At 36.7% G+C, this 66327-nt stretch overlaps 5 protein-coding genes and 2 pseudogenes across 5 annotated transcripts; 5 read left to right on the top strand and 2 right to left on the bottom strand.

Annotated features, from left to right (window-relative positions):
- Positions 1 to 372: 372 nt before the first annotated feature.
- On the top strand, positions 373 to 483 carry LOC115954341 (annotated as a pseudogene).
- A 5367-nt stretch (positions 484 to 5850) lies between these two features.
- On the top strand, positions 5851 to 8278 carry LOC115952557 (phospholipase A-2-activating protein-like). Its single transcript, XM_031069730.1, has 4 exons — positions 5851 to 5994; positions 7223 to 7326; positions 7481 to 7549; positions 8110 to 8278. Exons 1-4 carry the CDS (start codon positions 5924 to 5926, stop codon positions 8118 to 8120), a joined length of 255 nt encoding a protein of 84 aa, XP_030925590.1. The 5' UTR covers positions 5851 to 5923; the 3' UTR covers positions 8121 to 8278.
- Positions 8279 to 11108: 2830 nt separating this feature from the next.
- LOC115952148 lies at positions 11109 to 12371 on the top strand. The gene has a single exon (XM_031069224.1). It carries the CDS (start codon positions 11109 to 11111, stop codon positions 12369 to 12371), a length of 1263 nt encoding a protein of 420 aa, XP_030925084.1.
- A 194-nt stretch (positions 12372 to 12565) lies between these two features.
- LOC115952147 lies at positions 12566 to 13735 on the top strand. Its single transcript, XM_031069223.1, has one exon. The coding sequence runs from the start codon at positions 12566 to 12568 to the stop codon at positions 13733 to 13735; it is 1170 nt and encodes a 389-aa protein (XP_030925083.1).
- Positions 13736 to 16215: 2480 nt separating this feature from the next.
- LOC115952145 (B3 domain-containing protein At4g01580-like) lies at positions 16216 to 18304 on the top strand. Its single transcript, XM_031069222.1, has 4 exons — positions 16216 to 16317; positions 17211 to 17562; positions 17660 to 17787; positions 18023 to 18304. Exons 1-4 carry the CDS (start codon positions 16216 to 16218, stop codon positions 18302 to 18304), a joined length of 864 nt encoding a protein of 287 aa, XP_030925082.1.
- Positions 18305 to 33344: 15040 nt separating this feature from the next.
- LOC115952144 lies at positions 33345 to 45854 on the bottom strand (annotated as a pseudogene).
- A 10700-nt stretch (positions 45855 to 56554) lies between these two features.
- Positions 56555 to 57919, bottom strand: LOC115952143. The gene is made up of 3 exons (XM_031069221.1): positions 57314 to 57919; positions 57046 to 57234; positions 56555 to 56903 (listed from the first exon to the last, which is right to left on the bottom strand). Exons 1-3 carry the CDS (start codon positions 57853 to 57855, stop codon positions 56555 to 56557), a joined length of 1080 nt encoding a protein of 359 aa, XP_030925081.1. The 5' UTR covers positions 57856 to 57919.
- Between the last annotated feature and the right edge of the window lie 8408 nt (positions 57920 to 66327).

Here is a 66327-nt window from a genome sequence, read left to right as displayed (position 1 = left end):
AATTCAATGAGAAATGAATTTACCTAAGAGTATACCAAAGATAATCAGATTTGTCTTTGGTTGTATTTGTGTGCTCAAGTAATTCATTTGATTTTAATGATGCATCTTCGAAACTGACGATGACATCTTTAAATTCTTTCCAGCTACTAACTGAATCAAAAGTTTGTGTTCATTTTCTGATTATGTCATTATACACCGTTTCAACCTATTTAACACGAGAAAATAGAACTTTTAGCCTGCTATGAAAATGAACTAAAAAATTTCAAAACAATATTTCTTAAGACTTTATATAAGGCGAATGATTGTAAACGCAGAAGATATCAATTAAATTCTAAACAACAAATTTCCTACTATAAACTTGACAAATATGGGTCTTTTCAGAACAAGGGAATCAAGGCATATTAGAATACAAATGATATTTTCAAAACGCATGGCCCCTGCGCAAGGATGACACGCATAAATCGAGAAATGGTCCAAATTTTTTTCTTTCCCTAATCCTTGCGTGAATTCTGCTTCACTGTCTTCTTCGTTGTTTTTGCACTTTCTGCTTCTTTACATGCGTTTTGGAGTCTTGCTCAACAGGTTAGCCCAGACTTGTGCTCATAATTCTTTTAGAGAGAGTTTGAATCTTTGATAGTTGTTATACTTCAATATTAAAGCTTTAAAATAGAAATTTTTTTTAGAACTGTTGAAGCTTATTAATATTTCACACCTTCTGGATTCACTATAGTTTTGGTGGTTGACTTAGATATTACCACAATTATATTCCAGATTTTCGTTGAATTACATTTGCTGAGTTAGAGCTTCTCTTCACTATTGTAATATAGTTGGCTGTTAAATCTCATAAAATGATAAAATTCTTTAAATTTAGAACGTTGGGAAAGCTGCAAATGTTAAACTACGAAAATTTTATCTAATTATTGTGTAATCATGACATGAGAGCAAAAATATAACCCCAATTTGCATTTTTGGCCTAAGTACAGAAACAGAGGGAATGATGACATTATTGATCATTGGCCGTAAAACACATGATCACTTCTCTGGCTTTCATTGAAATTTGAAATTAAGCAAACTAAAGGATGGAGTTACTCTGCCTTGAATGTCATAGAGTGACCATAGGCTACGCCATTGCCATAGCTTGTCCTTGTCCAATGCTGGATGGTTGTCATTGCTTGGGTCCACACTGTGAAATTTCCAAAATACAAAGCCATTAGTGCCCCCCCACTAGGAACTCGAGAGTCCAGGGTATAGGTTAAACCCTTTGTGAGATTTGGGGTTGTTTAGGATGCCAGAGTGAGCACCCAAGATAGTCTCAATTGTTGCTTTGCCTTCAAAAACTTACTAATGTTTGGAGTTTATGCATTTCACTACCCCTGTGAAAAAACATAGCAATATTTAGTATTAAGTGACCATCTAAGGTTAATATAAACTTTTATGTTATCTAAACATCCGTTTGGGATGTTCTAGTTGATGGTGTTTTCATAGGTAGTCAATGTCAATCTAAGCTCTTTACAATTCATTGGTGCCACTGGTGCTGCAGGTGGTTTTAGTGTGTGAGCTCCATTTGGGCATAGATATAAGTTTCATAGGTACGATCGAACTCTCTTGGCTAGAAGTTTCATATGTACAATTGCTTGTTCTTACTATCACGCTCTACTTTAGTCGGTTGTTTTTGCATATAGTCTCAATATATGCTACAAATTTGATTAAACAAATAAAATTTAAGCTTGTACGGTTTGTAATTAAGCTTGTACAGTTTGTAATTAATTAATAAAATGTTATGAGCTTAAAACCATAGTTATTGCTCTGCCTAATAAGTAGACAATTTAGTATTTCTTCTTCTAACATAGGGGTATCCAGGATTACAAACATTGTTATTGTGATGCAAAAAACATTGTTACATTGTAAGTTATAAATTACCTTTGCTGAATTGAAGGTTATATTTTTACAGTCTAGTAGAATACTGTTTGACTTCGATTTACGTATTCAAGTGGTATATTTTGAATATGCACAGCCTCGATTGTCTTCTTGGAAAACAATGGCCTAAGTTTAAAGAAACAAATAATTGTTAATCAGTGATATATGAGAAAACATAAAGACGCTTGACACATTACCTCTTGTTGTTGACCTAAATGAAAAGTTAGTTCGTGCTCCTTGCACCAAAGTTGGAGAGCACAATTTAATTGCAACATGCAACTCCTTAAGTTGTCTCCACTTTAGCTGCCTTAATAGTCCTAAAATTATTAAAAGCTATGGATTATTAACGAGTACTTTATTCATATAATTTTAGAAGCGTGCAAAATATGCTGCTCACCATATTCTTCAAGAGGAATGTAATTTTAGACATTGACATGATTAGTTTGAGATAACTAAAAGGCTTACGTAATTTCCAACACTAAAATTTATAAGAAATATATATTTACATAGAAATATAATAACAGTATTTGATGAGGATTATACCATGTAATAATTTACATAGCTTCCATTTCTTGCAATATAAAGTGCTACTTGAAATGCAATGTCTTTAGTAGACCTTATAATAGTCATTTTGTTCTCATTCATTGAAACATTGTTAATGACTAATGCAATTAATGTAGCACAATATTTCTATTATGATAAAAAGATTTTGCGAAATCATCAACTTGGATTCATCTTACAGCCATAAGGATGCTCTAGTACCCTCCTCTAAGTTTGGTTCAGATTGAAAACCCTAGTATTTGATGGTGTCAGTTAGCTTTGAACCCTGTCCAGCATATGAACATGGGGCTGAAAATGGTGGACATGAACAACCTAGATCTTTTAATATTTTTTGCAGGTCAATTTTGTTGTTCTTTTACTTTCTGCCCAATAATCCCTGAAGATTTTGTGTACGACTAGAAGCAAGAAATCCCATGCTTTGCATATTACATATCACAAACATAATGTTAAATTAGTATGATGTCTCACTATCACAAACATAATCCACTTATGCAGATTGTATGGGAGCCGTACACGCATACGCTAGGCTCCCTACCTGCGTATTGCACTGCTGGGAAGCATATTTGGAGGGCCGAGGTGCCGTTGATATTATTTTGGATAGTGGAGTGGCATCATCCTGAGCGAGTCCTCCGTCAGTTTGGGATGAAGCAACCAGTTCCAAGTGTCGTGGATACGTCAACTACCCTTCACAAGATATCCCTTCAGGGTAAATGGGAGAAGAACTGGGAGGTAGAACATGATCCCTTTATTCGGCAATGGGCCAACCGAGTGAATGTAGTTCGTGGGTCCGATCTCCTAGACGATGATGATACGTATCTCGTTGAGTACATGATGTGGTACAATCGCCACACAAGGCGGTACATAACACCAGAGTCTGCGTATTTGGAACTCATGGTGAGGCAACAATTCCTATTTTATGGATGAAACCATTGTTGGATTAAATATCCTCAGCAGCTTTATCATGTATGCAAAAGTCCACAATAATTATCGTTGTTACATCTCTATAAGTTTCTCTGTCATTTTGTTTTAAAGTCAAAAAATACTGCATGACATGTCATTATGTTTTAAAGTCAAAATACTGCATGATTTAAGTTGTTCATAACAAACTGAATTTGTCTTGATCCAATTTGTTTGCATGAGGAATGGTTAATGAGCAATGACTAATGATGACCACACCTTTGTTCATATAATTACATTCAACTTTTAAAAAGGGTGGGTTGGGTTGGGTTTTATTGTATTTTATTTTATTTTTTGTTTTTTTTTTTTGTTTTTGGTTGGCTTGTACTTTAAAATGGACGGTGCAACTCTGTGTAGTAGTGATAAATTCACATTTCATGATAGTTTAGATAGCCTTTCCTCCAGGACTGATTAATGTATTACATATTCCTTGATAGATATTACCTCTAGGATTGGGAAGTCCCTTACTAAACTGTTGGTAGAATGCAATTCCCAATAGCTTAAAGGTCATTTAAAATCTTGCAAGTATGCAGCAAGGAGATGTGCATTTATACTAGATTCAAGTATGATATATGTTCTAAGTTTTTGGTACATCCCTTAATTGAAACTTGAAGCTCGCGTTTGATATTTTCAATTCATTTGATTTGGGCATGTACGTTAGGAAATAATAACTTCAAAATATGTGTCCTGATTGCAATGTGATATTAATGGAGTTGTAAATCTGGTGAAGCCTAGATACAGAAGTGAAATTTTGATATTTTCACTTATGCTAAGATTGAACTTATGTACAACCAACTATACGTGTTTTTTAGAAGTATTATCTCAATGTTTAGATTGCATAGCGATAAACATAACAGGAAACTGAAAATTCCTGAGTGTTGGGTTGGAACTATAAATTTTTGCATGGGGGGGCCAACCCCTATTTTTATACACTGTCTTTTTAAAGATGCTTCATAATTATAAGTAATATAAGGATTTCATTAGCTATGTTTGCTACTTTTTCTTTTGATTTTGGAATAGATTTATCCAAGTTTTGCATCATACTTGCGTTCTTGCTTTTATGACGCCCTTGTTTTGTAGGTTCGGACGATGATTAGGTCTATACAGAGGTGCGATGAAGGTTCTAACATGCACACTAACCTTACATTTACACTAGAGCTTGTAGAGGAGCTAGGCCAACTTAAATTGGCGAATGCGCTTGCAGAAGCAGTTGACATTGATACACAGGCCCCAGTTCGTGGCGGGCAACGTGGTGGGTCTCGTGGGGGTGGACATCGTGGAGGTGGTCAAGCTGGTCGCAGTCGTACGACCGAGTCGGCTCCCATCTACGAGGAAGGGAATGAGTCGGGTGCAGAAGAGGCATGGCTTGGCACTGATTGGGTACTGTCTGATGACGACGACAGGACACCACGATGCACGCCTGGCGATGGTGCTGGGCCATCCCATAGCGTCGATCATCAGGGCACTGTTCCAGCCCACACTACATCCCATGGTGCTAGCACGGACTTTGAGGGCCCTCCTCGTATGTCGCCCCCAGTTTTCAGTGGATCTGCCCATGATGGTGGATGCATATTTGTCCCCACACCAGGCATGCCCACCCCACCTCTAGTGCATGTGGACCCTACCATGTCAGCTCCATCTCAAACCCCCCATGGAGAGGCTGTACAGATTGAGCAGATACCGGCTGAGGACATTGAGCCGGTGGAGGCTTTGCGGAGATCGCGATGCCCGCGTGCGCATGCTCCCGATTACAGGACCGGTGATGGTATGTACTTCGTCTACACTTCCCATCTTCTTGAGCTACTTGTACTGTGCATTTGATTGATTATGTTAATTTAATTATGCTGTTGTGTCTGATGAAACAGGTAAGATTAGACATGTCAGGGCATATGGGCGGAAATGAAAAGATCATTAAATGCCTTAGTGTATGCTTATACTTCCTGCCTATAGGTGACTGCATAGTTACGTTTCACTTTTCTTCTAAAGTAGTATTTTTTTTTTAGACCTAACTGCAATGGTGGACATGAAAAGGCCATTGAGCCGGATTGTCCTTATGTGCTTATTCTTCATGTGTATAGGTGACTGGAATAAGCATGCAAAATGTTCTACTAATTGGGGAGAATCTTGGTGGCTGTGCATCTATTTCTGGATCATTGCTTGGGGAGAATACTGGCTGTTAATGTGTTTGTTGTCAAGAAATTGATATTTTGGAGAAAACCCATAAGGCGTATTGTATTTATTGATGTATTAGGAAGTTTTTCTGCACTTGGAGTTTTGATTGCAATTTGACAAATGTCTGGATTGGTATTCATTTGAAGCCAAACTTTCTTGTGTTTTTGTATATTGTTAGCTACAGTAAAGTGGGTTGTAAGAGAGTAATTTGTTTTTTTATTATTTTTATTTTTGTGAGAAACAAATGTGTGGTATTGTTGATAAGCAAGAAGAAGTAATTTGATACTTTCTGTAAAAGAGTTTGACGACGAAGTTTATGCGGATCAATGGCAGAACCAACTCCTTTGTAGCAAATCATTTATCTGAGTCTCTACAATGCTTGGCTAGGTATGTGTCTCTCTCCTAATTTTTTGATTTGCCTTCCCTAAAATTCCTAGATTGGTACATCCTCCTTCCCATTTTCTTATTTTTAATCTCCTTTAAATCCCCTCCTCTCTAGAATGATTAGATCTGTGTACATTTGATTACAAGTTCGTTAGTAGGAACTTTGGAGAATAGAATTTATATTTTTTTTTTTCTGAGTTCTAGAGCAGCTCACAATATAAGTTACCTAAAGCTGAAAACGGCAAAAATCTTAGTTATGTGTGCATGTTTTGTTCCTTTCACTTCTTGGGGTTTGTAATTGTTATTTATCATTGTATATATTAGCTTTTCATTTTGGTAATAATTTGGGAACCCAATGAGAAACATTTAATTGATTATTGATTTTTTCATCAATTAGCCTTCTTATTTTATGATTTTCAGTATATCTATATATATATATATGTTGTGTGTGTCATTGGCCAATGAATCAAATCTTGTCCATCATTTGCTTTAATGAAATGATGGAGGCGTTCATTGCTTGAACTCAGAATGAAACAGCCTAATGATTATCTTGAGGGCATGGTATCCGTTAAAAAATTAAAAAGTAATTGAGTGTGTTTTCTATTCTGGTTGGAAAAGTAATAGGATTTAAAGCTGCTCACTCTTAGTGTTGTACGATGGTTACTCACACCATCAGAGCACACTCCTATAATTATTGCATTTGCACGGTAGGCTTGTTTTGTTGAATTTTGTTTGTAGTTTCGAGAGATACTTATATGATGATATGTGTTTGATTTTACATTTATGTAATTCAAGAAAGTGGTTTAGTTGGCCTCAAGATTGGTGGTTTGATTTGCACGGTGGAAAATCTGATATGCAAGGTTGAAAACAGAACCACCGTCAGGCATTCATTACCAATCTGACTGGTTTTGTATTTATCTTCACATGATTGAGAGTTGAGTTATTTGCTTCAAAGTTGGCTTTATAATATGTATATCGGTGTTAAATTGAGGTTACAATGACTTCTAGGTCAAATGGTATTTCTTGGTATTTTCGACGGAGACATTTAGGGTTCGAACCCCCCTTCCCCTGTAATAAATGTGTATTTAAAAAATTTGCATACTGTTTGAATGTTACTTTTATTGTTTGTGTATTGCCGTTTTTTGGGTTTGAATTATTATCTATGCTTACAAAGGTATATGCATTTTTCTCAATAATTTTCGGTTAATATCTAATGTCTCCTTCACTACAGCACATTAAGACGTTGGAGAAGTGGCCAATCTTCAGAATCCTGGGAGGCTCATAAGGCAGCAATCCAAGCACTCATAAAGCTGCCTTCAGGCGAGCTTGTTACAGGTATAATATGATTCAGTAGATGACTGTTCTGCTAGATATTGTTTTAGATTTTGTTGGTAGTTGGAACTGGTTACATCAGATTGGAATGCATAGATCCAACTATGTCTTTCACTATGAACTTATGGGGTTCATTTTTATGCTATCACGATTTTAGGTTCAAGTGATACAACTTTAAAACTTTGGAGGGGAAGCAAATGTACACATACTTTTGTTGGGCATACAGGTATTTTTTCCATTTATTTGCCTTCATTGTGCTTTATATATATATATATATATATATCCTTATCTGCAATGTGTTGAAATCATGTGGGAATGAAAATAATTGTAGATTTTGTAAACTAACGATGCTGTAAAATTTTCTTCTTACATGTTTGTTTGGTGATCATCAAACATATTTTCTTTGAGCTTCCTATAAGTTAGAAGTGGTAGAAGCATTTAATAAGACTTCTGATCTACATGGATTAATTGACCAAACTGTTGACATGGGTAATCCTCATATGTTTAGTGCTTTACATGGTTTGATTGCTAAAAAATTTAGACATGATGATCCCTCTTTGTCTCCTGTGGAGTATTTGGTGGGAAAGGAATGCCTGCACTTTTGACGGAAGTGAGATTGATTCTTGATTTGAAGTTGCTCTTCCGGACTTTATCTAAGCGGACTAATGCTTTGGCATTCATTACCAATCTGACTGGTTTTGTATTTATCTTCACATGATTGAGAGTTGTGTTATTTGCTTCAAACTTGGCTTTATAATATGGCTTTATATATCATTGATAAAACAGATCAAATATAGGCTGATACACTTGTTCTGAAGGGGATCAGTTGCACATTTGAGGAAGGGCACAAAATACGTATTGTTGGCAGAATTGGCAGTGGCAAGACCACTCTCATAGAGATGAACCTGTTTTGTCCAGTGGAGCTAGCTAGAGGGAAGATATAGTAATGTATCTATTGAAACCTGTAGTATTCCATGTAATGTTCACTTTTTACGTAACTTTGAAATTTTAAGTGTTCATTTTTTTTCTAATTCAGAATAATATTACAAGGTACATCATAATTTTAGGGTTTTATTTACTGTGTTTGGGATTCAAGAACCTTTATATAGCTGTGTTATTTGTTTTTTTAGTTGGTTGGTGTCAATTTTTATTCATGGTCATTTTGTTCTGGACTTTCTATATTGTGGCTATTAAAATTTTCAGAATTGACTTGAAGAATTTAGATAATTTTCTAATGTTGGACGATTTATTATGTATGAATAATTCCAATCCTATCTTTTTTAAACTTTGAATTTTCTTTGATTGGTATGGATTGCAGTGAATCCTCCAACGAGGAGGATTTCCAAATCGTTCATGTAGAGGTTATGCAATTCATTGTTGTTTTTGACGTCATGTACATTCGTTAATCGTGGCTCATTGTGTATAGGCTGATCTAGTATTTTGTAACTACACAATAATGGACTGTAGTGAATCAAATAGACGGGGTACGACCAAAGCTGACTGAATAGGATCAAATAGAGTAAATAGAATGTAGTACACCGATTTTCCTAGAAGCCACAGTGGACCGAATAAGACCAAAGTAGTCCAAAAACAAAAATAATAAGGTTATTTTTCCATATATACATATCTGCCAGTGAAACAATTGGAAAACGATGACACTTCTACTTAAAGCACACACGAAAGTAGTTACTTGCAAGTATACAAATCTTACTAAATACCACAACAAGAAGTCGTACTTTTGCATTCATGCATCCGTACGTTGTCTCGTGGGTGCATCAACTTCATCATCCCCCACAACATGAGCCACCACTTCATTCAACATGTTTGCACTCAACGTTGCGATCCTCCTTGCGTGGTCACGCTCCTCAATGGCAACTTCCAACTGATACCTTAACAAAGTGTTCCTAATGTCTCCGCTGCCATAGTTGGTTCCTTCGCTTTGAGAAGTGCTAGGTGGAGTTGAGGTTGATATGTTTGGAGTTTCCCACGATGTAGACGCACCACCATGCACGCCCATACCATTACCATGCAAATACTCCATGTATGCAGCTTCGGCTTCCCTTCGATCTTTATATGATTTGTGATTGGCGTTTGGGAATTTATGAACTTGTCTACTCGCATCTAGCCAACTGTCGTATATGCCTGGAACACGACCGTTAAACACAACATAGGTTCGTCCCATCCTGCTCTACAAACACGCAATGGTGGGAATTCTTTGCACTAGAATGTGGTTGCACCTTCTAACATGTGAAGTGCGCTTTTGTAGAGGAAATGGAGCTAAAACTCGATTCTATAGAAATCGAGTTATAGCAACATCTGCCACTACATAAAATGCGGAGTTACATGTAACTCGACTTCTTATTAACCGAGTTTCTGAAATGCCGTCATTTCAATATGTCTTGTCAACAGTAACTCGATTTATGTGGTATCGAGTTTTATATAAAATCGATTTCCTTAATATCGAGTCATGTTGTCCCCCTCCCCACATTTCGGAATCCATGCACGTGTCTGGCTCTATCTGTGTTGAAAACCTTCACTGTCTGGTCTCTGAAAAAGAAAGCCTATGAGGTGAACAAAGTTTGCTAACTCTTCTGCCATTTTCCTTGTCATTATTGCATCCTCACCAGGCGTGCTGTTGCTATGGTCCCCTTCTTCTTTGTTCTGGCACATCTTCCCTGACAGGTATATATTCACTTACATAACTACTTATAATTGGATTGACTTACATAACTACTTATAATTTGGATTTCTTTCTACAACTGTCTTATTCTGACATTATGTGTGTGTATATATATACATAAATGTATGTATGTATAGATATATGTATATATAGACAAACGTACTTACCCATATCATAAGATGTATATGTGGCATTCCCAAATATATGTATATATATATACACACACATACACACACACACACACACATATATATATATATATATATGTATGTATGTATGTATGTATGTATATGCAAATATATGTAAATATAAACAAAGCTACCTACCCATATATGATCACATGTATATATATATATATATACACACACATGTATAGGTATGTTTACATATAATGTATGTGCTTAGGGCACCAATTTTTTGAAACATTTTGTTAGGAATTGCAAAAACTGTTAATGCATTGAAAATCCTGAAAAAAATTGTCCAAAAAACGATTAATTATTGTGTGCTCTTATGACATACATTATCAAAATCTTATATGTGTGTGTGTGTGTGTGTGTGTGTGTGTGTGATAGTGACATTGTATACATGTTGTTCCTAAATATGTATAGATATAGTAATGTATATAATAATTATTTTTGAGAATTTTTTTGGGAAATATGTATATAATCATTCTAAATAAACATATATGTAAACAAACATTGTACGGTGAATTCATATGATGGCATATGCATTCATTCATACATATTAACAATGATGTGTAATGTATACTGAGGTTTAAATTGTATGGCTCTTTCAGTTCTGAAAGGCTTTATTGTGTGGGTTCTGAAAAAGAAAGCCTGCGAGGTGAACAAGTTTTGCTGACCATGTTTGCATTTTTCTACTCCATATTGCATCCTTACCAAGCGATATTACAAACACCCTGATTCTTTGTTGTGGCACGTCTCCCCTAAAAGGCTAATGTTTGTGTCCAAACGAATCAAGTGTGTACACCTATAATTAGGATAGCATCATAGTGCATCTGTAAAAGATTAATTACTGTTGCATTAACATAACCCCCTATCCTCTGCATGATAACCACAATTAATTGTCCTTATCCAGGTCTGGCATGGGTCGTCATTGCTTCTACGTTTACTATGATGGGGAACAGTATTTCCATGACTTGCATGGGCTGTCCTATAAAGGCGAGTTAGTGAAGCAGAAGTTCATTGAGTTGAAATGGGAAACACACTTGAGAAAAATGCACCGGAAGATAATGGAAGCTCTACGGTTGGACAAGGAGTCACATAAGATATCCATTGTGTACCGTGCCCCCCAGAAACTTGTGAGTACTCAGGTTGTCTACAACTCAAATCCGTTGGGTTGCGATGCTGACGTGGACATGATGTGGGCAGTGATTAAGCGGACCCCCCAGTTCATAGCGTCCGACTTGTATGTAACTGTTGAGGCTGTTGGGTTTCATGGTAGTGCAAGTTCACAGCATGCCAGTCGGGTGGAAGAGCCACACTCATTGTCGGTTGACTTGCATCCTCCCTTTGCCTATGCCACGCCTTTCCCCTACAATAATCAACCATGTAGTGCGGTTGATCATTTGGACAACACCGAAATGGTGGGCGCCACCAATACACATGATGTGGGAGGGTCTACTCACAAATATGAGCATGTCCAAGCTGATATGGACGGGGGAATTGATATTGATGCCAGCCGAGATGTGTACGAAGAGTTCATTGATACTGATGGACCAATGGACGACGCGGAGGTCTTAGATGTACCACTGATCGAAAATAATGAGGAGGATAGCCTTACAACAGTTCCTATCCCAGAATGGTTCACATCAAACACATGGGACAATATTAATGACCCATCACCTGCATTGGGTACAGGACATCTTACAAGTTGGCATAAAGGTGACCACCCAGCAAGGGGGATGCTATTCAAGAATAAAGCCTATGTTCAATATGTGTTGACCCTCTACTCTGTGGAGCATAATAAGCAATACAAGGTCATCAAGTCTGACACCAATAGGCTGGTAGTGCGGTGCAAGAATGAGGCATGTCTGTGGTCAATTCGGGCCAATTGCAGCAAGAAGCACGGGATGTGGGTTATCAGTACATGTAAGGATCCCCATAGTTGCTCATCCCTCCAGCTACCAACTGATGGGCGGATGATGGATTCAAAGTTCATCTCCATTGCACTTGAGAAGTATGTACGGGAAGACCTAACCCGAAAGGTAAGGGACTTGCGTAGTATGTTGCATGCAAGGCATGGGCATGATGTAACTATGTACAAGGTTTGGGAAGCCAAACAGAAGGCAGTTGCACGTATTTCGGGGATTTTGACGAGTCGTACGCAGAATTGCCACGATTTCTAGCTGCATTGTCTGATGCAGATCCGGATACTATGACCACATTAAAGTGTGACCCCTATGTCTCGGGGACTTGTATATTCAACTCTGCGTTTTGGGCTTTCGGTCCGTGTATTAGAGGGTTTAGGCATTGCAGGCCGGTGATAAGCATAGATGCAACGCACCTCTATGGCAAGTACAAAGGAAAGCTGTTGATAGCAATGGCAACAGATGGTAACAACGAGGTTTATCCACTCGCATTTGCCGTTGTCGAAAGCGAGAGCACGGAGACATGGGGATGGTTCTTGGCATGCCTGTTGACCTATGTTACAGACCGCACCAATTTGTGTATAATATCCGACAGGCATCGTGGGATACAATCATGCTTCGATGACACCACTAGGGGCTACTTGCAATCGCCCTTAACCCATCACCAGTATTGCCTCCGCCATTTAGTAAGCAATGTTAACACTAACTTCAATAGTGTGCCGTTGAAGAACTTGGTATGGAACGCAGCAACTGCGAATCAAGTTAGGAAGTTTGAGAACACCATGGATTGCATCAAGAATGTCAACCCGGCTGCGTACGACTATCTTAAGGAGGTAAATCAAGAAAAGTGGACACTTGTACATGACCATGGGCACCGATATGGGGCAATGACAACCAACCTGTCAGAGTGCTTCAATGGGGTACTTAAAGGCGCACGTAGCTTGCCCATAACTGTAATGGTGAAGTTTACATTTTACAAGGTGAACTCATACTTTGACGAACGTCGAAACAAAACCCTAGAGAAGTTGGAAGAGGGGCAAGTGTGGTGCAAATATGCCTATGACAAGTTCGAGGAAAATCAAGAGAAGGCGAAGCTCCATATTGTTAGAAGGATGAGTGCGCAACAACGGTTATATACAGTGAAGACACAGTCTTCACTGTTGAACACTGGCGGGGGAGATCACACCCATAGGGTTTCCCTCATAGACATGACATGCACGTGCGGCAAATGGGAAGCAAACAAGATCCCTTGTTCCCACTTGATAGCAGTTTGTGCCAAACACAACCATGATGCCACTGAGTATATGGATCATTTCTACCGCCTTGAAGAACGGTATCATAGCTATGAGCCTATATTCCAACCACTAAAAGATAGGTTAGAATGGCCAGAGCCAGCAGAAAGGAGAACCGTGATGCCAAACCAGCGGTTGATCCGTGAGAAAGGTCGGCCCAAGTCCACGAGAATCCGCAATGAGATGGATGACGAGGATAGGGAGTTGCCAACCTCATTGTGGATTGAGAATGGACCAAAGTTGAAGTGTGGGTTGTGTCGCCAAGAGGGTCATAACCGTCGAACATTTCCAACTCGAAATGTGGCTTCAACAAGCCATGGTGCTATGTAGCAGGTAACAATTACAAATCATAGTAACAGGGGGGTATCATAAGTTATTCTTCTTTACATGTTTAGATATTACATTATATGAGTTATAATTAAGATGTGGGCAGTAATTTGTAGATCGGAACCATGATAGTAATACCATTGTATCAAATGTAGCTCCACTTTGGGCAATCTTGTGATTACTTCTTCAAGTAGTAGCAGTTAGTCTTAACTCCTACATATTACCATTCCAAGTCTTTTGTCCCAGTTTTGGTGTTCTTTCAATCTTATTGTTTGTCGTGTACATATTCTAGTATTCATGAGGTCTCTATTTCCCTAACTGTATATGTTTTGCTGTAGATTTGTAATTGTTGCCAAGGTGTAACTGCAGATGCTCCTCATTTAAGCAGGCAAGCCTGAATGCTCTTCTATATTTGTCAATTCAATTTATTAATTACCATGGGTTGTATACTAATTTCTGTGTTGGCTACTCCTCAGAAAGGAGGCAACTTCTGAAAAGAACAAAAAGAAGGTGTCACTCAAATGCTATGACTCCATGTTTGCCTAAAACCATTGTTGGCGGATGCTGTCCAAGTTTCAACTTACAATTGTGAAGAATGTTTAAAATGCAGAAATGGAACTTTTTATTTTTGTACATCAACTGATTTAAATGCATAGTATGTCTTTACTTACAAATAAGCTTGTATATATGGATGATTTTTTTTATTCGCATAATGCAAATGGGGGAATGTTACTAATGGATGTGGTTGGTTATGATTTGTATGGATGACTTGTTGTTCACAGCATGGTTGTCAGCAGGTCCACTTTTACTATGAATAAGCACGATACTGAATGGGTGTGAACAGTGCAAGTCGCAAGCAAAACTACAAGTAGAAAGGTTATACTAAATGAAACTCGATTTTCCAGATAATGAGTTACGTAGTAGTCCATTTTCCATCCCCTACGACTGTATCCATTTTCAATTGTCAAGTATCTGGGTTACTCGATTTCTCTAGATCCAAGTTACGTTCAACATAACTCGATTTATAGGGTACCGAGTTACGTTGGAGAGCACTCTACACAGCTAGATTCCTCTTGGACTGCATCTGGACCAGTCCAATTAGCTGGGACTGGGTGAAGCCCAGTCAAGGTAACTCGATTTCCATATAACCGAGTTATGTTGAGAACAACTCGCTATCTGCAGCTTCGAGATACGTTGAAGACCATTGTGCACACTTAGAGTCCTCTTGGACTGCCTCTGGACCAGTCCAAATACCTGGGCTGGGTCGGGAAGCCAGTCCAGGTATTACTCGATTAACTTATTACCGAGTTATATTGAAAATAACTCGATATCTTTAGCATCGAGATACGTTGAAGACCATTGTCTACACTTAGATTCCTCTTGGACTGCCTCTGGACCAGTCCAATTATCTGGGCTGGGTCGGGAAGCCCAGTCAACGTAACTCGATTTAGTTATTACCGAGTTATGTTGAAAGGAACTCGATATCTTTAGAATCGAGATACGTTGAAGACCATTGTCTACACTTAGATTCCTCTTGGACTGCCTCTGGACCAGTCCAATTATCTGGGCTGGGTCGGGAAGCCAGTCAAGGTAACTCGATTTACTCATTACCGAGTTATGTTGAGAAGAACTCGATATCTCTAGCATCGAGATACGTTGAAGACCATTGTCTACACTTAGATTCCTCTTGGACTGCCTCTGGACCAGTCCAATTATCTGGGCTGGGTCGGGAAGCCCGGTCAACGTAACTCGATTTGGTCATTACCGAGTTATGTTGAGAAGAACTCGATATCTTTACCATCGAGATACGTTGAAGACCACTGTCTACACTTAGATTCCTCTTGGACTGCCTCTGGACCAGTCCAATTATCTGGGCTGGGTTGGGAAGCCTGGTCAACGTAACTCGATTTAGTCATTACCGAGTTATGTTGAGAAGAACTCGATATCTCTAGAATCGAGATACATTGAAGACCATTTTCTACACTTAGATTCCTCTTGGACAGCCTCTGGACCAGTCCAATTATCTGGGCTGGGTCGGGAAGCCCAGTCAACGTAACTCGATTTACGTATTATCGAGTTACGTTCAGAAGAACTTGATTTCTCTAGCTTCGAGATACATTGAAGACATTGTCTACAGTTAGATTCCTCTTAGACTGCCTCCGGACCAGTCCAAATATCTTAACTCGATTTCTGTATAAGCGAGTTATTCGCATGTAACTCGATTGCTCTAATATCGAGTAATTCTACTTTAACCTGATGTTCAGGATATCGAGTTACTTCGAGTTACTTCCAAACCACCACACACAACATGGATTCCTCTGAGATACACTGCGCACAGCATGGACTCCTTTTAGTCGCAGTACACATAACTCGATTTCATAATAATCGGGTTATGTGTATGACCAGGCCACTATTTAGTGCTCAAACGTACGAAGCAGCAACTGTTCAACTTCTTCTCAGCGAAAGTTTGGAGAACCAGAACAATGGCTTCTCAATGGCGGAGAGACAACGACGATGGTCCTGCTGATCGGTCCCCACACTTTTTCAAGATTATTCTGCCGAATGCTGTTCAGGAAGGAAAGCTTGTAAGTATGCTCAAATTTATAAACTAGATTCCTCTGAAAATCATATGCTAATACACTTCGTACACTTCATCTTCTTTATTTGTGATTCTTGAAAAAATGTACATTTGTTACATGTAGTCAGAAAAACTTTCATTTTGCAATACGTAGGTTACACTTTAAGAAGAACACAGTCACATAACAGAGTACTTTTGCATCGAACACTTTTATATGAACAAAAAATGAAACAGGGATAAGCGCATGGTAGAGATTGAGGAAAAATAAATACAGAGCAAGAGCAGATGGCATTTTTTTGAAAATGTGATAGGGCTTATAGGGTCACCACAGATGTATAACTCAATTTAAACTGTGAAACTGTGTCCTGGGATCAAACTAGGATACAGAAATCGTTCACTCTTTTTATCATTTGTTTTTTAGAGTTCACAAACTTATGAAGTGGCTAAGTGGCAAAAATTGTACGTCTAAATCCAAATCCTGCCCATAAACAAAAGTGGGTCATCTTCAATGTTTCCCCAACACCCCAAAACCAAATCACAGACACATTATCAAAATACAACATTTCCCCAAAATTTTTTACATTTCAACAACAACAGAGAAATGTAAAATGTTGACAGCTGTTGATGGTTATTTTGGTTATAAGATTAGGTTGTATAATTTGGTTTCAAAATTCATAAGATTTGTTACTGTTATAGCTATTAAATATAACGTCAATGTTGCATGGGCTGTTATTTTATTTTGTTTGATTTTCTTTTCTTTTTTGTGTGGGGGTGGGGGGCTGTAACTAAGAAGTATTCTGCCATCATTCAAACTTTTATTTTCTAGCATTGTGTATAAGGATTGATTGCATGTGTTTATTTCCCTAGCCTGCATTTATGTTATGGAGATTCTTTTTACAGCGGATTCCAGATAAGTTCGTGCAGAAATTTGGAGTGGACCTGTCAGATATGGCCTTTCTCACTATTCCAAATGGTAGAAAATGGAAAGTCAAGTTGACACAACATGCTGGGGGGGTTTGGTTTCAAAATGGTTGGTCCGAATTTGCAAGCTCTCATGGTGTAGCCGTGGGGCACTTGCTGGTTTTCAAATATGAAGGAAATTCACAATTTCATGTACTCATATTTGATGCCACTGCAACAGAAATAGACTATACTTTAGACGACGAACTCCAAGTTCATAGGATCGAAGATGATGAGAGTGATGACAGCTCTGTTGAAATCATCAAACACTTTTATAGGGGAGAGGGTTCAGGTTTGAATGTTACACTTTTGTAAGCAACTGGTTGATTTGTTTAGCTTCTGCTCTATTAATTTTATGTGCATGACTTCATATTTTCAACTTCTTTCAGGATCAGCCCATCCTAAGAAAGACGGTGGTGTAGCTAAAAATCTTGTTATAGCCAATGCTTTTAAATCAGAAAATCCCCTTTTCACTGTTATCATGCGTCCATCCTACGTTAATGGCAAGGATCGTGCGGTAAGCTTTTAGCTTCACTAAAATGGAATATTTTTGTAATTTAGAAATGCAACTCCCATTAACTATCATTTTTCATAGATCAATTAGAAAGATTGTCACACTAGATACTTGTGGCTGGACATTTTGTTGGTAATGATTTTTTCTTATTTGTGTTTTTAGGTGAAAAGATGTAGATCAATTAGATACTTGTTGCTGGAATATATTTGTTAAATATCTATTATTATTCCTTGTACAGAGTTTACCCCAAGACATTATCAACTACTTACCGAGAGACGGGTTTACCAAGGACTACCCCAAAGCAAGTATACTCCCTGTCAAGCTCCAGATTGTGGACCGATTATGGCCTGTGAAGCTATACATTTATGAACGAAGTGGGGGTTCATCATGTGCCGTATCAGCTGGTTGGTCTGCATTTGTGAGGGAAAATAGTTTGCGAGTAGGAGATGTTTGCATATTTGAGCTGATTATGAGGGACGGTGTTGTGTTAAACGTCCACATTTTCAAGTGCCAAGACTAAGTGGTTAGGGTGGATGCAAAGTGATGATAATATTATGTGATGTTTAGAGTGTGTTTACTTTGCAACTTTACTATTCATCCCTATTTTGTTCATCCCAGTTTGCAACTTTATTGATCGGGTACTTTTGTGATGTTTAGAGTTTCACTCTTGGAAAATTTTTAATTACTATGATGAACTTTCATATGTATTTTAAAATGAATGTGATGCTGTATTTTTTTCTGTGCTTTTGTTTGGATTTTGGCCTTTTTGCGTGTCATTCAATTATATTACATTGAATGGCGACTCTTGGATTTTATTTTAGGGGGGTCAACATTGTTATTGCTATAGGATTTTGTTCTTTTCAGATGACATTGTTGTATGTTTTGTATATATTGTAACACTTTAATACAATAACACCAAATCTAAAATTTTTAGTCATTATTTTTTATGTTTGCAAATTTAGATGTTTAAAAAATAAGTGAGAAGTTAATCCATCAATTGTGTCAATCAATATAACGTGGCAAATTGAAAAGCTTGATAGCTAAATTTTCAAAATTTCACTTGGTAGCAATTTTTCAAATGTTATAGATGAAATTGGAACTGTTTTAGGTACTGTTTTATTCAATGAACTTGATGAATCATTACTCAAAGAAAAATATCATTGTTTCCTGAAAAATCTTTGTATCTTACAAATGAATAACACAAAATACTGGTGAAATATGTACCAATACGCTATTTGCAGCCAAATTTTCCACGGCTCCTTTGCCAGATAAAAAACCACGACCAAGAGGACTGTATGGAACTATTCCAATGCCAAGCTCCCTGCATGTACAAAAACATTAAAATTCGAGAGAGATTTAGGATACACGGATGCATTCAAATCTACACAAAATGGATGATATTTTTTTTTTTGTTGCAGTATTCCTTCAAAAGAACAGTAGTGTTGCAAACGCAAGGATGAATATAAGGGGAAAATAAAATAGGAGAGAGATTTAGGATACACGGAAGCATTCAAGACACCAAAATTTATAGAAAAACATCATCTTTGAACTGAACAAACCTGCAAACAACATCTGTCAGACTCCTGTCATAACTGCTGCCATTAACTGCTTATGAAAGTGGGTCATCCACACGGCAGAAATGCAAGTAATTCTATCATTGTCATAAGGAATCATGAGTCTGGATTATTTCTAAATCCATTTTCTCAAGAAATTTTCATGAAAAAGAAATTTTCATGAAAACTGTGAAACTTACATTTTATTGAAAATCATACCACTAAAAAAAAAGTAAATAAAAAATATTAAATAAAAAGGCTCCGCATGATTTTTGGAACAACTTAGAAGACTACTTGTAGCAGTCCCAAAATGGCAGAATGATGACACTAGAATTTAGGGCAGCCTTACAAATTTCTTATTGAAGGCAAGTAATGCTTACATCACATCACAAAAATATTCATGAACGGCAATTCTTTATGTTAGCTTCAGCACAATACCTTCACCATATTGTACAAGGAAATTGAGGATCAGACACATGAATTGAGGTATCATAATTAACAAGCCCAGTCAACTTGTTATTGTCAATACCACACTAAATTAATGTTGAGAAATGATTACACCTACCAGGAAGATTAAGGGAGAAGAGGTCTATGGGTGAGACCAGTGAAAATAACTCAAGTTCTACAAAATTGAGTAACTCTGCAAATAACTCGCTTTATGATGTATCCATTTATGTGCAAGCCATTACACACAGAAATTGCATTCTTGAGATATTCTACTGCAAATAACTCGATTTTACCGGAGTCGGGTTTTGTGTGAGGTAGCCCTATACAGTTAGATTCCTCTTGGACTGCATCTGGACCAGTCCAAATATATGGGCTGGGTGGGTCCATGTGTACAAAGTAACTCGATTTCCCAAATCTCGAGGAATTTGAATTCTTGTGATTGTCCACTGCACAGAACTCGATTCAAGTAGAATCGAGTATTGTGGCAGGCTACCTTTAAACTTCGATTCATCTTGGACTGCATCTGGACCAGTCCAAATATCTGGGGGCCTAGAAAAATAACTCAAGTTAGGTATAATCGAGTTATTTGAAATTAACTCGTTGTCTGCAGTATCGAGTTATGAGAAAGCCGTTCCACCATTAACTGGATTCTTGTTATTTGTGCTACACATAACTCGATTTACGGACAGTCGGTTTATGTGCAAGCCCTTGTGCTGAAAATTTGATTGCATGTAACTCGAGTTATTGAAAATCGAGTTATATGGACATTACAATCTATTACCCATTTTTATCAACTCTTCCCCAGTTCTGCAGAACTTGCAGCTGTCCGAAATTACATCTTCGATTGCTCTCGCTTCATCCGCCTAGAACCCATAATTTCCCGCGCAAATTCGTTGAGGATTTTACATAGTAAGACTCTTTTAACGGTTGCTGTCTTTGAAATTACACATTGTTGGTGCATTATTCTCAAATTTTGCATTTTGATGCTTCACACTTCTATGTCTATGTCTATGAAGATTGTGATGAAATTGGGTGTTTGGCTAGTCAAATGCATTGTTGTTAGTAAGGTTGCCTATGTCATAGGTTGTCTTCCTTCCACAAAATGAACTTGCCAGTGGCTCCATATGCGTGTGGTATAGATATATGCTGGTTGTATGTCTGAACTGTACATTGTGCAATTTATTTTCTGTTTTTTGTAGAAGCTGGTGAAACTTACTACATGTAGCTACGAATTTTGAAAATATGTCAGTTCCTAAATCCACTTGTATGTTTCCTATATAATAAGACTTCTGTTATATACTCTAGGTCTCTAACTTCAAATTATTGACTCGGACCAAAATGCATTACAATTATTGCACCAACTAAACAACCCGTGAATAAGAATATTGTTTTTTCATTGTGTTGTTGTAAACTGCTCTAGACAGTATATTGTGTGCATGATTTTCTACACATGGTATTTGGGTACTCTTCAATTTTTGTTCTCTGCTTCAAACTTCATTTTGGTTCTGTTTTTGTGTGAGCTGATCGTGTTTGCAGTACTGACCATCGATTAGTTATGGGTCCGAAGAGGACTAAGAGGGGAAAATGCAAAGCTGCATCCGAACCTGAAGTGGTGTTTGATCAATTAAGGTTCCTCACGCCAGAAAATGAGCAAACCTTTGAAACCTTGATTAAGCGTAGGCGTATTTGGGGAGAAAGGCAAATCAATTTACAGGAACTGCATCCTTTTGTTCGTGAGAATCTACAGTCTAGGCATTGGCTATCCCTATGTACAAACATACAACCCCCTCCAGCTGACTTGATTAGAGAATTCTATTCGAATCTATCGGTGCATGAGGATCTTGGTGGTCACAAGGTGGCATCGTCCATACGTGGTGTACCGTTTACAATAACTAGGGAGCACGTATCTAAAGCCCTTGATGTACCTATAATTTGTACACCTACTTATCCAAACTCTATGTCTCCTCGTATTGATGATGTTATGGATGTTCTTTGTGGACGATCAAACAATCGGGATTCTGGCCGAAGTATTAGCTCAAGTGAGTTGACTGAGCTTAATTATATCTTCTTTAGGATAGCTTGTCACAAAATTTTCCCTATCTCTCATATCCATACAATCCCTGTAGACAGGTGTATCTTGCTTTACGCCCTCGTCACCAATAGTTCCATTTGTTTTCCTTCCCTTTTCATCGAAACCATTGTCAAGGTGCGTAGGGGCAAGTATAAGAGGCATGCTTTGTTTTTCCCAGTTCTCATCCATAGGGTCCTCAAATATTTAGGATTAAAGAACTTTCCTTCCCACGAGTTGGTTCACATCCAAGCCCCTATAGGAGCCAAATTTCTGAAACAGCGAACTGCCCAAAAGAAGGTTGTCGACCTCAGTGTTGGTCCATCCAACAGACCACGAGTACGGTCTACTACTGGAGATGTTCAAGATGAGGACATGCATGGGGATCCCACATCTGTTGTTGCCGAGGATGGTGATGATGAGATAGATGTTGACACTGTTGATGCAGCGCATACATGCCCTCTTCCTCCCTCTCTTCATGCTATGATGGAGACCATTATGACAACTCAGGCAGCCCATGGTCAGCTTCTACATGGTCTTCTTGTCGAGGTTGGAGCTATGCGAGCGGACTTAGCTCACTATAGACGTCCTGTTCCACCTTCTACACCATCTGACTCTTGATGATTCCAATTGGGTATTGTACCCAAGGGGGGTCGATTTTTAGTTCGTGGTTGCTATAACATATTTGGAGAATTGTATGACAGTTCTATATTTTGTTATTTTAGTGGCAATTTGAAGAACATGGTATCCGTTGAAAGTAATTTGATATATTAATATGATGGTTAGTTTCATGCCCATCATTACTATCATTAGTATTATTGAAATGGATGTAATGGTCTAAGAATTTTTTATGTTATTATGTGATTCTATATAATATCAAGTAGATCCAAGTTTGTGTGTAAATAACATTTATTTCATAATTCTGTACGACGCTCACGTGTTTTTAGATTATAGTAATTATTAATACAAATGGAAGGTTTGTGAAAGCACAATTCGTTTACAGGTTTTGATATTAACGATGAACCACCTAGGAGATTTTCCTTGGAACGATGGCTGAAGCTATATCTTGACTTCAGGCAACTATTTTTATTGGAGGTTTTGCTGAGCTTACATGTATTTTCCACTAATTGGATATTTTTGTCGATCTTAAATCAGCAATTATATTATTCTGAATTTGATCCTCACCTGGACTATTCCTCATGCATCATATTTTCATTACAAAATTTATTGATGAAACCTTGCAGTGTAGACTCGTCGAAAAAGATAAAAGCGACACTTGGCATGACCTCATTCACTCTAGCATTAGGTCTAACGGAATTTTTTTAATCAAATATGAGGAATCCAAATAGGGGAAGCCCCTTACATAATATATTAGATAACAGTGAGCTAAAGATAATAAACATCGTGAAGTTTAAGTATGTTGTGAAGGACCAAACACGATTAAACAGATATAACAGTGAGCTCGAGCCACTAACATCAAAGTTCTGAGAGTAAAGTGGTGCTTTCAACCTGTAAATGTGTATGGGACGTGATTGTTTGAGAGCACAATTTCAGTGTTCAAGATGGTTTTACCATATGCAATCTCTTCTAACCAACAGTCACGGATTATGAGAAGAGTGTTTTGACTACCATCTTTGAAAATGACCAACGATAATGAACACCCTGATGTTTAATGTTTTTACGAATGACCAAACACAATTAAATAGATATAACAGTGACCGCAAGCCACTAACATCAAAGTTCTAAGAGCAAAGTGGTGCTTTCTGTAAATTATTATGGCACGCGTTTGTTTGAGAGCTTAGTTTCAGGGTTGAACATGGTTTTACCATGTGCAATCTCTTCTAACCAATAGTCATGAATTATGGGAAGAGCGTTTTGAATAGCATCCTTGAAAATGACCAACGATAATAAACACCCTGATGTTTAAGATTTTGAAAAGGACCAAGCACAATTAAACAGATATAACCAGGAGCTCAAGCCACCAACATCTAAGGTATAACAGATGTGGTATTCAGTCCAAATTGGGCCTCGCTTCAAACCGACAAGTCTTTGACCACGATGTTTGATCGAATAGTCGAGTAAGTAGGTATTCCCTCAAATGCAGTCTCACATTAATTGGCTACGATTACAAGAGAAATTTTAGTGTTTCAGCCTGTGGCGCTACGTAATTTGTAAGAGTGATGGTTCTGAGACCAAAGTGATGCTTTTAACCTGTAAATGTTTAGTGACCAAAGATAATAAACACCATCATATTTACACACCATGATGTTTACAGACATTCAAAATGACCAAATCACAGAAAACACTGTGATCTTCATCATTTATTTTGTGAAAGACCAAACATAATTAATAAATTATTATTGCGAACTTGCTGGTGAAAGACAAAACACAATTAATATAGCGAAGTTTGAAGGTGACCAAGTTCCAACTCTAAACACACGTCACCAGCCTGCTTCTGTAGCACCAACTGTAGTCATATCAAACTCCTTCAATCGCAGCACATGCGCCAACAGACGCTGCTGCTTAGTCAAGTCATGTTCGGTGCTCTACACAATGTGGATACCCAGGTCGACACTGTTTCACACCCACACTCACGTGAATACAGAATTGTGAAATTGGATGCACAGATGTCTCATTTACATCTACTGTTGCAACTACTGCCCACCTTTGATGTGACATTAGGAACATTTAAAATACTGTTCATATAGCATTTTTCCTGAAGGGTTTGACATGACAAGCCCTAATAAGTGAAATTGTAATGCCTGGACCGTGAAATGAGGTTATAAATGCACCAGTGATATAATATTAACTTTCTACCCCGCTAACTTCGTAGATTGATTAAGCTATGAGTCGCAATGCCTCAACATCAAATCGTACAATGCGAAACAAGTTTGGACCTACTTCAACAAATGCATTATCACAAGTTCCAACAGATCAACAACTACATACATACACAGACCACTATGGAGGAAAATGGGTTGGAAAGAAGAGAGATTTCGTTAATATGCCAATATACACATATGAGAGTCTTGGAAGCGTCGGACACATCATGGTCGGCAAACCTACAAAACTAAGTACAGATACCACCACAATAGAGTTCACTATAGCAGAACCACCATGGTCAACCCTATACGAGAAGAGGTGTGAGTTAGAGGTGTATTGTCGATGGCACGGGTTACGAGTTCCTAAGGCACGCTCTGCCGAGTTACCTAGAGATGAACCTGCCAACATACTTGCTCGTCTTGAACAAGAGAACAATCAAATGCAAAGGCGATTAGACCGTTTTCACGCAATCCAAAAAGCTAGGAAGCATCTAAAGGGGAAGGCGCAAGAGCGAGCCATGAAGTCTATTAATGAAATTACTGCATTAGATGATGAAACAAAAATTTCAGACTTCTCAGATTCAAGCAATGATGATTTCCAAAAATTTCTACCTACGAACATTAGACGTTGTTGTTAATGTCTACACATTATGTGCAATACATGATGTTATTGTTAATGTGTAACAAATGATGATTATGTATGTTCAACTTTTGCAACTCTAAAGATTAACTGTTTATTACTTTTGGCTAAGTTTATGTGAAATCACTTTCTCATTTTTTTCATACGTGTTCTTTGTTGCGACATTCAAGTAATGTGGGTCATGGATGGACAATGTCCTTTGCTTTGTAATGTAGGGAAAACCTTAGGAAGTGAAATGCCTCCAAATTATATTTATTGCACATTACTTGTAGGAAAATTTAATAGATTCAATACATACAGACTGATCCAAACCACATAGACCAACCGCGCATATGATTCAATAATACGAATAATTCTTTTATATGAGTTGTTTGAGTCACGATATAATATGCACGTATCTGTGTATCTTAGTTGTAATAGTGTCCTACTTTATATAGATACATTACATAAAGACTCGTCCAAACCAGACTAACCACTCACTCACTGAAAATCCATATGGCTCACCCAACACACTCTTACAACGATATTTGGTTTGCTTAAAAATAGGGTAAAGCCCTAAAAGCCTGATCAGCCTTTAAAATGTTTCATTCAAGTTATTGGTTTGTTATAGCATTGCTTGAAAGCTCCCTAATATTGCAATTGTGATGATCGGAAGCCATTGATGTAAAATTTGGAAGCATAGTTTTCTTCATGTAATTTTACATTGATGTTGAGAAAATGTAACTACATTTTCTACCTGCAAAGACTCCCTGAAAATTTGTAGGGAAACAGGGGGATAAAACTCTCTACTATTGCTACACTCACTGCTCGTAATACTAGCATTTGGCAAGTGAGGTTGGAAAAGGCTAACACAGCTCGACACTGTTCGGCGAAGTCATGTTCGCAGTTCTGCATGTGCTGCTCAACAACTCGACACTATTGAACCCTGTCTAGTCATATCATCCATGCTCACGTGAACAAACAGATATGCAACATTTTGCAATGCACTATTTTCAAGGATGCAGAGGACCCCTCAAAAGTGTAAGCAAATTTTTGGGGGTAAGCTGTCCATCATTGCTACACTTGATTGATGTAGTTCTACATGTGATACTCAACATCTCGAAACTATTGAACCCTGACCACACGTACCCATTCCCACTCACGTGAATACACATATGTGCAACCCTTTGCAATGCATCGTTTTCGAAGAGGCAGAGCATCCTTGAATTGGTTATGCATCAATTTTGGGTGTGAGCTGTCCACCATTGGTACACAGATGTTGTTCATAGTGCTACATGTGCTGCTTAACAGCTTCGCAATGTTCAACCCTATCCATTCAATACACAGATATGCCTTCTTTTGCAATGCACCGTTTTCAAGGATGCAGAGCATGGCTGAAAAGTTTATGATACATTGAACACAGCTCAGTACTGTCTCAACAAGTCATGTCAGATGAAGCACAGGAATTCTGAATAGTTTTGAACAAGACATACCAAACTGGTCAGAGAAAAGTCTTAAAACCACATCCATCAGAAATAAACCATAGTAGTGATCAAAGTCCCTAATTAAATATAAGCATAAACATCACTAGTTTAAATTTTAAACAGGTTATCCTTGTCCAAACTCTGATGGTCAACCAAGTGAAATATTGAGACACTAATCACAACAGGAGTCCTTTCGATCACCTCAAAGACACAGACATCTCCTTTTTCTAAATTATTGTCTTTCGAAAATGCAACCCAGCCTTCCCCGAATCTCATTGCTTAATATGTTTTGATGGAGGGTAATAGCACAAGACATTGATGTGTGACAAATTGCTTCCCAATAATATACTTGCTTCACATATATGTTTCCAAGCCATATTTAAGAGAACATCATAATCACATTATGTATAAAGGCTCACCATATTATGTGGCCACGAGATACCCAAGAAAGAAGGATTTTTAGGCTTGAATTTTTTGGCTGCTTGGATTGCTCTCTCTCTCTTCCTCTGGACATAATCGGTAATTTTTTAAGAACAAACTTTTCTCTGACTTCATGTTTTATGGGTTTGTACATTGAGGAAGAAATGTTTGTATCATCTTCATCTAAGTTTTTGATATTTTTACCTGATGATCTTCCAATTTACAATTCTTCCTACGTGGATATTGAATCTCAATGGCAGTCTTATCAAATATAACAATATGGAAGCTTGAATTTCCTTCATATCTGAAGACTAAAAAATAACCATAATAGATAGAATGGTATTCAGCGAAATCCTGCCAACCATTACAAAACCAAGTGTTGTTATCAGCTTTCTTCAATCACACTTGCCAAATTCCACCATAGGGAGCAATGACTGTAGCTACGGTGGATAGCTTAGTATTGTTGAACCCTGACCAGAAGTACCCATCCACACTCACGTCAATACACATAGTAGCGCAGAAAATTTTGTGCATCAATTTCGGGTGTTATTGGTCCTATTGCTACATTGATGTTCGTATTGCTGCTCAACAGCTTTGCACTGTTGAACCCTGTCCAGTCATATCACCTACACGTACGTCAATACACAGCTATGCATCCTTTTGCAATGCAGCATTTTTAAAGGATGTACCTATAGCATCCCTGAGAAGTTTATGATGCATTTAACACAGCTCAACATTGTCTCGTCAAGTCATGTCAGATGAAGCACATCAATGTTGAATAGTCTTCACGTGAATAAATATGCAACCTCTTTTGCAGTACACATCACCAGCCCGCTACTGTAGCACAAGCTATAGCCATATGAAACAGCTACCTCAATGAATCACATGCACCAACAGAAGCCACTGAACAATATACTGTCAAGTCATATCATCTTTATTCACGTGAATACTTATAGTCACATCCACCTGAATACTTGTCCTTGCAAAACCCCTATATAAAGTCCCATTTACATCTACCCTTGCAAAACATCTACACATACCAAAGTCCCATTTACATACATCTACCCTTGCAAAACTTCTACACATATCGATCTAAAGTCACATTTTCCAATGTCAATGCGTAATTGGATGCTACCTCATTTTCCAAATAACTATAGAACTCAAAGAGATTCTGACGAGAGGGAATACCATGACGGAGTGGGACTTTCGTGTGAACGAGTCCAACGCTCTGCACAATGATCTCCTGCAACTCGGAGCACCTCTTGTCGAGCGTAGCTTGCTCACACTGCCACGACAAAACATGCACCAATATGAGCGTGCAGTGACGAAAATAAAAAAAGAGAACAATCTTATGATACTTCGTAGGTCTAGGTATCATATGCTACAATTGGCAGAGGAGCAAGCCGTTGCAACAAACAGGCAACTCACTCCGGCAGAACATAACAATGTCCTCAACTACGAGAACTACCTATCAGAATGAATGCCACTGTGGTGTGTGTGTGTGTGTGTTATGTCTATGGTTAAGTTAATAATGTTAGTGTAAGTTATTTTATGTTTTCTGTGTTATGTCATATGTGCTTATTGAAAAACATCATGTGTGAGAATATTTGACTTTTATGACTTATGTGAAAATAATCTACATTACGAATAACGTGCATGCTTCTCATAATCAATAATAAGGTTTACATAGTACAAATGCAACCATACATATAACACATAGTTAAGCAAAATAGTTCTCCAATAAAATCTAATTACACCACGACACGACACGATTACTCTTCATCTGACATCTCCACGTCTGACTGATAAATGGGATTAGCAAGAAGTGATTGCATGAACTACGCATGCTCGTACCACCCTTCCTGCACTGACTCTCGAATCTCGACTTGGGTCCGATATCGATTAAGACGTATCTTCATTCGATTATTTTCTTCTCTTATGCGGTTCAATGCTTTACGAAGTTCGTTGATGCTGTCTCTGGGCATTTGTGATGCGAGTCGCCGAGGCACTGGCAACTTAAAACCAACCAACTCATCATAAAACATTTGTTGTTCACGAAATAACCAAGCCCACTCCTGTCTCATGGTATTGTGAACGTAAGCCTATTTCGCAAATTCGGATTAATTGGATAGCTGAACTCATCTTCCAATACCCAACAACGACCCATAGCAGTGAACACATCATGAGGCCTATAGAGTTGTGGGTTGCTAGAACCAGACATTGACACTGAATACAATAACACCAAATGATCAAGTTAACAGTGTGTATCAACTGTTGCTAAATAATGTAATCCTGCATAGAATGGTACACAGCAAAGACATTCATAAAATTGTGTATTATTGCATGCTAAAAATGAAATACTAACACTAACACCAACATTTGACCATAAACAATAGACATTGTTGGTAATGTCTACACATTTTCTTCAACACTAAATGTTGTTGTAAATGTCTGACCAATGATGATTATGTGCAATACAAAATGTTGCTATAGTAAAGAAATTATTTCATTCTCTTCTGACCAACGTTTACTACAACAAATAACCAAAATCACACCAATGTACTTACTTCACATTCATTCAACCTAAAAAATCAAAATTTAGTACAATATCAAATGAAAATAACATTGCCCTAAAATTGTGATGTGAATTTTTTACCTGAAGTGATACAAATTTCAATTGAGTTTGAAAGCCGCTGTTGATCCGTGGAGAAGTTCCAACTCAGTTCAGCAGAAAGCGTCCTCAGTTCAGCAGAGAGCAAGGCACACTGAGTGGGAGAAGGTGTGTAGAAATTATAAGAGAATAACTCAACTTTATGGATATCAAGTATACTTTATAACTCGATATTACAGGAATCGAGTTACATTGAAACACTCCACCTGACACAAAGACAGTACGAAATCAGGGTTTATAATAGCATAACTAACTCGATTTTTAACTAATCGAGTTATGTAGAGATTCAAAAAAAAAAAATGCCAGCAGTGCGGGAAAAACCTGTATATAACTCAATCATAGGAGTATCGAGTATTTCATATAACTCGATTTTAGTATTATCAAGTTACAAAAGAGGGGCATTTCCCTTTTTAGTTTCAGAATGAGGGCACAAAGATGTTTAATTTCCGAAAAAAGGGCATTTGCCCATTTTGGCCCACTTTCAGTACTATTAAATTCAGTGAACAAGTAGAAAACGAAAAACGAAGCCTCAAGTGCTCTGTCCCTCCCAATAACCTAGGTACACTATCTTTTGCATATCTTTTTTCTTAAAAAGTTACCAATGTACTGAGCAAGTCGGTGGTAGTGTCGAACTATAAAGCCCGTGTGGACATTTTATACTACTTCATTCACTAAACTAACTTGTATAGACTATGCAAAATAATCTGCTAATCTATTTTTAATGAAGCAAATTCAATGCAGCAAGCAAAATGGTAAGTAAACATGTTTAAGTTTATTTAACCGTGTTGAATGACAGGTTACTCTATGGTGGTGGTAATCATTTCGTGCTTAAATTTTAACCTACTAATGGAAACATCAACTTTCCTGCTACCCATTACATCTTCACTATGATTACTTCTACAAAGAGAGCACAACCACACATACATAAAGAACAGGCCATAGATATCCAGAAATGCCAGCCATTCAGCTACATTTTTTTTAATGGCAATTCAGCTACATTCTCTATCTATTTGAAAAACGTTCCATCTATGGTCAAATATGGTACAACTGGGTCCCCGGAACACAAGAAAGAACAATTGCTGCACCATTTGGTACCATAAAGAAATTCCTTGGGGCCAACACAAATTGTTAACTAAATTTTGACTTTCAAGTCATTTTTTTTTTCCTTACCAACCCAAGAAAAAATTATCCTTGCATCTTCATCGATTAAAGGATCCTTTTTGGCATGTTAATATTCCGTGATGCACCCAGTAGACAGAGACCTGGTTCTTCACTGTGATTTCTGTGAACTTAGGTTCAATCAACCTTCCAGAATGTTCATCTTCTATGTTAGATTCACTTCAAGCTGTCATTATTTATTCAAACTTGGGGAAAGAGGAAAATTAAGAATCATCAACATATACTAAACTTAACATAATAGGCTTTTAAGTTAAATCCCAAATTAGTTGGGGTTGGCCTCAAGAATTCCTCTCCACCATTTTTATCTATATACGACCATCTTATTCATTCAATCATAGCCACATAGACCATGTATGACTCTACGTACATTTTGACAGTAGTGTTATTGTAGGAAGCTTCCAACGAAATCCCTCAGAAATAGTTAAACATCTTAAGTTTCTAAGTTTCTTCCATCCCCACTCTATTGTTGTACATTAAGTTACAGAATGGCTTGCCAACACAGGGTGGGGGTGTATTGCATCTTATCATGTTCAACTGACACTTAGATCAGTTTATGCAATTGATAATACAGTCTGCATATGACAAAATCACAAAAAGCTAGAGACCATCATAAATTGCTAAGCATCGTGTAAAGTTGTGATTTACAAATTTTGTATTGTGCTGGCTTTTATTCCATGCCAAATTTAATTGTAATTTTATTCAATCTTTTGTACCCTATATTTGTTGTGGGAATTTTTTATAAGGGTTGTGTGATAGTGAGAGAGAGTGTGAAGACTCAAGCTACTAAAGAATGAAGTGTTTTCGCAGGTAGCTCGTGACTTAGCATCCTGCGAAGTAACTTATGTGCTCTGCACATGCTGGAATGTGAAGAGTCAGGCCAGATGGAGACAACTGTGTCTTGCGAGTATCTCGTGGGTAAGGCCTTCCCACGAGACACCCGCAAGACATTTTGTTCTGCCAACCTGTTCAGTTTGATACACACTTTCTGTGCCTACACTATTTATACTCACATTACCCACAAATGTAATAGAGAGCTTCTGAGGGAAAACCCTAGCTAAAACACTTGAGAGTTAGAAATTGTTAATCCAACAATTTTTTACACCTTTGTTTGTGGATTTTCCTTATCTCCTACCTCTCCATTTCCATACCATTGAGAAATCAATTGCCCAAACACTTACCACACCTTTTGAGAGTGTCCAGTGAGGTTTTGGTATTGCTGGAAAACATTGGAAGAAGCCAAGGATGCAGATGCAACATGGAACTTGTTGCGGGAACCGTAGAGCTAGACAAAACACGGTTCCGAGAAGCCTTGTTGGAGTAAGAGCTTGGAGGGCTTAGGTACAGAGGGTAGATTAGGCTTGAAGGGTCTCTTGCTTACCCATGTATTCCAACTGATTGTCTAATGGATCGATTTCCGCTTGGAGGGCGGCAGAGAGATTTTTTGCTGAGTTCTTCGGTTTCCTCTTCGAAAACACGTCTCAGTGTTATTTGTGTTTGCATCTTTCTTCCCTACTCTTGTTCATTTCATTTTACTGCTATGTTGCTTTAAATATGAATTAGAGTAGCTCTCCTGCATGTTTGCTTGTGTTTACACTATTCCGCACTTAGTATTAAGTTAGTGTAAAAACAACCAAGCAGTAATTTGAATTGGGGGTCTAAACGAGCTCTAGTGTTTTCACACATTTCGAGCTTTCACATTGCACTTTAAAAATTGCTAGAATCACACTATTAGAGAAGATGAAATACAAGAAACCACATAGTGGAAGCTACCTAATTGATACCCATATAGGTAGAACTCACTCTTGAAAACTAGCTTGCAAGAAAATCAGCTTGCAAGAGGAGGGTGCCCAAGAGCTACACATGGTTAAGCTTACACTTAATCAATGTGGGACATTAGGATCATAACACTATCCAATGGAATTGTGTGTGTTCGTCATTTTTTGTGGGCTTGTATATCACACACATGCACACTAATGCATCTACCAATCTACTTACATGCGATATGCATTTCAAATTTTTTTTTTTTAACACTAAAATAAAATTTTCACTTATAAAAGGAAAATGGGGCAAGGCCCAAGTACACTAGGTGTACACTACACCTATAGGACACTTAACAAAAATTTATATTAAAAAAAAAAGATAAAAGATAAAATAAACATGTCAACAAAGATTAAAAATAAATAAATTAAAAAAAATTATTGGTAATAAGACTTTTATTGAAAGAACTGAACATCGTGTTCACGATGGTGAACACTTTGAACAAGCAACAAAGATACAAAATATCCAGAGAAAATTGTTTAGTTACCACGGACTTGAGAGATTCAACTCTGTTTAGTTAACAGTTCAATGTCAGCCCCAACTTCAGCAATTTTGGCGTCTTTAGAGGCCTTTGCTGCTTTGGCAATGTCCTCAACATCAAGGTCCAAGGCAATTTTTCTCACAAGACCATCAAGCATCTGTATTATGAAACACAGTAATTAAATTACTAATTAATCCAATTGGCCAGTTCAAAGGTAAAATATTATACAAATACATATTTGATACCAAAAATTTATTTCAGTGCAGTAAGTCTATGCTTCAGTTAAGTTTGTTGAGTCTTTCTCACTAAATTCCAAACCCTTACCCAGTTCGTGCTTAACATCATATCCAGCTTAATGAACCCATGACATCATATACACTAATATATTTTGTTTTACATTTCCTCTTGCATGCATACGAAACTTTGCTCAGGGCAATGAGTTTTTGTGTTTCCAAAAAAAGAAGTTATATTTCCCAGATCCTTGTTTCAAGCATGACACCAATATTTCACCAGCAATTACGAGATGAAGAAAAGAGAAAAATAAATAAATATAAAATCTTGGCCCACTCCTTCAGTGATTACATGTTATCTAACATAATGGTTAGGCTTGGACAGAAGATTTTTATAAAGCAGTGAGTGACCATCGATGGACTATTTTTGTTAAATTTTTCACAGTTGTTTTAGCTTTCACAAAAAGAATTATGAAATGCCAGCACAAAACTTTGGTTTCAATGTACAGCTCAAGCTTTATCTAGCATACTCAAAATTACAAGTTTGACCATTTTCAAGTGAGAAATATCAAATCATTTTCCCTCTGGACCAATCAATTCATATATAAAAAATATCTGTATTCCAAAAATGAAAGCATACTTTTAAAAGTCTAAAAATTATATGGCCAAATCTCCAGTGAATTGACATACTATTCAGCATAAACATAAACAGATCAACCAACAGATACGAGTGAACAAGAACAAAATAAAAAGAAACCAGCGATCCAATGGCAACTAAAACACGGAATTTCGAATCAACTTCTAGATTTTCCTCTTCCACAATCTGTTAAAAGAAAAAGTACTATGATGCATGTATATGAAGATTGACATTTCTTGAGAACATCAGGAAACAATGTAATCTATCTAAAACAAAATGCTAAGCATTTGGCTGGTAATGTAATCAAAACATACCACAAGAGCTGCTGAAAGAACTTGAGATTGACCTTCTTGATCCTTCTTTTCAATTAAAAGCACAGCGTAACTGTCAAGCTCACCAGAGAACTAAATGTTAGGGAACTTGACTAACAAGGTAGTTTAAAAATATATGCCTAACTTCTACCTTCCTTTACTGTTTGAATGACTATAATACTACAAAATGCATAAAAAAGACCTTTGATTTGTGACAAAGGTGTTAAATGATCTACTCTATCAAAGGTGAGGGCAGTCCCACGTGGAGAAAAAATCCTCTCCTTTTACTCATGATCACACCTGCTTGACCCAATCATAACGTGAAAGGAGGGGACCTTTTCAAAGTCAGACCAAGCTGGTTGAACAGAAAGAGAATCAGTAAATGATAGTGCAGTTTGTTTCCATAATTTTTGTAAGCGGATGGAAAAACACATAAATTCTCTCAATACAGAAAACTGGAGTAACAAGATAATAAGCGGTTGTAGTACAACAATAAGGAGATGACAATAAATTAACTGTGAAAACATAAATTCCAGGAATCACAAAACAAATTCTAAAGAGCGTTTGACCAACTCCACTTTTCACTGTTGCTCAAGAATCCACTAAAAGAAACACTATGCTGGCAAATTTATAGTTAAACAATTACTTACTTGAGTATTAAAGTGGAGTAAGACAACTGCAAATTCTTATTTGGAGATGAATAACAACTTGAAAACGCATCAAGAATCTGCAAAATCAGTTAAATAAATAAACAAATACAAGAAGCAATTGAATATACAAACCGAAAACATGCTCAGTGTGTCAAGCTGTGCAGATATTGCCTTAACAATCATCCAAGTAAAAGGCCAGAAAAAAGGGAAATGTTTTCTCTAATTGACTTATCAAGTACCCATTACATTTCCACCCAACAAGAGATGTGTAACAAAATACTCCAGGGATTTAAAAAAAATAATAATAATAATAATGAAATTATCAAAGAAAAAATATTTGGTACAAGCTAGTATTCTTATTGAAGAAAAGGTCAAAGCCAGTTATAAAACATGAGATTTCCAATGTAATCCTGAGAAAGGCTTCAAGGGAACAATAAATTAGCACATAAAGTATAAAAGGCACAGGTAAAAACTATATTATGTAGAACACATTAAGTGCTTGTCAGCAACAGTGTTAATACCATATATCCATACCATATCTAATAGACACATAAACCAACACCCACCCACTGCACATAGAGAGCACACAGTGCTCAAAACCACATTCAAACTAAGGCCATTGCTTGGCATGCAAGATCAAACTCAGAAAATAACAATGAAGAAGCGAGTCCCAACCTCACTACGATGCTTTTGTAACCAGTTGTAGAAACATGAATTTTTGAATAGATTAGTTACAGCACGGATGCTCGTTAAGAGGTTTGCAGGAATAGATGGATTTGTTGTGACTTTCTTGATTATTTCCGATAGTACACCTGTGTTGAGCTCACAAGGTCAACAGTCAAGATAGAATTTGGTAAAGAACTATCCATAAAGAAAGAAGCATGCCACATAACAAAAGCTTTGCCTGTAAGCCTCAACAACCAGTTCATTTAAGATTTCAGGATTATAACTCTTTTAATATATATATATATATATAATTTGAGGATATTTCCTCAGATGATGTAAGTAAATAGGAAATTAAGAATGATCAGATATATTTTCAGAAATAAAAAATATTTAGGTCTCATCTTTAACTTCAATACCATTTTCAGCTTCAACATGCTTGAGAAGTACGGTCACCCCATCTGGGTGCAGGACAGTCATCCTCAAAATATCAATAACTGCAAATTGACAGTATAACATTAACCAAGTGAGCGAAACTATTTTCATGGAACCGTAATGTTACTCATTTTTTTAAAAGAAAAAAAGCATGATACTGTAAAATCAGACTCCAATACAATCCAAGAATAAGTGAAAATCAAAGCATTCAGAATTTACATAAACAGCATTTTCATTTATTAATAAAACTAAATAGTACCTACAGTTAGTGTGCCACAATTGCATCTGAGTACAGAACTCAGTATAGCATTAATACAAGGAGCACAACCAAAGTTATTTTGAAATTTAGTATTCAGATTTTCATTTGTCTTATGGAATTGGATTAGTTCAAATTTTTTATTTTTCTATTTTGGATTCAGACAGGGATAAGATTTCAGATTATTTTTTAGCTGAGAGTTCTATGGGATGTAAACTTTTGTAATCCTAGAAGCACTATAAAAATGATACAGGTGGTTTTTTTATATTATTGAATAAAATTGTCTTAGTGAGAAATTTCTTTATCTGCTTGTTGCCGTTGTTGGTGATTCCAAGCAACCCCAAGGAGGTGAAGCCTAAGGTTTTCAAGCTGCTATAGGTGGTGAAGCCTAGACTGTCCTGCATCATGCATAGAGCTCTATAATATACATATAAGTTTTGGCCCCAATGGGACCTCTTTAATTCTTATACAAAAGTAAATTGCATGGCACCTCCAAGCTTAAATCTCATAAAATTGAAAAGATCTTTCTATTGATAAGTAACAGATGTTCTAAGAACAAAACAGGAATACCCCTAAACATCAGATAATTCAGGAATCAAATAATTCATTAAAAGAAAATGTCGTCTCTGGGAGACGTTAAGATATATTAGGAAAAGATTAAAACAGATCTAAGAAAACCTTTTTTGGTAGGTAAAGAAGAACCAGAGAACAGCCATTAATATCATTTAGAAAGCTCCTCCCTAAGTTTTAAATTACCAATATGATACTAATGGGAATCCTGTAATTTATGCAGAAGCCTGAGAATTTTGGCATGCTGACCTGGAAATATCATTGCCAGAGGCCATGATTTTAGCAATTTCAGTAACAAAGCAATATCAACATCTGCTAATTTGCTACTATGATAGTGTGACGTGTCCTTCATAACTTTAATAATGGCACCAAGTCGGGAAAACTCAAGCTCTGTCAAAGATAAATTCTTATTTTCCTACAACAGATTGTCAATAAATCCAAGTTAATCAGGAGTTTACTTCGTGGTAGAGTAGAACTTAATCAGGAGCTCAGTCAAAGATAAGTTCTTTTTCTGACAAAGTAGAATTTACTTTGTGATTTATCCTTCAAGATGAACATACCGGGTCAGAGAGTAGAGCATTGTTAAACTCTGTAATCTTTTTGAGGATCCCATCAAACTGTGCCATATCAAAAACAAGCACTCCTTTCTGGAAACAAAATGATAGACAAAGAATGACTGGGTGAAAAGAGACACCCAAGTACTTGAGAGAGGTAAATGCGTCTTTTGAAGCCACCCTATTGACGAACCCAACCAGCAATATATCAGATACTCAAATAATGATCCCTATATAGATATAAAACTAACAGTCAAAATATCAAAATACACTGGAATATCAAAACTAACAGTCCTGGAATACATAATTAGCATATCAAAATACACTGCCCAAAATGCTCAAGGGGGTAAAACTCGCCTCAAAACAGCCAGAGCCCAATTACATGACATATCTACCAAACAACGAACAGCAAAAAAAATTTGTATGGAAGAATGAAAACACAATCAGCACAGTGAGAAACTTCTATAGACAACAACAACAACAACAAAAAACCCTCATAATTCCCTTGTACAACTGAGGATTAATACCAAAGAGAAAAGTTTCATAAAATACCAGAGGGTATAAATACAAGCATAACATTCTAACAGAAATACAAGAAAAAGAATAATAAACATAAAATTATTTAAGAGGAAAATAAAAACCCAGAAGTAATTAAAAAAGCAGTCTACAACTCTAAGTGAAAAGGTGTCAATCCCAACCACAATGGAGTAGAGCCATAATAGTCAAGTAGGGAAGCCAAAGAGCCTCTTTTGGCTGGAGAATTACGGAAAACAATTCTAAAAAGGTACATTGCATTCACTAGGTAATATTTCATGTGAAACAAATAAAATATAATACATGAGCTTTTACAATCACTCAATATATACTTTTTTACAAGTTCCCTAAGAATGGACATGCAATTCCTGGAAATGCATCTTAAACCCCTTGACTGATATATCCAAACCTATTAACACTACACTGTAACAGCATACCTTAGGAATGTGCTTGAAAGTGGGTTTTGCTGAAACAGCTGCTAAATAAACAAGAATATGAAAAAAAATTAGAGCCATAGTCTTATATTGGAGGTTGTGAAGTAAGTCAGGCATTCAATACATATTAGCATATGCAAGAGAAAGTAACATACAGTAACAGCAATTTTTAATTTTTAACTAATACAAATACAAATACGTACCAGACATTCTGGAAGTTGCTCCAGGTATATAAGCACTAGCTGAAATGAAAAAAAGAAAACATTAGACAAGCAAAAAGGAAGTGATTACATCAATTATCTCAGACGTTCACGTCATAGTTCCATAAAAATATTGTACTTAGAGCCAGTAAAGGGATCACGAAATGATGAATCCAGGGTGAAGTCCTTTTGTCCAGAATTTTGGAGTATAAACTCTACAATTTGTTGTCGATAGGAAAGAGGTAGATTCTCCTTGAGAAGCCATTTGTCAGCAGTAGCCTAAGGATTATCTGAAATATCAAATTTTATGTCATTGTTTTTTGAATTAACAATTACATTCATGATTCATTAGATGTCAATGATGTAGTAAGTTAAACAAACAACAATTAAGGCCTAAACTAAACTAAGGTGGAGGGTGAAGTCATGGTTCAAGACCCATCAGGTGTGTGTGTAAGGTGGAAAGGAAAATGAAGAGCAACAGATATTGCAATTATAATCAACCACAGGAAAAAAGGACCAAGAAAAAAATACCTGATCGATTGTAGGGCAACTTACGAATAGGCTCCCCATCTCCAATATCGACATCAAATACTGAGTAACAACAGAATAAAAGACTGAATCGGTACTTATTACCAAAAAAATAGTAATAAATAAATGATATAGACAAATGGTCAACCATATTAAAGTAGTCAAAGAACATAAGATTCTGACCATAGTCATATTCAATCCCATCAAGAACAGGACGCCTCAGGTTATCATCCGGTCCATCAACAACTTCACCAATCGTAAAAAAAATAAAAATAAAAATAAAAACATAAGACTAATTAAAAATTTTCAAATATTAGAGAAAGAGAGAACTAAAGTGCAAACAAAAAGGGCGAATGTAAAGGTACTCGGAAAACAAACTAAATGCACTAACATGCAAAATTAAATGCATAAATCTTTAATGGTCCAGCTCAAAACTCATTCCAAATGTCAATTTAAACATGAGTTAAAAGAGGGGAATTCAACATAAATAAGTAGAATAGGAATAAGGACAATATTAAAGCCATTTGCATGAAAGTGCAGGACACCTCACTCAACAATTATAAGTCAAGACTACTAGATAGAGCACATTTTTAGAATCCCGCAGTCTCAGAGATTGCATTAAAAAGACTCCCCATAAACTTCACTACCATCCATAAAATTAAGTAAATGGGTGATGAAAATACAAACACCATAAAAAAGTCAGAGATAGGGGGGAAATTTTGGTGAAGACGGACATAGGCTGTGGCTGTAAATATCACACAGCAAACTGGACCTGTAACCTGTCTATCCACTTCCTAGTTTTTATTCACAATTGAGGGGGAAAAAACAAAAAATTTCCTGTCACATCATCTGTTATACAAGAGATTAAATTTTTTTTTAAAAATGAACAAACTTGCAGAGCGTAGGATTCTAAGAAACACCACAAAAAAGAAAGGAAGAAAAGGAAAAGAGCATATCAAGCGCCAGAGAGGCAATCACTTAATATTGCATTGCACATAAAACCATAAATCTAACTGTTGATACAGTTGTTAGAATGGAATTGTAAATTACCTTATCCCACTTCTATTCCCTCAAGTTCCAAGCATATGCCACACCATTGTCCCCCTCTCTGATGACTTTTGTCTGCCCATCACTCATCCCTGATATGGAAGAAAAGAAAATACAATTCATATTAAGCAGCATACAACAGCAATCAGGTGCAACATATCAATCCTGCATGAACATCCGAACACTGATTTTTTTAATACATATGGGGAAAAAGGAGTCAACATGGCAATATTCATGGAAGCTCATTTTCTTCTTATTGTGTAAATTAAATATATATATATATATATATATATATTTCAGAAACTCTGAAAAGAAAATGGCGAAGGCAAAGCCCAGTCACATGCAAACTACACAAGTAATAAACGTTTCCTATTCTTTACTGACAGCATTTTATTTTTGGCTGAAGAAAATCAGACTTTGAATCAAACAATATGACTCACACTGAAAACGTATTTGAAAAGGAGAAATCTCTGATACAACAATTATAATAGAAGAAAACTTGTCAGCCACAACTTGAAATGGAAAATAACTGAGAAACTGAACTGAAAGATATTTAGTAAATTTAACTAAGATACCATTCAGCTAAATGTACAATTAGAATCACACCTGGAACCTGTAAAGCCTCCAGCCCTGGTAAATCATCCAGTTTTAATCCTCCAACCCTCTTCCTAACATAAACAAGTCCCAACATGAAAATAAGTCAAAGTTGACAAGTAATGTTGATCCAAGTGGAAATTACAGGTGATAAATCATAAAATCCATCCAAAGAATTTCTGGAAATCAGAAATATATTCATAATTAGGAATAAGTCGAGAACTTCAGAATTCAAACAAAATTTAAGATAATCATGTAATGAGATTTCAAGTGGGAAAAAGAAGTGAAGAGGTCCATTGTATAGGACATATTACATGGCAAGAACCAAAACTTAACATACCCAAATATGAAGCTTTTGCTAATCCTTTGTCCCTTAGACAAGAATGTTTACAATCCACAATAGAAGTCATCACATGACATCCACGTCTTTTTTTCTTATTCTTTTTTTAATTGGTAGACATCCACGTCTTTTAATGTTAAGAAATTCCATATCCGTAAAATGTATAAATGGACATTTAATATTGAAAGTGAAGAAAATGAACAAAAATTACTGAAGTTTCCTCTTTTCTTTTCTTACATTATTATTATTATTTTTTTTTTGGTGGGGGTGTGTGGGGTGTGGGGGTGATGAAGGGGGAGTGAATTTGAAATGTAAGAAATAGTATGGGCCAAAACAGCCAATCTGAAAAGGTTCTCCCAAAACTCTATAAATGCACAGAATAAATCTGAGCCAGGCAACAACACAGATCAATTACTATTTCAGCTTGAACAAGAATCAAATGTGAGAATACGTGTGAGATTCTGTTATTCCACGTGTGAAACTCCTCCAACTTAAATACATGGAAAGCTACAAGTAGTTTTACATACAGAAAATACAAAACTACAACAACTATACTACACTAATGTCGTTTAGACAGAAAAATCATTTCTTCGCTGCTTTCTTCTTTTGCTTCATTTCTTTTCTGTCTTTCTGATGTGGGCTGCAATCTTGATATCCAAGCACAAATAACTTCTCCGAAAAAAGGATGAAAATCAGAAATAACTACCTTTCCATATATTTGCAAAACAATCTTCACTACCACTGACAATAAGTCCAGAGACATGTGAATCAACTGAATAGACAATGGAAGTATGACCAACCATCTCCATTAATACCTCACCACTTAATGCCCATAATCTTATGGAACTGTAGCAATGAAAACAAATTAAAAATTAGGGATGCCTATTACACAAAACAAATGTGGGCAAGATTAATTTGAAAATTCAAATGAGGAATTGAAAAGAAAAAAAAAAATAAGTAAAAAATTAAATAAGAACAAAATTTCCAAGAGACAACAAAGAAGCTTGTGTTATCAACAAATATCTGCAACCAGTTGAAACACCAAGTATGACATCTAGTTAATATCTGGAAGTTTGGTTACATGTGGGGAAGGTGTTAGGCACCTCACAACGTCTGTCCAAGGACAATCTTTTGTTTTGATAAAATCTTAATTTTCAGAGATTGGTAGTAAAAAACATGATTTTGGCATTGGCTTTCAAGGCTTTGCTTGCATGGGGGCTTTGAGGTTTTGGCTTTTGAATGGGTGTGGTCCCAATCTATGCTTTCCTAAGGCATTCGGGCAAAGTACCAGATTTCCATGGTGAAAATCCGGCGACATGTCACCTTACTTTCGTAGTGGAAATTGGGCATCTCTTTGCTTTAGGTGACATGGACTGTGACAATCACACCGAAAAGGGCGAGCAGGTATATATACATACATCATGCACAATGCAAACACACAGAGCACGAAAGTGAATGCGTACACCCCTAAAGCATAACCCAAAATATAGGTGTAGAAAAGTAAACAAGGGTTACCATATTCTAGAGATGAGGACGAATGATACAGGACATGATATACCTAATACAACCCATCCAAGAGAGAAATGAGGGAGGAGGGAAGGGGATTTAAAAGAGTACATAACCAAATGGGAAAAGCTAGACCCCTAAACTTACTGAACATAACCACTTGGCTTATATCCACATGCTCACATCCTCGCCCTTTCTGCTTACGCCTGGGAGACTGTGCCCTAGCTCCATATGTTTGCACTCCATGCATGTACATGCAAAGGTAAAGACAAGAAACCAACAGACAAGCAATGGAAGGAAAAAATACAAATAGTATATGAAAGAGGCATAAAGCTTATAAGCATGATAGGCATGGCAAGCAAAGGAACAAGAAAGCAAGCAAACAAGCGAAAAGGCAAACAAGTAAGAAAGCAAACAAAGGGTGGTGTCTGCGAGGGACAAATGTAGGTTTGGATCTAATGTCCATAACTTCATTGTGTTAAAACATGGACGACACACTAGCAAGCAAGACTTATGCATGGACATGTGAGTAAGCGTGTAAAGATGCATAGAAAGCCAATGGGTGGCATAAACAAGCATGGTAAGCATAGCATTGCGTGGAGCGAAAAAGGGAAGGGTACACAAGGAGCAACCCGGCATCCGGAGATGCCTCTCAAATGGTTACATCCGAACAAAGCCTCGTGGGCATCAGATGTAACCACACAAGGTCAAGCTCGCGAAGGGCGCCAAACATGGCAAAGCCTAGAACTAAAGAGGCTAACAAAAGTATAAAGCATAGAAGCAAGCAAGCATAGACATACAAATAGGAATGATCCAAACCCGTTTGATATGGGCCTTTGTGTATGGACGATGACAAGGACCATAGGGTCTAGATCGGGTCCTAACCATTAAGCCAAAACTCAAGAAAATGCAATAAAAGGAACAAAAGGGGTACAATAGCACATGGTAGGACAAAAAAGGTCTAGGCCTAAGCACATAAACATAGCATGAAACACGCAAGCACATAGATGATGGCATAAAGCATGTACAGAACATCAATCTAAGCATGTAAACACACCGATCTACACATATAAGCATGGAAATATGCATGTAGGCATGTAAATGTACATCTAAGCATATGGATGTAAGCATAAAGGCATGGAAGAACACAAATCCAAGCATACAAGCATGTGAAGGCATAGACATAGGCATAGGAACATAGAACATGCATATAAACATGTAGATCTAAGCAAGGCATGGTGGGAGACATGATATCAAGCATGTAAGCATGTAGACCCAAACATCAACACATGGGAAAGAGAAGATCTAAGCATCTAAAGCATGACATAAAGCATAAAACCTATAGAAGAGGCAGCTAAAACATGGACAAACATGGAAGCATATGGAAATAAACCAAAAACAAGCTAGAATTAAAATAAAGCAAAGAGCATGCTAGATAAAGCAACAAATCATGTTATCAAGGCAAAAAAAGCAAAATAAATGCTAGAAAAAAATTTAGAATGTTAGGGGTGTGGATAGTAGCTAAAAAGCTACATTCACACCCCTAAACCCCAAATCCAAAGTGCAGAACCAAGGAGAAGAAGATTGGGTATAAGAACAATACCTTGTATTTTTGGTGACAAAGGAAGAATCAAGAGGCTCGAATATGTTTTTTGTGTGTTTTTATGTGTAAAAGTGTGTTTGAGAGAGAAGAAAAATGTGTAGTAAACAACCAGGCAGAGAGCAAAACCTAGAAAAGTCTTTCTTTCTTTTTTTTTTTTCTTTCTTTTTTTTCTCTCTCTCTAGTCTGGAGGTGCCTGGGACCTTTTATAGCCTTGGCATGCTTTACAAGGCAGTGGCCCTTATAGGCGGCCGACAGCCCTTCAAGGGCAACCACCTTCAAATGACCTCGGATCTGGTTGATCTTGACACCTTTGGAAAGATCTTGACTTCTTGTCTCTAAAAAGGTATGGAACCTGAAAATCCAACAATCAGATCAAAAGTTATGGCTCCTAGAAGTTAGTAGTGCATCAATCGGTGCATTAACCCGATTTTCATGATATCTCGACTGTTCTAACTCCAATTTCGACCCATCAATAGTCATTGAATTGAGAATTTGATAATCTTTTCAATTTTATTGGTTTCAACCCATTCTGACAGCCGAATCAAATTTAGGGTTTCTAGGACCCACTGAGAGTCGCCTCCGGATCAAACTTGGTCAAAGTTGCCAAAAAATGTCTGAGAAGCTTGGGTATGATGAAAAGTGATATTTTACGTGGATTTTGACTTTGTTTGACTTTCGGTCAACCCAGGGTTGACTAGGGGCGTTTTAGTCATTTTGGCTGAAAGAGGCATTTTGAATGCTCCAATGTCCGAACGGGTTACGCTATGTCATTCTAGATGTTCCTGTGGCCCTATGGAGAGAAGGTGATATTTTTGGATTTTTTGAGGTCCGACACGCAAATCGAGGACGGACAAAATACGGTATCAACACCGATCACATCTAGTGTAGGGTCAACTTCCTTTGTCCTACCTTCCCCTACTCCTTTCTTGTATACTTTTCATTTACTGTATCTATTATTTATCACATAAGCTTTTTCTTGTTTTTGTTGACTTTCATTTGTATCGACCTTGTCTTTGATTTATCATGCATTTTTCAAGTGCTTCAAACTCGATCTCAACTTCATTCATGTAAGAGACCCAAACTTTGTTCTACGATCCGAGATCTTCATGCATTTTGACGGGCAGCTCAGGGCATTACACCTGATCCTCGGCTGTGTCCCTTCCCATACCAGCTACCAGCACCCCATATCTGCTCTGACGGTTGGCAGCCCTCTACTATCGTACATTGGCATTCACTTGCCTAAATTCTTGCCAAGAGGCCTTATGGTGGGTGAAGCTCGAGAGAAAGGGTCTCGATTTGTAAGAGAAGGCTCCTTAGTACTATTACCTGAGACAGTTCAGCGGACTTAGTCTTCCACATTAGTGCCGAGCACGTCCCTGTTGAAGATCCAGCCATTCTAGAACCAGCCAATGACATGGTTCAAAGGCGCAACATGAACATCGAGCATTGGTTTCTAGGCGCCCAACTTGTAGGGGTTCAATTAGTCCCGCAACAAACTCCTCAACTGACCACTCCCTCATTCTTTTCATTCTTGTTTCTTTACTTCTTGACATAAATTTTCACTTGATATTCAGAGCATCTACATTGTACTTCAAGGGATAACACAATCCACCAGTTATTCAAATTCTGAATTTCACATAATACATCTCTTAATACTTTAAGGTACACAGCTTTCTTTAGATCCTAAAATACATAATACCACAAAGCTAAAAATCAAATTACTAATTTAGGATCTATGCTTTTCAAACTAAAACTAGCCCATTCCAAAACTCGACTAAGGCCCCATCTATTCCAGAATAAAACCAGTTGACCAAAAGACTGGAAGGGGTGAGCTACACAGCTTAGTAAGGGTAAGATACATGAGAATTTAATAAGAATGCATGTAAATCAAATCATTTCATTTTATGAATATTCAGATAGGAAAACATCTTTTCATGCATATTATTTTATACTATTCATAATAATAACCTATATGCTTTTCATAGGAAAATAATTGTTCTCCTTTTTCTTATCGGAATAATATTACCAAAACCTTTCACACTAAATTTCTTTTATTTCTTACAAAGTCACCAAATATAATATTAATTTTTTTTTTTAACTTAAATCAGATAATTGGTAACTTTGTCTTAAATTAGAAATATCTTAAAGAATAACAAACTTTTCTTCATAAACTTCTTCTCATAAAATATTATAACTTTCATAGTCACAAAACTTAATATTTTATAAAGAATGGATATTTGATTACTTTTAACATAAACATATACAAACTTCAGAAACTTTTATTTTTAAAGGACAGCTTTTCTTTTCATCAGAAACTTTTTCTATTCATGAGAGCTTTTAGCTTTTCACAATGTATTTAAACAAAATCATTCTCTCATGATCCATAAAATAATATTGTTGTTCATAAGTAACATATTAGTTAGTCCATATCTGATAAGTCTGTACAAAATTAGGAGGCTTCTAGCATCATTGTCCCAGGCATCCAACATTCCCCACAGTGCTAGGGATTCCCAGGATTAGATCATAATACATATCTTCAACCATGAGGGTCGGTTAGCATCCTCCATAAGTTGGCCGTTCCTAAAAAGGGCGGGTACAACAGAGTCCTCACTACTTTTAATGGCCAATTAGATAACATTTTCCATAAAAAAAAACCAGTAATTTAACCCCTACTGACCGAGTTCAGATCACCAAAAGACATAACTCGAAAACATTTCACACTTATACATCATATTGAAATTCATAGTTTGCATAAAATTTCATAATAATAGCATTTCCATTATTTTCTTTAAATATCATGTTTGTAGAATTAATAATAGCATCAACATGCTTAAATAATATACATAAGGTTTTGAAAGTTCACAAACATATCTTTGTCTAAAATATAATTATATGTCATATCTATAATAAAAAAACCTTTAATGCATAATACACTTTAAAATAACCTCACGACTTATCAAATGCCCATATAGCTTATCCTAACCTGAAAGTAGAGGAATTGAGAGCTTATAATCGAAGGAGCTCAAACTTGGGTACTGGTAACACTTAAACCAAATATCGAAACTTGTTACTATCAACTATATCTTAGAAGAAACTTACATATTCATCTCAAAGCATATCTCTTAAAATCAAGGAAATCCTAATCCTACCTCAACGAGGTTCCCACAAACATATTATGCATACATCAACAAATGATGTACCAAACTAAAGAAAAACCATCATTCTCATATTTATATCATATCTCCAAAGGAGCCAACTTCATTTCAAAATGTGCTTGAGATTTGGGCAATAATGCATGCATAAATATAAAATCCATTAAGCATAGTCGTATATCCATATACACCCATATAGCAACATACAACACATTTAACAAAATAGCAACATGAAAAAGTAGTAGAATGGTTTAGAACCCTTCCTTTGAGTACTAAACCTTGAATCAAGGTATTCAAAATTTATCTATGATCCAAACATACCAAATGATGAGCATATTAATTTATAGTTCAAATCATTCAACCTAACTTTATAATTAAATCCTCCAAGTTAGGTATGTCACTTACTATTCACTATTTATTCTAGCAGCATATACTTCACCTATGGATGTCTAGTAGATTCTATATCATTTTCGGAGCCAAATCATAAAACCATGATTTACTAAAAATCATACAAGACAACATACTCAAATCTATCCTAACAGAACTTCAATTAACTTACAAATTGCTTTGAGTACTAAATCTCGAACCAAGGTATTCAAAATTTATCTATGATCCAAACATACCAAATGATGAGCATATTAATTTATAGCTCAAATCATTCAACCTAACTTTAGAATTAAATCCTCAAATTTAGGTATGTCAATTATTGTTCACTATTTATTCTAGCAGCATATACTTCACCTATGGATGTCTAGTAGATTCCGTATCATTTTCAGAGCCAAATCATAAAACCACGATTTACTAAAAATCATACAAGACAACATACTCAAATCTATCCTAACAGAACTTCAATTGACTTACATGTTGCACTATTATTTTTGTATTGATCCGATTGCTGTGAGACCAATTCAATAACAACCACAAGTGTCTCAGCTTTCATAGAAAATATCCCTAACATCCAAATTCACTTTATACAATTTAATACATAATTTATCGTGCATAAACATAGAATTTGTCATAGTGGCAGCTTTGCAACATTTTCTTGTAAAATCACAAACAATTATCAAAAGATGGTATTTTCATATGAAATTCAATACACACATACTGGACATATTATATAATAATCTCCAACAAACCTTTAACCATAGTTGTCCTAGAAATATACGGGATTCACAATGACCAAATAGGTTAACCAATGAGTGCAACTCTTAACAAGTTTATGAAGCGCCTAATAACTAACTCTCAACAAGCTTCAATTACTGAATCAAATACACATTTAGCACCTCAATTAGCAATACCATAAGTTTATCTAGCTATTTTAGTCATTTTAACACTTACTCATAACTGATTTTATCTTAGTCTATCATCTAGGAGCACATATAAGCATAAACAATGACTCAATTCATATTCGGGCGATCAACAGTCTCTAGAATCCAACACATCCATATACAAATTCATATAACTATCACTTAAGTTTAAATGGATAATAGATTAAAAGAATTAGATTTTCCCCTTATCCTAGACATTTGTCTTGGAATGATAGAGCTAGAATCACTCTAGCTTTAAGTTGGGAACAAGAGCTTGAGAAGAATTGAAATAAACTTCCTTGTTGCTGCTGGACCCGTAAGTGTGAGAGGGAGAGAAGAGCTTAGAGTTTTTCTTTCTTTTGATGTCGGGCCCATGGGTATAAAAGGGAAAGAGTTTCTTGATTGTTCTAGTTGCTTTAAGAGAGTAGAAAGAAGAATGAGGTATCGCATGGCGGGAAAGAGTTTCTTAATTGTTCTAGTTGCTTTAAGAGAGTAGAAAGAAGAATGAGGTATTGCATGGCCAGCTAGGTGTAGGTCTTTGGGTCAAAAGAAGATAACATATGTCACCATGCATGATACTTTGGCATTACATGTGATGAATTTTACTTGGTTATATGTGTAGGTGGAATTTCCACTATATCCTTCTCTTGACTACCTATTTGCAACCATAACTATGTTATAACATCTCATGCATCATACCTAAATAAAACACCAACTATGTATCTAATAACTTAAACCACTTAATATAGTATTGTGCATACTTAGTATATATTCATATACAATTTAGCCATTCAATTATTTATAATCTTTACAATTCTTATTCAATGGCATTAAAAATTATATGTCTATTAAATACTCTTCTATTAATTATAGAAAGAAAGTGGCTTAAAATAATAATTAACCACTCAAACACATAGTTTAACTATAAAGTTGTGTTGGGATGTTACATGAGGGCTCTCTTACTGAACCTTGGCCGGCCCTTTAAGTGTGGTGGGACATGCCCTACACATGATTTCGTTTGGAACCCCTTGTAGATGCATGAGGGTTTTGAATGATTCTAGGTGGTTGAGATCTATAGTACACCTTTACTTGTAGCATCTTAAACTTGGTTGGGAGGGGGAAAAAGGTTAATGGTGCTGTGAAGGGTGAGTCGGTTTAATAGACCTATTTGTGTAGGTTGGTAGACACCCGTTCCCTCAAGGTGTTCATCATCATGTCCATCTTTTCCTTCATCATCTGCATGTCTTGCACCATGCGCATCGCACTGCTTTCCAGTTCAGAGGGATGGCTAGTGTCCTTTTGCTGCTCCTGCCTACTGGCAACATTGCTTTCTTCTAGATCTTCTCTCTCCTAACGATCGCCTATCGAGGGATGGTAGTCGTTGTGCTCACCACTGTCCTGTTCGTCATGCTAATCGTTTTCTCGTCGTTCATTCCTCTGATCCAACTGCCACTCCAACTCATGATTACATTGGGTGATCTGCTCAACTGCCGTAGCGAGGGTTTGCACTTGTCTTTCCAAGGCGTTGGGAGGGTTCCTAGTCTCCTGGTTGATGGTAACAATTGATCGTGTCTGGGCCATGCAACTCTTTGTCTTGAAAGTGGTGATATGGTTTATTCACTTGAAATTCCCACAGAAGATGCCAACTGATGATGCACAAAAGTCATCAATGAGCTGATTGTCCACATGTACACCAATGAGGGTACCTGTAGAATAAGAAAATAGAGAACCAACAGAGAGCACCAGTGGGGTGTCAGTCAAAAACCTTCCAAAGATTAAGTTAGTGATTGGAAAACCTCTGAGAACTCAATAGAGTCGGACTTAGGGATTTTCTTGTACCTTGAAGAATAGGAGTTTTGGTGCTCATATAGTGGCACAGTATTGACCTAGATCCCTTGGATGAAGGAGCTTTCCTTGTAGAGAAGATTCAGAATTAAGTCCCCGAGATCTTAGGGCTTATCTTCCCAAATAGGGAAGATATAAGCGAGTAATGAGGTCTTTGGACGTGTTGTACAAGATATTTCCATGTTTGGACTTGAGTGTGCAGAACACATAAAAATTCCTTGGGGTCTAAGCCACTCTACTATCTTTGAGAGGGTCCATTTGTCGGTATTGGAGCGAGACCACAGTAGGATATGCATGTGACCTACTCGATGGGTCCTCAAGGAAGTGGTACTTCAGACCGTCAAGCTTCAAGGACATCAAGTAGAAGGCTCGTCCCAATGGGTCCCTGACGATAGATAAGATTTGGGACGAGCCGCCTTTTCTGATGAATCAAATGGTAACCTCTTAGCCAATATTGTAATGCTCACAATATTCTTTAATTGTTCTTCATTATTTTATGTGAGGTTAGGAGTCTCATCTTCATTAACGTCATCATCATCATTTGGAGAAGACGAGTCAGCAAAAGTATCACCTAACCCCTCAGGTGTCTCAAGATCATTAGGTAACACTCCTGAAGTGGGAAGTGGGGGCCCATGCTAACTCTCTCATGGCTGCAATGTCCTTAAACATAATGTCTAATAAGTCAACATTCTCCAAACCTTTCTTTTGAAATTTTATAGCTTTAGGAACCTCCAACAATTTTGAATATTTTCATTAATAACTCAAATTAGCATGGTTTATCTACTAATACAAAATACGAATAAGGGGTTATACAAAACATATCATTAGTTTCCTCTCCCAGCACTCATCAGTTGCAGCTATTGTTCCTTTGGCTGCATCCCATCCTAATTTGGTTTCACTTCCCTTCAACTTATTCCAAAGTACCCAATCTTTATTCAATCCATCCCACTTATGCTTATACTTTGACCTAGGATATTCCTTTCCAGTTTTCTTTTCAAAAGATGCTATAATATTTGTCCGACCCTTTTAACTAAAGTGGGTATTAAACCAATTACCCTTAAATACCTAATCCACACAAGCTTCACAAAAGATAGTCGTTACTCTTGATGGCCATTGAACTCTAACATTTGAGCTATTTTGGGATTGTTTAGTGTTGGGATTTGAAGTCTCCTTATTCTTAACCATCTAAACAAAATATAGATTTTTCAATAATAATGTTCAACCAAATACATAATTGACCATCAATTTATAAAAAGAGTTTACACCATGATTGACCAATTATAAAAATATATATTCCTTGCTTAGTTCAAATTGACTTTTACAATTTGGAAGGCTAATGCCCAAATCAAACAAAACAAATCTGGAAACTCCATTATATGCATGATCAACTCAAACTTCTTAGTACAGTCAAAAACCTTTTATTCATAGGATCTAGTGTACCCTTGTAGAAAATATGATTAAATCCACTTTCAAAGAGTTGCATTAATTCTTGGAAAAGAACTTGGTACACTTCTAAAGCTACAAAAACTCTGCTGATGTAGAGGCTAAAGTCTAAGTAATACAACAAAGCCTAATTAGTTGAAGGATTTCATAGAGCACTAAGCTTGGGTTCAACTCATTCAGTTTTTCAATCCAACAACAATCAATTAAAATACACATTTCTTTCAGATAAGCTTCTTTATGTATATATAACTAAATATGTAAAAACTTCAGTGCTCTTACAAGCAATACTTTGTTATAGATAATACAATTTCACATGTAATAAACTAGGGCCAAAATGGCCCATTAGCATTAATTTTTGAAATATTTAGCAACAGAGCACTGTTTCGGAAATAATTAGGGAAGTACCACTTTTTCCGAAAACGCCGCTATAGGGCCCGAAAACGTCACTATAGGGCTTAAAAAACGCCACTATAGGGCCCCTTGAACTTGTTATGGGGTTTATGACTTACTATAAAAATTTTTAGGAAAACGCCGCTATAGGGCCCAAAAACGTCACTATAGGGCTTAAAAACGCCACTATAGGACCCCTTGAACCTGTTATGGGACTTATACAAAAATTTTGCAGGAAAACGCCGCTATAGAGCCAGAAAAAGTGGTATTTTCCTAATTATATCCGAAACAGTGCTCTGTTGTTAAATATTTCAAAAATTAATGCTAATGGGCCATTTTGGCCAATAAACTAGCAATACATTTTAGTTCAGATTTAGTAAAAGGCAGAACTAGTAACAAAATTAGTTTAGCTTAAGTGTAGGTTCAATTTAAAAGGCAGCAAGAATAAATTGGATGAAAAACATGCCTAAACTAGTACAATAATTATGTCCCATCCCATTACCATTCTTATAGTCTAGACTTATCTAGATTTGAGGTGGAACTAAGGTATGAAGGGTCTAATAATCTAGTACAATATTTCTAAAAGAATATAAAACAATATATATATTTACTATTATTTATTAGTAAACACAAAAGTAACATTAGTTACGAGATAAACTGACGACTAATCAAAACTTGTCTAACTCCTAAAAATGATGTGAAAAATAAGATAAGATGCGGCTACACAAGTGTCTACACTAGTTTCTCGAAAAAAAAAAAAGTGTCTACACTATGCCTATCAAAAAAAAACAACAACAACAAAGACAAGTGTCTACACTACGACTTGCAAGCACCCAATCATGTCTCCTCCCCCTTAAAACCTCCAATACCTCAAACGCTATTCCACTCTGAACTCTTCAGTCTTCACTCAGAAATCCAAGGGCTTCAAGATCTTATCCTCCAACACACAACTATGGCGCTTTAGAAATAATAGAGCCCCATCACCAAAAATATCCCATTTTCGCCCAAAACGGGTTTCCATATTTTTCAGAAATGACTACTCCATATCCCTCTCATTTGTTATCTGCTCTCGCCTTCCACGCTTCCAACAAAATGGCTCTCAGAATTCATTCCCCTTTGTTTCAGAGGTTCAAGGTGAGCTTTTTCGATCACAGTGTTCTTCTGTGAACTTAAAAAGTGTCACTCACATCAAGTGTTGAGAATTTTTGTACCCATGGAGTGTTCCCTTAATGGGAGAATGTGAAATTTTTTATGTCTCTTTTTCTATTTTATATGAAGTAAATAGATTACTGTGTACAATTCTTACCTGGGTGTTTTAGCTTTTTGGTTTTAGATATGTTTGGAGGTCTATTTCTTTATGTTTCTTCCAGTTTATATGTTTTTTTGCTTGGAGAAGTGGGTTCAGGAAATGGGTCTTATAAAATTCGTGATAAATACAAGTTTTATGCTCATTAAAGTGTGTGTTTTTGGGGAAAAAATGTGGTTATTGTGTTTAGTGAAAATGGGTTTTTCTAGAATTTAATTTTGTTAAATAAATTGATGCATTGATTTTCTGTTTGTTGCTTTTGGTTTTTAGACTATTGTAATGGTTTAAATGGTATATACTCTATTAGCACCTAAACTTTAGGCCATGAGTGATTTTAGTCCTTAGAATTATATGGCTAAACTAAAAACTGTCACGTCATCACTCTTTTGAGCACTTTAAGGACTAAAAGCAATTGCTTTAACTATGTTAGGGATTAAAGTAATCATTTTGGTTTTGAGGGTCTGTTTGTGGATAAGTTTGGTCGATTTATTATGGTAGCTGCTCCTGTCATGTGGAACGTGATATACCCTAGTTGACCTTCAATGGACCAAGAAAGAGGAAAATATGGTTTACTAGCGGTCTGTTTGTTTGAAAAGCTTGCTGTTTGGTTCAATATTGCCTTATACCCTATAACAAAATGCATTCAATTTCAGAGTGTCAATTTTTATGTGATACCGATTAAAATTGTCTTCCATGGATATGTCTCATTCCTGATGACGATACTTTTGAGTAGAATTTATAGAAAAGATCACTTGAAAAAACAGATCACACATGCAACTTCATATACACCTCTCTCCTTCTTTTATCATTTAAGGTCTAACAAATATGCATATAGAGAGAAAAATATGTTTTTATGATGAACGGTTAATTTGGAGTGATGACCTAATATGTTTTTTTGCTGGGTTAGTTACTTTTGGTTTCGTAAACATAACTAACTATTTAGGACACTGCTTTAGTGTCACACCAATGCGCAGCCTTTTGTATCATCAGTCATCACTGCTGATATATTAAGTTTTAGTTTCTGGAGAGAGAGAGAGGTTATGAACTACGATACTATTAGGCAACACTCTGGCCTTCATAAAGTAAGGATTTTTTTTTGAAGATGAATGTGCCACTTCAGATCCAATAAGCTTGAGCTCAAATGGCATTTCCTCTTCCTATCAGAATGGGGTGGAGGTTGAGGTTGTGGGTTTAAGACCTGCTAGGTGTGTAAAGTTCCAATCTGTCCACCTTCCCACCCCGCACAGCCAGCCCCACCCCCGCGCACCCCCCCCCTGGGGCACCCAAAATGAGAAAAGAAGCCAGTGTAGGGTTTAACTTTCAATAGATCAGTTGCATTTGTGATTTATGTCTTTTCAGTGGAGGAGATAAATTTATATTCCCCATGTATTTCATTTAAATTTCATGGCTTTTGGCAGTATTATTCTCTGCCTTGTAGTTATCTTAATTAACAGCTGAACTAGTTTGGCCTCAAATGCTTTACTGGGTTGGGTTACATGCTTTGATTGATTAATGTGTATTTTTTTTGTTGTAGCAGGGGGTTGCTACAGTATGTCAGAGAGCAGAACTGTCGTATGAGTGTTAGACAATTTAGGGCATTTCAGAATACTAGGCCCAAAGTATTGTGTGCAATAAACATGTCTGCAGGCCAGTCTGATGATCATGGGAAATTCAAATTGGATCATCTAATGCATTAAAAGTAAATTAATGAAATTGACTAGAACAAGCTTTCTCTTTTTTGTTATTTTGCTTCCAAGATTTCTCTTATACTACATTAGTCCAAATTTAGTCAGAATGTCAGATAACAATTCAGTGATGGGAAGTCCTTGCCTTATCTACTCCTAGAATAGCAACCAAACAAACGAGTCCAGAAAAGCGTCCATGAGATAACAGAAAATGGTCACCCCAGCCAAATGGCTGTGTCATCCACCACCGCTACAGTGTACATTTCTCGAAAAGATTTCCCCACTCAGACGCCAATAAGTGGTGCCATTTTCACAAATTCCATTGCTTTTGTACCCGATGAGACTGTTGGAACAGAGGCAGAATCAGAAAGTTCCATTGAAGCTCCAAAAGAACCTCCGTCCTGGATTTCTGCTCTTAACATCGAAAGAGCTCTCCGTGGCATACGTAATCATTATCTGCCTCTTTAATAATTGATTTTGTATTTTACTTTCTACTTGGTCAAACTTTTACCCTTTTTATGTTTATGGTTAACAGGATGATCAAAGAGCACTTATTAGTTTGTTCGTGCAAAATTTGAGCATCACATGAATTCTGTGTTTTTGAAACCTTAATGTTCTCTGATGATGCAATTATTTGATAAAATTCAATTTAGGATGCAACAATAACTGTGGATCACTATGGTATGCTTGGATGACAATGTGGATGTTCTCTTGAGCAGGTCCTAACTCAAATACTTTTTCGGTTAATATCAACTTTTTTTTGGGCAATCCAAATTGATAACTCTCTCTCCCTCTCTCTCTCACTCATGTTTTTGAGTATACAGGTCAGAGTTGCATAAAGAAGCAAAGTTGGAGAATTAATGAAACACGAATTTTTACTAAAATGTTTGCTACAAATCAAACACTCAAAGCTGATGCTGATGAGTCTTATTCTTATAGTCCAAAATAGGATTCCAAATTCCAAAAAAGAAAAAAAAAAAAAAAAAATTCATCGGAAGCTCTTTTGCAAGTTAGCGTATCTTCTCTCCATATCTTCTCGCAGCCGCTTGTTGCTTGTTTGTACTTCTTCACGCAATTTTTTATTACCTTTGAGCACTAGTTGCTGCGTTTGTTCAATATCTTGCTGCATTCTTTCAGTATCTTCAGCCAAACGGACCAGTTGTGTCCCCATGTCAGCAATGCTGCTGTGCATTTCCTCTGTGAGCTTCAGTAGCTTAGATGAATGTAGAGCCTCGTCCGTACTGCCCGGATAACATTCTGGTGCATCTTCCTTCTCTACCATAGCCCGGCCCTTGCAAATCCGACTCCCTGGATCAAAGTCCGAAATATTCTGAAACCTGCCACGGTACAAACATACGTACCAAAAAAAAAAAAAAATTCCTCAAAGAAAATCAAAACAGGTTAAAAGATTGTCCACCCTTTTTCTTCTTTTAATTTGAAGCATATATAGAAAAAGAAAGAAAGAGAAGAAATACATACATCATACAGCCATCGCCCTTGAACTTGGACCCACGGAGATCTTCTTTAGATGTGTCCTTCAAACTTGGACCCATGGAGATTTTCTTTAGTCCAGTGCTTGTCGGAATAGCCAGTGCATCATTTTTTGATGTTCCCGTTGCATTCTTGCAACTATGCCTCCCTTCGTCGAAGTCCTCGACGTTCTGAAACCTACCCCATATAAAACATACATAAATTATTAAAGCCTACAAGAAAATCAAATTAAACAAGATTGTCAAAGAAAACGTACAGGTGACATGAATGGCAATAGGTGCTTGGTTTGCCATTCACAGATACACCGAAAGACCACATGTGGCCTCCACACACTTGAAAAAATCCGCCCTCTACATTGCAGTTATCCACCTGGCAAGGCTGAGAATCTCTGTGAGCCTCATGAAGTCCATCGCCCTTGAACTTGGACCCACGGAGAACTTCTTTAGATGTGTCCTTCAAACTTGGACCCATGGAGATTTTCTTTACTCCAGTGCTCGTCGGAATAGCCAGTGCATCATTTTTTGATGTTCCCGTTGCCTTCTTGCAACTATCACCATCACCATCGATGCCTATTTCACGCGGGCGCGACTCGGTGACAATTTCGTTGACATCCTTCTTATCCAAGGAGATTGTGTTGGAGTTCGTCCCAACGTCAGTTGTCTTGGAATTAGTTGCACCGCTGCAACTTCCAACGTTTCTTCTTTTGGGAATAACAAGTCTGATTTTTGGAAGTTTCTCAATCTTGGAGGCAGCGTCATCTGCATTCTTCACCGACACCTTGGATGGATCATCTGACATGGTGGTGGCCGGTGGGGATGGTTTTCAAAGAACGGAAAGAAAGTACTTTTATGTTTTATCTAAAACTGAAAGCTGTGAGTTTAAGAGAAGGATGGTGCTATGCGTAGTGTGAGTGAGACTCTTTATATAGGCCTCGTGTGGTTAACTTATCAACCGACTCATCATAACTGAAAAATCTGTCAGCTCGTTTCTATCCTTTAGAATTAACTATTATTATTATCTATATATATATATATATACGAAACTTTTTATTTATATTTATTAGAAAGATTTTTTTTAAAAAAAATAATATTTAAATACACTTTTACCACATACTAAACACCCAACGCATATCTCCATTTACAAATCTAATTACAAACACCATAGGCAGATACCAAAAACTAATTTAACCAAATCTAACTCAAATATCTAAATCTAAAACAATCCAACCAAGTGCATTTGAAGATGTTGATTCAGCATCAGCTAACTTTTTTTCCTTTTGAATTCCAATGTGCCTTTACATTGCTTTCTGTGTGGTTATGTGCTCAATGCTCATTTTATATCTCAGTTGTTCTTTTTGTTCTTGCTCCTTTCCAATCGACCAAATATTGTTTTCCCTTCTTATTTTCTGTCTATCATGTCCCTTTTGTGAGGAATAAATATAGACATTTATAGATTCCGTTCAACCCCAACACTTATATACTGCACAAAGTAAATGTATCTTAGAAGGTTGATAAGAAACTATAAAATTTAAATAAATAAAAAATCATAAATGCATATAAACCACAAAGTTTGATCATAATCTACGGTAAACAATACACCAATTGTTTTATTTATTTATTTATTTTATGTTATACATAGATTCATGCGTTATTGAAAGTGTATGGGGAGTTGTAACAGCAGGGCAAAATATGAAATTGCAAAAAGTGTACCCATATCTCCTTGCAACCAAAATCTATTGCAAGTTGGACTACAAATTTGGTTATACAGAACAAAGTAAGTTTTCTTATACATTCACAAACTTATATGCTTCTAATTCAAGGAAAAAATTCAAGTAATTAAAACATAATTAAAAAAAGAATATAACAATAAAGAAATGTTAGATCCATATGGAAGTTTCCATACAAAAATAAAAAACCTTAAGTAATACATGAATATTAACAGAAGTTCAAAGTCCTATAAAAGCTCAAATCTCTTAAAACAGTACACCAATATAAGAAATTTGAGTGGTTTATTCTATCTAGGCACAAAGTTAAAAGTAACCTCCAACTTTTTATGGCTTATCCAGACCTTCAAATGCTTTAATATGTCTATAAGTCTCTCATCAAGCTCTTTGATCCATTCAACCACACCCTTTGATATTTCAAAATTAATATATGCCTGTCATTAAACAAATAAATGCATTATTACTACCAGTTTTCTCAAAAGTAACATACTCAACATGCTTTTAAAAAAATGCTAAAGCTTTATTACAATCTAGTCAGATTTGAATATTAGTAACCAAAAAAAAGGTTGTTGCATCTACAAAATTTTGATACATCAAGTGAAAAAATAAATCAAACAATAAGACGGCCCCTATATAGGGCACATAAATAAATGAAAGAAGGAATATATTCTGTAATCAGAAAACCAAAATATCAAACTGTGGTCTGTAATCAATCATAGAAACAAATATTGGAGTATAAAATCTAATCTCATTAGAAGATAAGTTTAATTCACTAATGCAAACCTGTATGCAAAAAAAAAAATAAATTCCAAGTTCAATACCACTGCCACCACCAAATCAGTAAAAATCTCCAATGTAAGATCACATTCACAGACCCACAATTTTTTTATGAATATACTTTCAAAAACACCGAGCCACCTCTAAATCAAACCCAAATTCACTAAGCTAACAATTCATTCTCAGTGACAAATTAAAAAATTTGTAAAAATTCATTCTCAGCATTCCTAGCTACTTGTAACTAAGAGCTCATGCCGCCAAAAATCAGGAAAAAGAAATTTCTACAGGAAATTGATCCAATGGTTTCCTATAGACTAATTTTCATGTGAGAATAGCGAGTTTGTCATGTTGATAATTTCATCTTGCATGATGATAACTTCATCTTGTACTCTTCATGCATATTAAGTCCTAAAACACTTGTCACAACCGCTATAAAGCCATTTTTGGACAATTGATGCCTAGATGAAGATGTTCAGCATTATATTTGTGACAGATGAGAAATGCACAGTAATTGTGAGGAAAACACAATGATTCCATCAAAAGAGGGATTTTTCTTGGAACATAGTTTTCCCTCCAACTCACCATATGGCATTCAACTGATCATCCACATGTGATCAATTTAATAGTCAAGTTGGCTTAACATGTCATGTGATTAAAGTACATGTGGTTCATCATCTAAATGCCATGTAATTGGTTGGAGGAGATTTCTTCAAACCAATTTAAAGGAAAACTATTATTTTACTTGGAACCCTAATGTTTTGCTTTTAGCAACAGACCTTTGTATAGAGCACCTGGCAATTGAAACGGTGAGATACCAGCCCCATGAAATATGAATTGGCTATACTGATACCCAACAGAAATCTATAGCATCATGTCCATACACAAAATTCCAGTTTGCACCTCACAAAAGTGAAAAGTCTAATAATGTCGAGAGAATCTAGTTCCTGTTCATTAAAGAGCACATATTTAGCATTCACAAATCCAATCAAATGTATGGTTTGCTGCTTACAGAATCTAGTTATGGACATCAGATGCTGTTAGATTTCACATACGTTGTTGCAAAATGACTTGAAATATCTATATTCATAATAATATCATGTAAGATTCATTTCAATTTTATTCACTAATCATCAAGCCCTTTATATGTTAAGGAAGCAATATTGAGAAGCAAATTCAAAACACATTTTGGCAATTTAAGAAACTCTTTTTAGCAATTAAATAAGCTTTACACAACTATCTCTAGAAGCTTAATCTGTCAGAAAGCACCACAAATAGTTCCTATTCATTATAGAGTACATAATAGTTCCCCTAACTTTCAAATACATAATCTTAAAGGCAATTGTCATTCAATTTTATAGAGAAAAATATAGAAGGGTTCCAACTTGGGAGCCCTATAAGAATTAGAGTCTAAAAGTTCATTTTAAGATTAAGTTTCATATTCTTCCAAGAAGAGAAAAAATGATTATGAGGAGATAGAAATAGGGATTTACCAAAATTTCTATGGATTACACGGCCAAACTGTCATGGATTTCAATAATAATTTTTTCTATTTTGTCTACAAAGCAACTATATGGGAAATTAGGGAAAAAGGTAGCCAAACATTTTAGATTTTCTTTTTTCCTCTGTCTGTTGGTTTGGAACGGAACATGCAAACAGTTAAAAAGTGAGCCAAATCATCAGAGAGAGTATCCGAAAGAGGGAAATTAACCACGCTATTCTGACCTTGTGTGTATGGAGTTGCAGAGAAGAAACGGAATAGGGCGAAAGAGCAGGTCTCAAGTATTCATCCAAAGAGAAAATTATAAACCCTAGATCCGACAAAAACGAAAAAAAAAAAATCAAAGTAGATCTAAGCGATCTGGAATTTGATTGATTCGAAATTGGTACCTGGTTGAACTTAAGGGCGTGCATATGAAAATGTTAAACTGAAAAGCGAAGAGAAAAACTTAATTAAAATACCAAAATCAAAAACTATATATCAAAACCTAATCATAATTAATAAACAAACTTAAATCGAAGATAAAAACTCACCGATGAAAGAAATTAACGGACAGTTAGATGAAGAAATCTGACAGGAAAGTGAGAGACTTCTTTTCATTCTTGATTGCAAACCATGGAAATATGTCAATTGGCTTCTGTTTTTTCTTTTCATCGGCAGGGAAAATATTTTCTTTTGTCCGTTTGTGTTAACAAATGGAAAGAATGGATGATTGTGTGTTTTGGGTTTCAGTTTTTAGAGCGTGCAGTTTTTGATCTCTCGATCTCTCTCTCCTTCTGCGTTCTCTGCCTCTCTATTTCTCTATCTCTCGGTCTCTCTTTCTCCTTTTTTTCTCCGTGTAGCTATCTTCCTTTTTTTCTGTCTTAAGCAGTTAATTTCCTTTTATACCAAGAGGGGTTCCAAACAGTGTTTTAACGTAGCGAAAAATTATAATTTGTTGCTTTTAAACGGTGTTATAGCATTGTCAAAACAATATAATGTATCGCTTTTTAAAGTTATATATGTCTGAATTTTAAGTAGGGACTTTTCCTATTTGTCATTATCTCCTTAATTCTAGGAACTCATTTTCTCTCGGCTTCTGCTATTATATATATATATATAGATTACAATCAAGTTGGCCGGTACAACCGCCATAGTTATCCATTATTTTGTGCATTACTTTGAAGTATGTTATCTCTAACAAACATTATTTTTTTTTACATCTATTTTCTGATAGCACTTCTACTCCCATATGTTGCATTCTTCATCTACTACTTCATCTTAGTCAGTGTTTATTGTTCTTTCTTTTGGTGGTAGGCTGAGCCTCCCGATCATTCTTTCTGTTTATTATCTTGTGATTACCTGTTTAAGCTAATCATTTACTCCCCAGTTATCTTCTTCTTCTTGTCTTTGTTTTTAGCCCAAAGTTTGTTGCAGATGTGTACTGTAGAGAAGAGTAAGTCCGGTTCTGTGTCTACCTGTTGCCCAGTAAGTCTTAAGTACCGAGGTTGAGTGATTGAACCTGAGCCAAACAGTAATTCCCGTGTAGCTAGGAGGGCGTTAAGGGTATGAGCAGGAAGGTTCGTGTGTTTCAACAATAGGGAAAAGCGGCAGTAAGTAGTGACAGTATTCACAGAAGGCGTCAGTATCCTTGTACACCCTGTTTCAGATCTAAGGTTAGATCCAGAAATTGGAAGATAGAAGTAGTCTAGGTTATAATTGATTTCTTAGGCTTTCAATCCAGGATGATGAATAGGATGTTTAGAAGGAGTGATTCATCCACCAGCATTAGATCTAGCAGTACAAACCTTCCTGAGATTCCACAAGAAGATGGAACAATTAACTCGAAGTCGTTCCAGCTCTCAGATCTAGATCAGAAGTTAGGAGATTGGAACATACCCAAAGTTCCCACAACCCAGGTCTATAAGTCATCATCGTGGTCCTTGAAAAAGACTTTCAAAACCGACTACCATGTTAGGACTATAGAACAAATCTACAGCATTAGCAAGGAGTATGAAACATGCTACTTGTTATTCCTTGCAGCCGTGAAAGCTCACAGGGAAAAACATCATAAATTCCTCCACATAGGACTTGTCCAAGTAGGAGTAAAACCGTTGATCAGGGAAGGGTTGAACAACTCAATCCTTATGGCCTTTAGAGACATTCGTCTTCTTAGATTTGATGACAGTATTCTAGGAACCATGGAATCCAGTTTGAGTGGCAGACCAGTTCACTTTGACTGTTTCCCTAATCTCACTGTATCACTTGACAACCCTCACATCTTGAAGGTCCTCACCCTTAACATCAAAACCCATGGAACCCTTATGTTACATGGCACTAAACAACTTGCTCTTATATACAGAGTGTATTATATGTGCATGAGGACAAACATGTCCATCCAGGCAATAGATAAGAGAAAGGCAGGAGAAACCACTCTTATCCAAACCCCAGACGTTAGATCCACAGTTCAGGTACCCAGAACCCTGAAGTGGTCTGAAGTCACTTTCCTAGCACATTGGACAATTGATAATGAGAACTATCAATTGCAGATCCAAAATCCGATGAGAAACCCAGATCTAGATTTTGTCCACCAGTTAGCCGATGGAATAATTAGACTAAGCTTTGACCAGTCTAGGTTTAGATCACCCTTAGAGTATGATGAACCCAAGCCCAGATCTTCGGTAAATCTATACGAGGAACCAAGGTCTAGATCCGTAGATCTATGCCAACCTTTTAGGCAGCCAACTATCCAACTTAGAGATAGACCTGCATCCCAGTGTAGTTTGTCTAGAACACGAGCTCCCTTTCCCACATCTAGAAGAGACTTAGGTCCGCAGTTTCAAGGTGTCAAAGACCACTCCCAAGTTAGTACCCCTTGTTACACAGCCAAACAAGACTCAATTGCTGATCAAGAAGAAGACAGCACTAGTCAGGACAGTCTTAAGCCTCCCTCACCATCAGGAACTGATATGAGAAATCCTATTTAGCAAGAAACTGAATATGACTATTAGCTCTTAATGTTGACAAAAGAGTTCACCCCTGATATGGATGCTCTTGAAAAGGATTTCAACTCTGAAAGAAATAGAGCCAAAAGAGAAGCCTATAGAGCCAACCATACCAGAGAACATAAACTTGAAGTTTTGGAGAAATGGAAGTTATTCATGAAAGAGGTATCAAGTGATTATCATTTCTTTGAATACTTTGAGAAACATTTCAAATGGCATAAGAAGTCTTGTGTCATTTCCAAGACCAACTGGAAGTTACTCCCCAAAAAGGATGCACCAAGTACTGGCAAACCAGAAATTGTTAGGTCTAGCCATCCTCCCCAAGAAGCCCTACTCTTTAACCACCGTGGTAGTGATGTTATTGCCTCCCCTTTTAAGTGTGCAACAACCCCAGAAGAAAAGGTTGTCAAGAAGGTGATAGAGCAAAACAGCTATACCAACCAGTGTTTAGGAGTCATTGGAAAACAACTTGATAGGATAGAGGATAGGATTGACAATAAGGTTCTCCTTCAGCCAGGAATGAATAGCAAACCAATACAGACTCTAGAAAAACCCTTGGTCAAGCTCCCCACAACTAGACAAGCCAGTCTCAGACCTAAGGACCAAATAGCCTTAGAAATAGTTGCCCAAAAACTTGAGGAATTTGTGAAGAAGGAACCAGTCACCCCTTCACCAGATACCACCTCAACTAGTAGGGAACAACCTAAAGATAACCAGCTTATCACCCTAGAAGCACACACAGCCTCTAGTAGTTCTAGCAGAACCTCCTCAGAAACTGAAAAGGAGATAGAACACCTAGAAGACCAATTTCGAGGATTACAGGTAAATAGGCTTTACCAACCTAAGGTAAACCCAACCAGCCTTACCAAGAATTGGTATCCCAGACCTACACCCCCTAACCTCCAGTATGAGGAAATGTCCACACAGTTCACATTATCTAGTGGTAAACTCTATGAATGGAACATAGATGGTTTATCCGAACAAGAAATCCTAAACAAAATCCAGCATATAACCATGGTAGCCAATAATTACCTAAATGATGTCATCCAGAATACCGAGGTTGTAGAGCTCATAGTTTTAGGATTCACTGGAAAGCTGTTAGTCTAGTGGAATAACTGTTTAACAGAAGCTTCCAAGGAAGATATTAAACATGCTGTCCAAAAAGATGAGGATGAGAACTTTATCTTTGACGAACGCATAGGAAGAGGTATTCCCGATGGAGTCAATACCCTGATCTATACGATCATGAAACACTTCATAGGTAAACCCAGCAATATCACATCTAGGATTTACGACTAGTTGAGTAACCTTAGATGTAAGAACCTTGGAGAATACCGGTGGTATGAGGATGTATTCACCACCCGTGTCATGCATAGAAGCGATTGTAACTCTCCATTTTGGAAGGAGAAGTTCATCAATGGCTTACCCACATTGTTTGGACAGAAGGTCAAAGAAACTCTTGCTAGCCCCTTAGGTGTCATAGATTATGATAGCCTAACCTATGGAGACATCTCAAGCACAATCCAAAATGAAGGAATGAAGATGCGTAGAGATCTCAAAATCCAGAGTCAAGCCAACAAGAGCAAAGCTAAGTACGAAATAGGGAATTTCTGTACCCAATATGGCTTACCTTCAATCATCCCCAAAAGGAAATCCAAACACAGAGAAGAAGAACCCTCTGAAAAATCCCATAGGAAGGAAACAACCTCCAAACATTATAGAAAAAAGAAGTTCAAAACTAATGATTTCTATAAGAAAGGCAAATCCAAATCCACAAGAGAATTCATACCTAAAACATCAGGAACATGTTTTAAGTGTGGGAAGAAATGTCATTTCCAGAAAGAGTGTAGAGCTAAGGCCAAAACCCTTATCAATACCCTCATTAGTGATCGAACCAGTAAAGAAGAAATGTTCAAACTATTAGAACTCGACCGCCCAAGTAGTGAGTCTAGTGAAGAAGAGAAACACCAGCTGTTTAGGACTTCCTCTGAAACCTCTAGGGTATCTTCGAACTCCTCTAGTGACACAGATGAAATCTTAGCCTGCCAAGATAGTTGCTGTAGAAACAAGACTATCAAAGTCCTTTCTAAGCAAGAAGAACTGCTCTTAGATCTCATAGAACAGATCAAAGACCCAGTTGAGAAATCTCAGAGACTTAGTGAGTTCCACAAAACCCTAGTCAAGGAAGCCAGTACATCCAAACCTAGGTTTCAGGAACCCAAAGTTGATTTGGAGAAAATCTACAATAGGTTTACCAAATCCAAGAAAGAGATAACCATCCAAGATCT

The sequence above is a fragment of the Quercus lobata genome, chromosome 7 (assembly GCF_001633185.2).
Source record: "Quercus lobata isolate SW786 chromosome 7, ValleyOak3.0 Primary Assembly, whole genome shotgun sequence".
Lineage (NCBI taxonomy): Eukaryota > Viridiplantae > Streptophyta > Magnoliopsida > Fagales > Fagaceae > Quercus > Quercus lobata.
This window is presented reverse-complemented; position numbering and strand designations above follow the sequence as displayed.

Coding starts and splice junctions, on each gene's coding strand:
- LOC115952557 (XM_031069730.1), top strand. CDS start 5,924: ATGCGGATCAATGGCAGAACCAACTCCTTTGTAGCAAATCATTTATCT. Junction 5,995..7,222: donor TCTCTACAATGCTTGGCTAG/GTATGTGTCTCT, acceptor CCTTCACTACAG/CACATTAAGACGTTGGAGAA. Junction 7,327..7,480: donor TTCAGGCGAGCTTGTTACAG/GTATAATATGAT, acceptor TCACGATTTTAG/GTTCAAGTGATACAACTTTA.
- LOC115952148 (XM_031069224.1), top strand. CDS start 11,109: ATGGGTCGTCATTGCTTCTACGTTTACTATGATGGGGAACAGTATTTC.
- LOC115952147 (XM_031069223.1), top strand. CDS start 12,566: ATGGCAACAGATGGTAACAACGAGGTTTATCCACTCGCATTTGCCGTT.
- LOC115952145 (XM_031069222.1), top strand. CDS start 16,216: ATGGCTTCTCAATGGCGGAGAGACAACGACGATGGTCCTGCTGATCGG. Junction 16,318..17,210: donor CTGTTCAGGAAGGAAAGCTT/GTAAGTATGCTC, acceptor TTCTTTTTACAG/CGGATTCCAGATAAGTTCGT. Junction 17,563..17,659: donor TTATAGGGGAGAGGGTTCAG/GTTTGAATGTTA, acceptor AACTTCTTTCAG/GATCAGCCCATCCTAAGAAA.
- LOC115952143 (XM_031069221.1), bottom strand. CDS start 57,855: ATGTCAGATGATCCATCCAAGGTGTCGGTGAAGAATGCAGATGACGCT. Junction 57,235..57,313: donor TATTGCCATTCATGTCACCT/GTACGTTTTCTT, acceptor TATATGGGGTAG/GTTTCAGAACGTCGAGGACT. Junction 56,904..57,045: donor AAGGGCGATGGCTGTATGAT/GTATGTATTTCT, acceptor GTACCGTGGCAG/GTTTCAGAATATTTCGGACT.